The sequence below is a fragment of the Onychostruthus taczanowskii genome, unplaced genomic scaffold (genome assembly GCF_017590055.1).
Source record: "Onychostruthus taczanowskii isolate IOZ18803 unplaced genomic scaffold, ASM1759005v1 scaffold1, whole genome shotgun sequence".
Lineage (NCBI taxonomy): Eukaryota > Metazoa > Chordata > Aves > Passeriformes > Passeridae > Onychostruthus > Onychostruthus taczanowskii.
Genome location: NW_024496525.1, coordinates 4001865 through 4072723, shown reverse-complemented (window position 1 = coordinate 4072723; position 70859 = coordinate 4001865). Strand labels below are relative to the sequence as shown.

The following is a 70859-nucleotide window of genomic DNA, read 5'->3' as shown; positions in this document are numbered from 1 at the left end:
TGTCAAAACTGTTGGAAGCAAAGGCTACGTTAAGGGTAGAAGAAAATCACAGATATTTTTAAAACAGCTTGCTGTCCCAGGTGTGCAGGATAGCACACACACATTGTCACCTACTGTCACACAGCCCTGCAGTTTTGTCTGGCCAATACCTTGTGGCTCAGGATTCTGTGTCAACGCAGACACATCCGTTATTCCCTCTCTATGATGTGCAAGGCCACAGTAAGTGCTTCACAGATGATCTGAAGAAACAGATTACGTTATAGTTTCTCCACTGATTTCTGTTGCAGATTAGGCAGCAGGAGTGCCTAGGCCCTAAGGGAAAAGGAGAAGCATGACCTCCTCCTTTGCCCCCAAACACCTGAAAGCCACAGAGCTCCAGACTGCAAGCCCGTTCTCATGCTCCTTGAGCCCCTCCGGCCACCTCCACCAGTGCCTCGCAGAGCTGCAGTCTCCTTGACCATTTCACAAGTGCCAGGGAAGAGGCAGGCTCTCTTAGGCCAAGGGGCTCATTTGCCCAAACTTCCACTAGGCAGGCCCCCTTTCGCCCCCGCTGCATCGTTCCGGTGCAGAGCCGCTGGCCCAGCCGCCGCCCCGAGCCCGGCGGCCGGGCAGGGCTGTGTGCCGGGGCCCGTCGGTAAAACCCCGCAAGCAGCGGCCGCGGGGGTCCCGCCGGCGGCCCCGGCACCGCAGGGCGCGGCGGGGCAGCACCGCAGCGCACCGCGGCTGCAGGTACCCGGCCGGGCTGTAGCTGCGCTCCTCGCTTCTCCCCGCCCCGCAAACACCCCCAGCCGGGGCACCCTCCTCCGCCGCTGCTCCCCACACCCCTCCGCCCTGCACCCCGTGCCCGCGGCGGAGCTGCCTTTGCCCCTCCAGTCTCCCCCGGCCCGGGGCGGACGCCCCCGCCGCCGCTCACCTCCTCCCGCTCGGCGGCGGCGGCCCCCGGCGCGGGGGTGCTGCCCGGCCCGCTCTCAGCAGCCGCCTCGGCTTCCCCCTCCGAGGACATCCTTGGCCATCACCGGCAGCTGCGGCGGCGGCTGGCGCTGCGGGACCCCGAGACGGCGGAGCCCCCCGCGGGCCGCGACCCGCGCCGTGGCCGGGGCTGGGGCGAGCCGCCCCCCGCACCCAGGGCTGCCCTGCCGGGTGCTCCCGACTCCCTCCACCATCCCAGGCAGGCGGGCAGGGAGGGAGGGAAGGAGGCGGCGGAGGGGAGGAGAGAAAGACGAGGCGGAGTGGGGGGGTGCCCCGGCCGCTCCCGGCCCCCCCAGGTGGGCAGGCGACTGCCCGGCGGCTCCCGGCGCGCTTCTGCGGGCGTCTGGGAGCTGCCGGGTATGCCCCCTTCCCGGGATACGACCTCGCAACCCCTACCCTTCCGGGGTGCCCTCTCTTGTCTTCTTCTCAGGGTGAGCCTCGCTCCCCATCCCCGGGTGCGCCCCGCCCGCCCCGGCTGCACCCCCGCCGGCGGCCACCCCCTCTCAGCGGCTCTTCACGCCTCCGCCGCCCGCAGCTCAGCCTCGGCCACTTCTCCCGCTCTTCCCCAGCGCCCGGAGTTCGCCCGGGCTGGCGGCGGGACGCGGCCCGGCAGCAGCAGCATCAGAAGGGGCAGGAGGAGGAGGAGGAGGAGGAGGAGGAGAAGGAGGAAGGCAGCTCCGCGGAAGCGCTCCCTCACGGAGCAGCCCGACGATGCCCCACTCCTCTCCCTGGTCGCTGGACCTGCGCGCCGGGAACAGAGGGCAGCGCCGTCGGGACGGAGCTCTGGGGCAGCCCCCGCACCCCGCCCTCCTGCCCTCCTTCACCTCCTTATTCTCGGAGGAGTGGGTGGCAGTAGAAATGGAGGCACCCAGCTGCTCCTGCCCCTTCCCACCCTCCTTGCGGCCTGAGCATCTCCTCTAGTTTCATCTGCCTCCTGCACAGGCTTTCCCCCACAACTGCAGCCTCCTGCAAACTCCCTGCCCTGTCAATATTTCTTCCTCCTGTTTGCATCCTGTGCTCAGCTCATGCAGTCATGATTGGCTCTCCTGCTGATCAGGACTGGTGTACTGCACCATCTTACCTTGGCATGTTTGCTTCATGTTTCATTACACTCTCGTGATGCTCATCCCATTTGATCCATTTCTCTCCGTGTGCCTTAGAGCAGCATATATTTTAAATCCTTCATAAAAATCTTACAAACAGGCAAGTGAACACTCTTGAAGCATCAACCTTCACTTTAATACTTGTGCTTCAACTCCTGTCACAACATGCTTGCTGCTTTTTCAGGCACGCTGCTCTGGAAAATGCCACTCCAGGTTCAAGGCACTCAGGCTGTATAAGAGATTGTTTAGAATGACTGTAGAGCAGAGAATGGTGCTTGGCGTGTGAATGCATAAAGAAAAAACCCCAAAACTTGGATTTTCATAAAGTATTGGGCTCTGCTAAATCTGAATTCTAGGATATTCATTGCATTGCAGAAGTCTTGGCTGATGCCACGTTGAGAAACCTACCCGTTCTTGGGGGTGCAAGATGTCCATGAGAGACAATTAACAAACTCCCTTGGCCTCACCTGTCTCTGCCTGGCACTGCAGTGCAGCGACTGCCACTGTATCTACAGATACATGCACCTTGTCCCTTGGCATCTCCTCCTGGCAGAAATGGCATTTGTTTGGCTGCATCCAATAGATATGTCCAAAATAGTCTGGCTTTTACTTCTCTCAGACCTGGAGAGGAGCTGTGAGGTGCACAGTGGAAGGGACTACAATACAGGTTTATAAACCACATGAGAATGCATATTTAAAAGACTCAATTTCCTTTCTGTAAGTGGTACAATGGGACATCTCTGGAGGATAAGATAGCAGATTGGCAGGGAGTAGGTCACATCTAGGACACAGAAAGGAACCAAAAAGAATGCATAAGGAGTGCCTGTGACATACACACCAAGATCTATAGAGCAAGAGAGATAATAAAAGTGTTCTTTATTGTCAGCTCATACCTGTTTGTCTACGTGGCTTTTGTGACTCTTAAATATGCTATGGAATGGGTGCTGGGGCATGATGAGGTGTTGTGGTTAGAAGGGAAATGTGCCAAGCCAGAAAACTGCACTGAGAAACTGGAAATGAACTTCATATTTGTGCCAAATTTCTATTTATAAGGACTGTTAAACATTGTAATGAAAGTCAACATGAAGGGAGATAGAAGAAATGGGCTTCAGTGTATCACAGGGCAGCATGAAGAAGCATCCCCATTCAGTAAGGAAAAAGGCTGACAATTTTCAGAAGATGGGGCCCCCATTTGTAGAGACAGCAGGGTGAGGCTGTGCACCAGAAAGGTGTCAGCTTGGCAAGCCACACAGCCCAGGAGTAAGAGCATCATATCCAAAAGCTGAGTCAGGCATGGACAGAAAACAAAGACCTGGCAGACCTCAGCCTGTCAGATTTGTCTGCCATCCCAGTCCAAATGGTTGCTTTTACTTATTAAATACATCTAATTCCCACTGGATTTGGTGATGCCTGAACAGCTTCACGAATTTATTTTCAATTCCACACTCACTCTGTTTTTGATGTTGAATAAACTGTGATTTATTTCAGCTAAACCAATCCTGATTGCTGTTTGGCTGCAGCTGCCAGCAGTCCCAAGGACTGGCTAATTGGCCCTTCCACCTTTAAGAGATGAAGTTGTCTCTGAGGATATGTAGCCCCAGTTGAATTCAGTCTTTCGATCTGGAAGGCACATGCATATACATCTTACCACCTGCCATACCATCAGAATTCTGCTGGTACCTGAAGCCAAAACATAGGAAAAAAGCCTAGAGATGAAAGAGATCTGGAGAAGGGAAAATGAAGGTTACTATCCCTGAGATTTAAGCTTTGGAAATGTCATGTCTCACCAGGTGCCTTTGTTTCCACCCCTGTAGCTCCAGATTCAAGGTATCAATCTCTGCTATCAAGGTCACCCTCATAAACTGAAGGATCAGGGCAAAAAAGGAAGCTTGAACTCAAGAGACTACTGCAAAATCTATGCAAAGAAGCTCATCTTTTAATTTCAGAAACGGAGGGGATCAGTGTCACTGCTATGAGATGCCTGAAGGGGCTATTTTTCTTCTTTAGAAGCTTTATACTCTATTTTAACATGGCTTAATTATGAATATTTATATATATATAGCATCAAAAATGTGATAAGTAGTTTGTGGTCTGGCTTGCAAAATATGTACATAATATTGCAAAAATCAGCTCTCTCTTCTGGGCTTTGTGCCTGGTCACTCAATCTTTCTAAACAGCCAGCAAGGAACAGAGATACCATGCATGTGTAGCTTTGCTGCCTCTATTCAGAGCAAGAAGAAACTGGTGCAGTCAGGAACTGCAGTTTGTGTCAGTTTAAGATGAGCACCCTGTCATTCAGAGCATGCCACTGTAAAAATGTTTATAATCCTTTCTCTGAGCTCAGCTGGGCCATTGCACTGATTTAGCAGGCATAATTTTGCTCTGCTGTTTAGTGAGAGATGGCATTTGGGCAAAATTAGCAAAGATCTGGTACCATTTTTAAGATATACCTGGAAGCCTGGTGTCTGTCTTTAAGATGAGACAGCTATGAAGCATTTCTGGCCATCAAAACTTGCAGAATACTTTTTTTGAAAGAGAAAAACTAAGCCTTCTGTTCTGGGGAGACTCCTACCCAGAAAATTGCAGTATGAGGGCTTCAAATTACTTCTCTGCTGCTCCAAAACCAGCATAAATTAATATATGCTGTAAGGAAGTTCTACATACTGCCCCAAAGCTGACAGTAATGTAAAGACTATTTCCAGTACAGATGGTTTGTTAGTTCAATTATGCAGATAGGCATATTGGAAGAGAGGAGCTATTGCTAAATATAAAGTAAGTCTTACCATCCTATGACTTGTATGTCCTGCCAAAGACCTATGCAGACTATCTGCAAGGACTAAATACTGTGATCTCAACAGGCTTTCAATTAAAAAAAAAAAAAAAGGTGTATTCCTAGTTAATAATAAGCTCTGCCTTTTTAAGATTACAAAATCCAACATCTATTGCAGTTACAAGTGTCATATCACTGTATCTATTTATGAGTGTGTAATCCAAAACATGTCTATTATCTTTTGCTAAACCTGTAAAGAGAGAACACTATGTTGTTTCAGTATTAACGCTTAGTGAAATATTTGTGAATCAAATTGTGGATATAGCAAAAGAGAATCTGTCTGGACCATTCACAAAATGAGCTTTGATATCTTTTTAGTAAGTAAAAAGCGGAAGGGAGACATCAATAATTTATTAGCACTTGGATTACATCCTCCAGTGCTTGTAGTTTGCTGCCTTCTTGAAGGAAAAGAGGACAAAGGCGATACTGGCTCTTAGGCTGTAAAGTCTTTGCATGCTCTGATCTCTTGGTTCTGACAAAGGATGCCGGATATTGAGGGGCACTCTGACAATGACTGTGATGATCACAGCTCCGAGGATCACAGTGGTGGGACGAGCCACCAGCCCGTTGTCATGTGATGCTTTTCCAATTACCAGCATGAAGTGAGCCACGTGGTATTGATACCACCCTGGCACAGAAGCACTCCTGCTGTAAACAGCAGGCTTGGTGTTCTGAGGGGCCTGAGTTTTAACAAACCATCTCTACATTTCAGGCTTTTTGCTTCCCTCCTGTTCTCTCCGATGTCTGTGCCCTGTCTCTTGCCATCTCTTTCCCAGTGGCAGTGATGCCTGTGCTCAATCTTTAGATTTAGTAATGGAACTGCCACATTGTACAGATATGCCAGAATTTGCACTGACATTCAGTCTTTCTTTTCAGAATGAAATGTTCTCTCCTCCCATCTATTTCTCTGGCTTGTGTCTTTCAAATTTGGCACCTGTCTCCTATTTCTCTCTTTCCCTTATCTTACTCCTTCTGAGGTGCTATTTCCAATACCTGAACAATCACTACTTTCCCAACTTGTTTCCCAGATTTTTCAACCTTTAAGTCCTGAGAAATCTTTCCTAGTTCTTTCCCTATCACTGTCACCAAGAGCTTCATCTTCCCTCACAGCATTGTCTTGAGTTGCTCCCAAGCAGCACTTAGGAGTAAGCAAAGGCTATTCCTCTGCTGTACTGAAGAAGAATCCAACAACTCTTTTCTTGTGCTTCATCAGCCTCCACTGATGGAACAGATACTCCCAATCCCAGATAGGACAGGAAAGGCTATGGGCAACCTGAGGGATCTAGATGTGCCTCTGCCCTTCTGTGTGCACAAGGGTGTTGTTTCCTGCAGGTATTGACATTTCCCGTTCCAGGTGTGCTGAACAGACCTGCACAAAACAGAACAGATGTTCTGAGAGACAGGCAGCAGCAAAAGGTCATGTCTATGATAGTCCATCAGCATCCTCTGAGGTTGGTGTTTGCTGCTCATGTCATGCCAAGCCTGAGCTGATGCACCCTGCTTTTCAGTGGGACTTGGTTACTCACACTAATGCTAGCCAGGTTCTGTCCACAAAATGTTTTGGAGAAAATGAGGATAAAACTCTTTTTACAAATACTGTAAAAACATGTCAATATTAATGGGGTGCTATGGACAGTCATGAGAAATTTGAGCCCCCAGATTTTTCCTCCACAGCACTGCAGGGCTTTGTAAATCAAAGGGAATACCAGTGAAAAAATCTGTTTCAATATTTTGTTATCTTTTCTAAAGAAAGAGAGGTTCTCAGGCACAGTGGCTGACCAGAGGAGCAATCCTAGGCTAGGCAGATAACCAACAGCTCCAAGCACCAAAATATTGCATGTGTGGCTGGAAGATGAGGAAATACCTTTCATTCGTATCAGAAAACACCTAACCATCAACTTGGCTTAGTCAACTTCTTTCCCAAGTTGAACTCAGAAGCCCAAATCCATCCATTACCTGCCACAGCTCATGACTTCTGATGCAAAACAGCCATCTGGTCAGTGTCATTCCAGAGCCAAGTCGATAAGTTGGAAAGTTACCAACATTTTCCCATGGGAAGAAAGCTGGGCAGTTGCTGCTGCTCTATGTCTCTAGAAGGCAGTCTGCCAGCACTCAGTGCTGATGTCCAGTGCCAAACAGACTTTTAAAATCCTGGCCCTCAGTGACAAACCATAATGGAAAGGTGCAACACATGCACCTGAGCAATCAGTGCTCCCACACGGTGACACTGAGCAAGCACTGCAGTGATCTCTGCCATTTCTGCTGTAACTGTGCTGCAGAAGAAAAGGGCTTTTAAATATTGGTGTTGCTAATGGTATAGTACTACTTGACACTAATGGGAGGGGTGTTCTCTGCCAGTGAGCTTTACTTTGGTCACTGTCATCTCCTTTGCTCCTGATTTAGGCAACTGTCATGAGAGATCACAATAGCTATAAATACCTCTGAAAATAAATTAAAAATAAAAAACAACCCACAACACTGAAGAGAACTTGTTGTCAGGCAAAAATAAGCATAAGAGAGTAGATGCCTACAATGCCTACGTATCAGCCTGGTAGTAAAGCATGTACAGGTAAAGCTTTCTGCTGACTTCACTTCCATCACCAAATACCACCAGTGAGAGAACAGTCCTGTCCTGCTGCCATGCATATACCAAACCTCATAAGCACTGAGCCTCTGGAAATACAGGGTGCAAGCTCCCATTCTGTGGAAAGCTGGCAAAGTAATTTCTTCTATTTATATGGTGGCAGGAGAATTTTAAAGTGATGCAGCACTATGTATTGGAGCCACTTCTAGGCATTAGATATTTCATGTGATAACAATACAGTTCTGCTAGCTTCCTTAGAATACCTCTCTTACAGGTATCTCTTCCACTTTGCTGAGCTGTCCTTTTGTTTCTCATTAGGCTGTTTGTCTCTCCCTAGCTGGGTGAAGCAGTGTGCTGCCACGTGAGAAGCAGTAATGCATACCACTGGCATGCTCCTCTGGGAACCCACAGCTTTTCACATCACTCCCTAGGAAATGGGAAACCTACTCTGGCCTAATAAAGACTCATGGAAAAGTACTTAAGAAGATGAGGCGCAGTTACCCATCACAGCCCTTTACATTTCCAAAGATGAAGGTGAAAACCCAGCTCTGTGCAACTGCAGTTAGTTCTGCCAGATCACTTAAATCATCAGGACATCGTGATCATCACTGTTAAAAACTCTTGGCAGATCTAGCTGCACTAGCACAGCTATTTAGAGTTGAGTACTTCAGGCTTGGGTCCACTGGCAGTAGGAGCAGCTGCTGTGCAGGCATCTACATGGAATATTCACAGAATCATTGCAGGCTTTGTGCTGGAAGGACCTTTAAAGATCACCTAGTTCCACCCTGCCGTGCGCAGGGACAGCTTCCACAAGAGCAGGTTGCTCAAAACGTCATCCAAGCTGGCCTTGAACACTTGCAGGGATGGGGCATCCACAGCTTCTCTGGCCAACCTGTTCCAGTGCCTCACCATTCTCATAGTGAATATTTTTTTTCCTAATAACTAATCTAAACATATCTCCTGTCAGTTTAAAGCCATTTCACCTTGTTCTGTCATTACCTGCCCTCATAAAAGTCTCTTCCTAAAGCAAGAGCATTGCACAGGCCATGCTTTCTGTTCCCGAGGTGTGAGAGTTAAAGCCTGGGAGAGATGAGCTTCCCCTGGCACTCCTTTCAGTACATATGCTGACTAGTACAGATGGATTTTGGATAAAGCAGGTACACATCACTCCCATACTGTTCAGGTGCAAAGGTATAAGGTTTTCCCCTATGATACAACAGGAAAAGAAGAAAGAAACAAACTCTAATGCCAATAAATCAGGAAGTTCTTCAGGAGATTTGTCATGGAAATAATCATGTGAGCATATCCAGTACTTTAAATTGTCTCAAGTTGCTTGAAATCTCAGGCTTAGGCACGTTGACAGGCTTCCTTTAAAGTCTATGACAGTGGATTTGAATGCATTGACTACATCACTCAGATTTTGTCAGATAGGTCCCACAGCAGCAGCCAAGGGAGACACTGTCCTCAGCCCAGAGAAGCTGGATTTCAGAAATGTTTTCCTCATTGATAGCAGGGGCAGAGGGCATTGTCAGGCAGGGTCAGCTCAAGACCATTTTCATTTAAGCCTTCTGTGAAGCAGTGACTGTCAATGACAACACATTCACCATCTGTGCAAATACGGATTTTCACCTGCAACACACTTCAGAGGCAGTGTCTGAATGACCTGACTTGAGAAATACATTTGCTTGACTGCCCATTCCAATTTCCAGAGGAGTCTGTTCTCTGGAGTACCAGCTGTACAGTGACTCACTTTTAACTGGTTTTCATTTGGATGTTGTAATGAGGAAAGGAAAACCCAGTATGATAGGGATACAATATATAGACTGAGCAAGAAATATCTGTATTTGCTGAAGAGGTGTGTGGTATTTTCATCTAGTCTGATAAAAATGGCATTTCTATAGAAACAACTGATAAAAAAAAAACAATAAAGAGGAAATCCCATGCTAACTGTCAAAAGACAACATAATGTCAACAGATGCATTACTAGGGATGAGTAAATACTCTGCAGTTTTGGATTTTTAAAATACACAATCCTTTCTTTTCACATAGTTAAATCACTTCACATTGAGTATGCATGTGTGGTTTTTATTGGTGAAAAAGCAGAGATTTGATTAAAAATATTCCTGCTTCACCTAGTCCCAGGGATGCCCTTTACTCAGTGGGGTGTTGCTGTCATGGAATGCCAGGGTTCCACCCCAAAAGTACATCAGCTTTAAAAAAAGCTAACAAAAGTAAGATTTATATCTTGGACTCATCCCTTATGATAATTTGTTTTCCATTCACCAGCAGACCTGCGTGCTGCCCATCACGCTGCTCTCCAGCTGCTCTGTTCCCAGCTTCAGTTTCTGTCTTCTCGGCACAAGAATCATCTGCTTCCATGGTCACCTTCACTTAAAAAACTCATCTTAATATTTGTCATCTCTGCAACATAGACAATACTGCTACATCTGCAGATTTACCTTTCTAATCCCACCAAGGGCACTGCCATATTGTTTTTGTAGCTCTGATCCCTTCCCTGTTATCATCCAATAAGAAAGCATTCAGCTGTAGGCTCTCCTGCCTCTCTCTGCTTTGGAAGACCAAAACCATGTTTTAGAAAGTCATGTGAAACTGACTTTTGGCAAGGTATAAGAAGGGATGAGAGAGATTTTCAAGGCTTGTGAGAAGACTGATAATCTTTTAAAATATTATAAAATAGCTTTCGTTGAGTGAGGAATATTTGACTTCACCACCAAAGACTCCAAGACATGCACTGATGGGAATTCCGTTGCTAGAATTCCTTAGCAAAACCATGCAAGCATGTTGGTACTTATAATTTTATAGGATAAATATGAAGACACACAAGCATGATTTATTGATAGAGCAGGAGCTATATATAGTGCCCTTAACTGTATTATTAAAACTGAAGGTAAATAATTAATGGAATGAAGGAAAAATACATACAACTCTGGCAGCTTTGATGGGAAGCATTCCTGCCTTGCTGTAATTAAAATCAAATATATTCTATTTGTATGTCTTTCTGGCAAAGAAGATTGTTTCCTCGTTTCACCTGCATGCTAAGAGACACTGTGTGTGTGGCCACATGTGTGGCAGCCAGTGTGAGAGGAGTCAGGGAGGGAAAATGCTCATGGCAGTCTTGAACCAGAACCATAAGCAGTTGTCAGACAGCCTAAGCAGTTCCAACGCTTCACCCAAGCATTCCAAGGCAAGCAGTGCCACGGCCTCCCTGCCTTAGTGCCAGCTGGGAGAGCTGAACTGTGTACATGGGGTGCATGGGAAACCATTCCCAAGTTCAGCCCCAGGAAAGCCTCCAAGGGGGAGGGAGAAGTCTTCTACTCGCAGCAGTGCACCTGCCCCACCCTTCTGTAAACCCAGTGGTGCTGTGATGCGTGGCCTGGAGATGAGCAGTGCAAAATCTAAAATCTTGATTTCTCATTTTGCTTGAATCAGAGGAACAATCTGTTGATTTCAATAGATTTCGGAGCAGCCCCACCTGACCTTCACTGCCCTAGAAGCAATGATTACAAAAGGCAACTAGGAGCCAAAGGACACCTTGAATTCCTCACTTCAATCAGCCAGACCTGTGGTAGCAACAGAGTCGTGGAGCCATCAGGATGGTGGGTGGTTCCACAGAAGAAGGATGAGAAACTGCTGCTCTTGAAGTTTAACTGCAAGAAACCTGCACAATTATTTCAAAGTGTTTCTTGCATCCCAAACCAGCATAAATTGGGAACAACAATATTAAGTGGCAGATGGTGGTGGTAGGATAGCAGTTATTTTCAGTGAAACAGAGCATTTGACACTCCATTTCTCAGCATGCATTGCTATTCTTGAACTAGGTTTGACTTTAATATGATTTCTTTTGCTTCAGGGAGCACCAAGCAGAGCTCCCCCAGTTGATGAACAGCAGTCTGGCAGGGCAGCCGTGGAGAAGCACTCCAAACACTCTCGAGGCTCCCTTCTGCAAATCTCCAAAATGTAATTAAAAGCAGACTATTTATTTCTCCTGCTAGAAGCATCTATAAGCACACCAAAAGTAACAGCACTAACTGCTTAACCATCTCTGCCAGAATCATATGTCTGACCATCAGGTTAGAATCACGGTCACTCTTGGTTATCTAGTACACCTAATGGGACATCTTCAAGTCGATTCCTACTTGTTCCTCTCGAGTTGCTCGATTTTATGGTTGAGCTCTCCTTGCAGTTGTCAACTTTACCATGTCAGGAACATGGTTGCTCATCTGAAGACATGAAGCTGAGGGAGATGTTTGCTGCCTAGCATTAAAAAACCTGTAATTTTCATTCCAATTTTTTATGAGTTAATCACAGTCTTGTTTCCCTGACAATATAGTCAAAGCTGGCTGTCTGCTGACAAGATGAAGGATTACCTTTGTTTCCATAGATAAAAGTGCTTTCAGTGACCATAATGGATAAAACTTGTTGCTGATTGTGATTTTACTTTAGTATGACAGATATCTGAAGGGATAAAAACCATGACTGATTGATTGTAATATGTGCCAAGCTTTATTAGAAACTATGAGAGAGCTGTCAGAACTTGCTGAAGCTTTGATTTTAATGTTGGTTATTGATTTTAGTGCTTGGTCAACTTTCAGCCTTTTCACCCGGGAAGTGAATTCTCTTGAGCACAAGAACAGGCACAGATCCTCACTGGGGCTTGGGCTGGAGCAGGTGGGCTCACTGTTTGGGAAGGACTCGTAGCCATAAGAAATGAAGCACTGCGGGTCACGAATAATGAATGCCAGCCGTGTTCACGGAGCTTTACGCATCTGCACTCCCAAAACACCTCGGGTCTCGGGCCCGGCCGCGCCCTGCCATGATGACAAGGCTCAGCTCCTGCGCGGGCACAGATGCGTTCCTGCGTGCGCAGACACTGGCTGTGGGGCGCAGGAGGCCGGAGCCTGGAGCCGGGATAACAGCGGCGGCGCTGCCCGGGCCGCACAAGCGCAGGCCGAGCCTACAGCCGCGGCCCGGCGGCGGGATGTCCCTCCAGGAGCCCCGGGCCGGGCGGAAGCAGCGGGCAGCCGCGTAACCACAGTGCCGGGAAATGGGGCCGTGATTAAGGCGTCAAAAGCCGACACGAGCGTTCAGTTAACCCAGTTGAACTCCCCGCGGGAAGCCAGCGCCCGGCGGCGGCGGCGGCGGAAGTGACGGCGGCCGGGCGGAAGCGCCGCCCGCGCAGGGCGGAGGTGCCGGGGGAGCGGCGGTGCCGGCGCAGGTGAGTGGCGGCCCGAGCTGCCGAGAGCGGCGGCCCAGCGTGGCAGCGTTTGCCTCAAGGCTTAAACGCTGCTGCTGGAAAGCGTTTGGGAGAGCATTGTGGAGCTCCGTTTCTCTGTAAAGTAAACGCCGTTCGCTGTGACACACTGGTGCGGCGCTGGGGCTTGGGGTCCCTCACCGTCATAACTGACCTTCCTGCCCGGCCTCACACTTGGACTAAAGCTGGCTGATTCAGAAGCGCGTCTTGGCCCTCTAAGCAATTTGTGGCTTTATTGCCTTCTGTTCTTTTGTGTTTTCTTTTAGTCTGAGATCTCTCCTCCCAACCACGCCTGTAAAACTTCCTGCAGAGCTGGTGGATTTTACAGACTCTCCACGGCAGGACCAGACCATGACAGAAAAGTCTTTTGTGAGACTTTTAATATAGACAGGGCGTAGAACAGCAGATGATAGTGTGGCCACATAACAGTTGATATGTTGTGCAGTGTAGAAGTGCTCACAGACCTCGGACAGCATTTCTGATCCCTTACCTGTGTTCCCAGGACAATATCTCAGTGTGTTGCTTTTGCTGGCTGGCTGGAGGGCCCTCTGGGCAAGCAGACAGTGAGCTATGGTGAGCTTTTAGGTAGCCAGTTGCAAGGCTGGAGGTAACCAGGCTGCAGGATGCTGGGGTTAGTGCTGATCCTCAGGAGTTTGTTAGTTTGTCCTGTGTGCTTTCTCTGAGCTCTGGTGGGTAGGAATGAGGACTCTGGAGAGCCAAGGGAGTGTTGGGGATGTGCTGGGATGGCTTCCATGGGACACGGGAAAAGGTGCCCTGAGAAGAAAGCAAAGAGTTTTCCCTGCATTCGTTCTGTCTGCAGGTCCCACATGTATTGAAGCAAAGCCTCTGAGGAGAGGGTTCCTGGAAGAACATCAAGCCTCATTAACAATGGCTGCTTGGTTGTCTTCTTGTGCTGACAGTTTTCTTGAGAAACAAAGGCAGTTTGAAGATGCACTGTGTTTCCTGATTAAGTTTTGGTAGGGAGAGACTTGGACAAGTTTATGTAGAGCTCTGTGTGGAGGAGGCATCTTGCAGAAAAGCAGCACTGTTTGCTTCCAACTGTGTGTTTTGTGCCTGTTGAAGCAGGCACCCTCCTCTTTTGGGCTTTGAGGGCTGTGATGACAGGGCAGGGAACACTTGGCTTGGGATGCGTGTTCTGCTCCTTATGGATATCAAAGCGGGTCCAAGCAAGTGAAGTCTGGCTGTGGGAGCCCCGTTGTGGCAGCAAGCTCCATAAATAAACAGCAAGTAGGTGTGTGCTTATGCTAGGAGTACACAAAAAGAAGAAGGAGCTGTCTGTGGAGATTTCAGTTTTTGCTGTGCAGTTGCAAGGGGAGTGGGCCGAAAAGGAGAGTTTCTACATTCTCAGCATCAGTCAGAGCTGCAGTGAGCTCCCAGGTGTTTCTGTGTTAGTCCCTGCCCTGACAGTAGCGAGGTACAATAGCAGGGTGCTCCTTCCTGCCCTGAAGTGGCCTTTGGAGGATGGTTTTACACGAATACCTTGCATAAAACCAATAAACAAATGTAAAATATCCTGGCCCCCTTTTTTCTCTCAGAACCAAGAGCATCTCACTTAACCAGCCTTGGTCAAGAATGAGATCCCTGAAAACAGTATAAATATTCCAAGGGTAGGTCTTAAATTCTACAGGCAGTAACTCTTGCATCTGAGCATCATTCCCACAAGGTTTCTCCCTACATATTTTACAATCTATTGTGGTAATACTATAAGAGAAACTATGGCTTCAGGGCAGTGGCTGTGCCTGCACAATGGTTGAACTCTGTTTTTGTCTGAGATTTGGGCAGGGATTTGCTTCCATGCTTTGCATTTTCTCATGTCTTCTGCCTATCCATATGGCAGATAATGGTGATTTTAAAAATCCACATCCACTTTTCCTTTCCAATTTTCAATAAATCATGCCTGAGTCCTGCTGGGTTTTTAAAAGTGGAAGAAATCAAATATGCACACACTATTTCAACATACTGAGGGTGGGAGGGTGCCAAGTCTGCAGCATTAGTGCTGATCAGTGGCTGAAATTAGCATGAAATATATTTGCAAACAGTTTACTTGCTGCCCGTGAGAAGTGGATTGCTGATCCCAGGCTCTGGGAGTCAGAGGTGGGGAGCAAGAGTCACCAGTATTTTCCTGTCTGGTAGATGGGAGGTGGAGTAGTTGCCTGCCTGGTGAGTTGTCGTGTGCACAGTGTAACAAAGTCTGTATAAATCTCTGTGTTGTTTTTGAGCCCCAAACTGGCCTGGGCAGTGAATGAAGATGCTTGGAAATAGCACAGCTTCTGCCAATAAGGGGCCAGTGAAAGAGAATGAGAACAGGATGTCCACATGAAGAAGAAAGACATTTTCCACTTGGGAGATCTGAGTGAGAAGGAGAGCAAACAGAGTCAGGGAATGCATTGTCCAGCTCTGTGTGGACAGTCTTTGCATCCTGCCAGGAATGTTAGTGTTGGGATCTGGAGAAGATAGCATGCTCTGTAGTGATGCCTATGGAGGGAGTTAAAGCAGATCAGTACATTCACAATATATTGGTGGGCAGCCCCAATGCCAGATTGTAGGGCAAACCCAAAAAGAGATAATTACTCACCATGAAAATTTAGGTTTTTAAATTTCAGCAACAAAGGTGCAAACTCCTTCTTCTGAAGTAAAGCTTCTGGGAGTGTGGTGGAGGGGAAGAACAGTGTGTGTTCACCCCTAAACCTTGACTCCCCCTTGAGCGAATTGAAATTCCTGGATAGAAGAAGGAGCTACAACGTGCCCTTGCCCTGCTGGTAATTTGGAAAAAACACATTCTGGCTTTCTCCATCATAGCCCATCCTCATCATGATTTAACACACCAGAGGATCACCTGTGACTTGATCTCTGTCCATACAGAAGTCTTTAAAGTGTTGATATTTGAGGCTGGGTTATATCAGGTTTTAGGACCAACGCATCCAACAGGTCCACTTCATATTGAATAGGGCTTTGCAATTCATGGATTATCAATGCATGTGTGGCAATGGAGATGTGAGGGTCCAACTTGCCCTGTCAGGTTTTATTTGCACAGCTCTAAAGAAGCAAAAAAATTTTATTCAGTTTGGTAGAAGTGCCTTCTGTGGCCAGTCTAGCTCTACAGGGAGCTGAAAAAGTCATATAGCAGAAAGCAATTATTCTAGCGGGACCTTTCAAGGTCTTGAAACTCGTACTGGCCAGAACACCACCTGGTGTGGGGGTTGTGCAGGGAGAGGGACCTTTCAAGGTCTTGAAACTCTGGCCAGAAACTGGCCAGAACACCACCTGGTGTGGGGGTTGTGCAGGGAGAAGCAGTATGAAGGTGGTATGAACAGTTACATCATCACTGCCATATGCCCCAGATAGAGGAGGGAGCACCCTCCTGTGGAGTGGTCCAAATACAGGAATTGTCTGGCAGTCCGCTGGACCAGGAGCCTCCCTTCTTATACAAAACTTACCCCTCAAGTTAAGCCCCACCTGAGAAGTGTATGGTTCACTGAAGCATCCCCCAAAAGAGAAAAAAATACTGAGCAGTGTTCCTGCGTGTTGATTCAGGGGACAGAATTGTGACAAGGGGAGAAGAAAGTGCCCAGATAGGAAAATTGGTAGCCATGTGATGGTTAGCAGGGTAGGTAGATCGGTAGCAGGGTGATTGTTAGTGCCAGCCTAAAAAACCAGTGTTTCTTTATACACACCCCTGTGCTGTTTTTAAGGGATGCACCAATTGGCTCCCCATTGTGCAAACAAAAGCAGTGGGGGATCTTTTGAGTTGCCAGTATGGCAGCGAGAGAAATGGGAAGACATCCTAAACTTGTTAAGCAAAAGTGTTTCTCGGTGGGATGGAATCCTGCCCACCAGAAGAGGGATAATGTGACTCACCTGTTGAATAATCAGGTAGATTCATGGACCTGTGTTGCAAATATGGCAGTAAAGGGAGAAGAAAAATGGAAACATCTGCTAGAGTAGTTACATGTCAAGGGAGACCATTCAGGATTTAAGGATCTTTTTAAGGGAGCTGGTGACACAGGCTGGCCTGTCACTTGGGAACTGCACAACACTGTCATCTCAGTCTGTAGCCAGTGTTGTACAGGGCTAGAGAAACAACACCCCTTGCAGGAGGCATCCCTTCACTAAGGACACAGAAAAGGCCTCTGGGAGACCTGCCAGGTGGACTATATAGGGCCTTTCCTGAAATCAGGGTGGAAGTAATGTCAGAGCTCACTCAAACTGAGGCAGTAGCAAGAACAGCAAGGCACAGCACTGTAAAGGGACTGAAGCTGTGGTTTAATTATCTGCCATGGCCCCGATCCCTCCAATCCAACAGTAGTTGCTTTACTGCCAGGGTGTCGGGACTCATCCCTGTACGGGCCACCAATTGTTGGCGACAGTGCTTGGCACCAGTTTATTACCTCACTATAAAACTTTCTTACCTTCTCGCTGTGAGTCCCCAGGGGCAGCTCCTTACACCACTAACTCCTTTTTCCTTTTCTTCTGCATGGCCAGCTGACTCCTTCCTACCCCTTACACCACTACCTAACCCTTACTGTCCCTTGCACAACCACATGCCCCTTCCTCCTCACAGCACAGCCAACAAACTCCAGCTCTCTTCTCAGTCACCGAACCCACTATTTTATAACACCCATCTTTACTGGACATAGCTGTGGCCTATTAAGGGCAGGGCTGTTCCTATTCTTTGGTAATTAGTACAGCTGCAACTGCTCAGGGGCAAGATTGCCTTCAGCACTCTCTCTATTCTCCTAAAATCCATCCTCCCACACCAGGGTGGTTCAAGAATGGGTACAGGATGAGGGAATCTGGTGGATCTTTCACACTCCATACTACCCCCAGGCAAATGAGGTTGTTGAATGCACCATTGGACTCTTGAAGAGGAACCTGAAACCTCATGAACCTGAATGGGCAAGAGGGTGTCAGATGGGGTACATAGAGTCAGTAGCTTCTGGGAAGTTAATGGGTGCCTATAACTCACAGCCTTTTATCTTCATTCCCCACCCATACTCCCTGGAACAAAAGAAACTAAAGAGCCTTCATTAGTTATATATATATATAATATTAAGTCCTCTTCATTACTCAGTTTATTACCTCACTATAAAACTTTCTTACCTTCTCGCTGTGAGTCCCCAGGGGCAGCTCCTTACACCACTAACTCCTTTTTCCTTTTCTTCTGCATGGCCAGCTGACTCCTTCCTACCCCTTACACCACTACCTAACCCTTACTGTCCCTTGCACAACCACATGCCCCTTCCTCCTCACAGCACAGCCAACAAACTCCAGCTCTCTTCTCAGTCACCGAACCCACTATTTTATAACACCCATCTTTACTGGACATAGCTGTGGCCTATTAAGGGCAGGGCTGTTCCTATTCTTTGGTAATTAGTACAGCTGCAACTGCTCAGGGGCAAGATTGCCTTCAGCACTCTCTCTATTCTCCTAAAATCCATCCTCCCACACCAGGGTGGTTCAAGAATGGGTACAGGATGAGGGAATCTGGTGGATCTTTCACACTCCATACTACCCCCAGGCAAATGAGGTTGTTGAATGCACCATTGGACTCTTGAAGAGGAACCTGAAACCTCATGAACCTGAATGGGCAAGAGGGTGTCAGATGGGGTACATAGAGTCAGTAGCTTCTGGGAAGTTAATGGGTGCCTATAACTCACAGCCTTTTATCTTCATTCCCCACCCATACTCCCTGGAACAAAAGAAACTAAAGAGCCTTCATTAGTTATATATATATATAATATTAAGTCCTTTTCATTACTTAGAACAACTGGTTTTGGCAGAATTACCAAAGAGTGGGATTGGTACCCCTGATCTTAAAAAAGCCACTTGTGTGCCAGGTGGTGGATTGTTCCCTCCTTTTAATCATGTTTTGTTTTTATGCATCTATATGTTTTACAGATTATCTGAAATCCACTGCTGGACCTCTGCTTTCAACTGTTGAGTGGATGGATCATTTTGTGTATTTTTTGGTTTGATTTTGCTAAGCCTATTTTGCCTTTTCACTAGCAAAAAAAAATGGTGTGGGAAAAGTTTTTACTCTTATGTTATGGATGTATGACTTTGTCTCAAGCGACCGAAAATCAGAGTACTGAACCAAATTTAGCTTGGGAGTTGATACAAGGATTTATGCATATTTGGAATCATACAAATCAAGGAATATGTATTAACCTCCCCAACTCAGCATCAGAGGGGTTTAGATTTATGATGATTTGGTTAAATTTTTCGGAAATATTATCGAGAGAACTGGATAATCTTAAAAAGTCAGGAGGAAATGTTCCCTGGGGGATGGTGGAGTCCCGGTTCCTAGACCAGAAAGAAGGACAGCAGTGGGATGCAAATGGGACATGGGTAGAATACAAGAATGCCTTTTACCAGCTCCCACGTGACTCTGCCTGGAGCGATTTATGGAATCAGACATGCTATCGGTCATTAGACACCAACCCTTCTGAGACATTGCAGAATGTCACTTCTATCCCTTGCACGGTGGTACCGTGGTGGGATTCTCCTGCTGAGGGTGGGTTTTTTGAACATGAGTACAGTTTACATTGGGATGCAGGATGGTGTATACAAATCCCTGATAACCCAGGAACCGCGCACCAAGTTAACCGAACAAATTATGAGTGGGCCTGGTCTCTGAAACAAATTTTTGACCCTATATCTACCCTACAATGGGCTTCCAGAGTCCCCACAGGGAAAATAGTAGAATGGGAAGTGGAGAAATCAGACTGTAAGGACCATCAGACCACACTACCTAATGGAGAGAGCATCTGCTGGAAAGTGAGGAACCGTAGAAGCCTTACCCAAAGTAAATCAGAAGCCTCCTTTCTGAATTGTTCCCGTATATTGGATTGTACCACAGGAGCAGGTGAGCCTATAGAAACCTGGTACATCTCAGAGCTGAGAACTTTTATCCGGGATATGTGTACCTGTTGGGATTATCCCAACTACGGCTATCTGAACCAAGACACCCGATGCAATGGGTCTTACGAAAATTCAGAGACAGCACTATCCTGTGGCATTCCCATTACACACAGCCCTGACCGAAGAAGGGTCTGGAATTCAAGTAGCGAAGCACAGGAAGTTCCCCAAGGTGACCTGTATCAGTGTTCACAAGCCAAATATCCAGCTCCACGGGGAACGGTATGGGCATGTTCAGATGGGAAAATGTATTCCCACTTGAACATGTATGATATGGCTGGACTCCAGTGTACTATTGGGTTTCCTACCATGTGTCCATCTAAAACGTTCAATTATACACTTTATCATAGCAACAAAGTGCGGAGAGAAATCCACAATCCAACAGATGCAAAAGGGTGGATTCGGGGGATTCAAGTCCCCGACTATTACACCTGGGGACAAAATGTTGCTTTAGATTTAGAATCATTTTTTGTGTCCAGTGGAGTTATCCAACGGCACAAATATGTCTTGGAGAACTTATCTAGGCAAGTCCATGTGTTAAGGAACTGGACCGGACGTTCACTCAGGGAACCGAGTGTGCAGGCCCCGCAGGCACCAGAAATGGCTTTGCAGAACCGGTTAGCCATAGATACGTTGTTGTTGAAAGAGAAGGGAGTGTGTGGGATGCTAAACCTAACGGATGGAGAATGCTGTGTCACTGTGCATAACGCCACCACCACCATAGAAGAGGCACGTCAGAAGATGAAGGAGATTGCTGAGCAAACGGGAGAACTGTTTCAAGCAATGCAACCGAAGGACTAGTTTGATGGACTGAGCCTGAATTGTGGATCACATGCACTAAAGTGCCTTGGATTTATGGGATGGGGAAGGTGGCTTGTGTGCATTGACCTTATGATACTGTGTGGATTCTTGGGTTTGATGATAGGTCAAGAAGTCATGTCACTGTGATGAGTTCATTTTGGTTATAGAGGAAAGGGATAAAATTTCTAGCACTGTATAATTCCATACCATTTATGTCATGGCAAGAATGTGGTTGGAGCAGGAGGAAGTCAGGGGCTGGAAGTGGAAGGGTGGCCATCTTTTGCTATGCTCGGGGATGTGCCTTTTCTGGTTTGGTGCTCAAATACAGCGCTGGTGAACCCCAGAGCTAGTGAGCTGCTCTGAGAAAAAGAAGAGAGAAAGCAGCAGCATGGCGGAGCCCAGCTGAGCATGTGGAGTGCAGGCTGCAGCTGCTGTGACAGCAGCACTGGAGCTGCTGCTGGAACGGCCAAGCTCTCCAGTCCCGCTCCTACAAATCAGGCCCAGGAGGAGGGTTCTCTAACCTGCTTCAGAGCCCTGTCAGGTCCCACCAGGTTTTGCCTTGGCCCTGTTCTTCCACTGTTTTCAGCCTGAGGGGGGAAAGTTAAATTGCAAGCCTTTCCAACATTCCCCTCTTGTATTCCCATATACTCCATGCTGCCCAGCACAGGGCCAGCCATCATCTTGCCTTAGTCTTGGAAAACCACACTGGATGTGGTCTTTGGGAAGTGTTTTTGTTTGTTTGGTGGTGAATACCCTTTTGTGGGTAAAAGATTCTCTCTTTTGTACACTCTTTTATTGTTGTTGTTATTGCAATTTTTCAGTAAACTATGATTCCAATTTATGATCTCTCCTAGTGTTTCCTCCACTGCTGGAAAGGGGCAGGGAAAAGGGAGCAGCTCAAGTAGGTTTAATATTCCCTCTGGGTTTTAAATCAGCACAGAGATATAAGAAGGGGATGAAGGAGATTGTTGGGATTTGTGAAAAGACTGGTGAGCTCATAAAATATAAAAAACCTCATAAAAAGTCTCATAAAATAGCTCTCGTTGAGTGAGGAATATTTGACTTCACCACCAAAGACTCCAAGACATGCACTGATGGGAATTCCGTTGCTAGAATTCCTTAGCAAAACCATGCAAGCATGTTGGTACTTATAATTTTATAGGATAAATATGAAGACACACAAGCATGATTTATTGATAGAGCAGGAGCTATATATAGTGCCCTTAACTGTATTATTAAAACTGAAGGTAAATAATTAATGGAATGAAGGAAAAATACATACAACTCTGGCAGCTTTGATGGGAAGCATTCCTGCCTTGCTGTAATTAAAATCAAATATATTCTATTTGTATGTCTTTCTGGCAAAGAAGATTGTTTCCTCGTTTCACCTGCATGCTAAGAGACACTGTGTGTGTGGCCACAGAAACTGTGTGTGCAGCCAGTGTGAGAGGAGTCAGGGAGGGAAAATGCTCATGGCAGTCTTGAACCAGAACCATAAGCAGTTGTCAGACAGCCTAAGCAGTTCCAACACTTCATCCAAACATTCCAAGGCAAGCAGTGCCACGGCCTCCCTGCCTTAGTGCCAGCTGGGAGAGCTGAACTGTGTACATGGGGTGCATGGGAAACCATTCCCAAGTTCAGCCCCAGGAAAGCCTCCAAGGGGGAGGGAGAAGTCTTCTACTCGCAGCACTGCACCTGCCCCACCCTTCTGTAAACCCAGTGGTGCTGTGATGCGTGGCCTGGAGATGAGCAGAAATCCACAGATTCAAGTGCTTTCAGTGGTCATAAAGGATAACATTTGTTTCTGGCTGTAATTTTTCGGTAGTATTGCAGCTTTCTAAAGGTGTATTAAAAAAACCCAAACAACCAAACACTCAAAAAGTGCTTAATTTTTTACTGCATCAGGGCACTTTGTGGCGAGTCCTTCCCAAACAGTGAGCCCACCTGGCCAGTCCCAGCCCCGGTGAGAATTTGTGCCTGTTCTCTTTCTCAGAGAATTCTTTTCCCAGGTCTATCATCTTGATTCACCTCACCAGTGCCTACTGGTATCTCAAGGGAGGGTGCCAGAGGATGGAGCAGGGCCCTTATTGATGGTGCCAAAAAATAGCACAACTAGAGAAGGGGCAGAAACTGATGCACAGAAGTTCCACGTGCATGTGAGGAAGGACTTCTGTATTGTACCTGTGACCGGGCACTGGAACAGGTTGCCCAGAGGTTGTGGAATGTCCCTCACTGGAGACATTCAAGAACCTGGATGCAATCCTGTGCCCTGTGCTCCAGGATGACCATGCTTGAGCAGGGGGGTTCGACCAGATGACCAACTGTGGTGCCTTCCAAAAATGACTTGTTCTGTAAAAAAGCTGAAAGTTGACCAAGCACTAAAATCAATAACCAACATTAAAATCAAATCTTCCACAAGTTCTGACAGCTCTGGCGTAGTTTCTAAGAAAGCTTGGCGCGCATTACAAACAATCAGTCACGAATAATGAATGCCAGCCGTGTTCACGGAGCTTTACGCATCTGCACTCCCAAAACACCTCGGGTCTCGGGCCCGGCCGCGCCCTGCCATGATGACAAGGCTCAGCTCCTGCGCGGGCACAGATGCGTTCCTGCGTGTGCAGACACTGGCTGTGGGGCGCAGGAGGCCGGAGTCTGGAGCCGGGATAACAGCGGCGGCGCTGCCCGGGCCGCACAAGCGCAGGCCGAGCCTACAGCCGCGCTCCGGGGCCCGCCGGGCGCGGGGGGCCGGGCCGGGCCGGGCGGAAGTGACGGCAGCCGGGCGGAAGCGCCGCCGGGAGGGCGGAAGCGCGGAAGCGGCCGTGCCGCAGGTGAGTCCGGCCGAGCTGCGGCGGCAGCGGGGCCTCTCCTGCTCGCGGGAACGGCCCGGCCTGGCCTCGCTCGGTGTCGCCGGCAGGGGCCCAGCACTTCGTCTTTACCTTGGTGTAAAGAGGAGCGCGGCTACGTGCGCCGCGCGGCCCCCGGTGCAGTGGCCGTGCCCGCCGCGCAGGGAGATGCTGCGGGATCTGTGCCAATGTGTGCCTCCCTCCCTCTCTCCTTCCCTCCCTGCCCCCGTCAGAGAGGCCTTGCCAGGCCCAGTCTCCGTCGGCTGTTTGAGACTTGATCCAGAGTGGTTGGTGAGCGTCCTTGAGGGCTGTGAACGCGGTGGGAACGCTGGCACGCATCAGCTCTTCAGTGTGTTCATAGCAGCTTGTTGTTTTTCATTTTATTTTGCTCTGTTCTGGTTCCTGTTCATTGCAGAGACTCTTGAGACATGCTGGGACAGCGGCGTTTCTGTTGGCAAGGTGCTATGTGCATGCACACAGTGTGTGCCCCACAGGCAGTCACAGTCACTGGGTCTTCTGTGACCAGCGTGAGATGTGGAGCCTCTTTGAGGAGAGTTTCTTGCTGCTGTTCCCTCCTGTGGCTGGGGTTTTTCATCTGTGAGGAGTGTCTTTCCAGTGTCTGCCTTCTCTGTAGCAAGTAAAAGTGTCAAGAAGGCTGTTGGCCATTACAGCATTGTGTGCAGAAAGCATTTTTGTGACAGAGCAGAGAATGCACATCACCGGTTTGCAAAGGAGCCAATAATCCTGAGTGAGGCTTTCATTGCCTGCTGATCTCAAGTGAGGAAATTGTGCTTTTCCACTGCCTGCTGAGCTGTCCAGAAGAGACTGAGATTTGACTCTCTGCTTCTCCTTTTAAATTCTTACCACAGCCAACAAGGTCTGAAGATAGTGGTTAATATGAGGCACTAATTGTGATAGGAGGACCTTTTATTCTTATTTTGCCCAAGTCTGATAACTTTATGAAAGTAATGCAAAGTTGTGGACTTGAGAATTGGTAAAAAGGCCTTCCCCACAGTTCACAGATGACAGTAACAGTCAGAGAGGATTTTTTTCACTTCAACATATACATCTTTTGACTGTGTCTGGTTCATAGATGTTACTGTCTGCCTTTGCATGTTGTGCTCTGCAGCTGCGGAACAAAAATGCACTGTACATGCAGATGAACCAGAATAAATTAAAAAGCCTACCAGTTTTGGGTTTTATCAAGTAAGGTGATAGTGTGTCCACACAGCAATCACTATGTAGTGGAGTTCAGAGGTGCTCACAGACCTCGGACAGCATTTCTTTCTGGCACTGATGCACATTTTGTCTTTTTGCTGGCTGGATGCCGTTGTGCTCCTAGCTGGCTGTCAGACCTTGTGCAGGCTTGTCAAGTAGTCTTTTGTTCAGCAGTGAAGAACAGGGCTTCGTTTGTGTGGGACTCCCATTTAAGTGTTTGTGTTCAGGTGATCCTGAAGTAGTGGCTCTGTAGTATGTACAGAAGCGTAGCAGTGGGACAAAAATGACTAGCTTTCCTGTGTTGTCCCCATCCTATCTCCAGGAAATCAGGTTCTGTTGCTCATTTTCCATGTGTTCGAGTCCTACGTGAAAAGCACGTGGCTGGGCTGCAAGAGCCAGAAGGCAGGATGCTGTCGAGACCAAAGCCTGGGGAGTCCGAGGCAGACCTGCTGCGCTTTCAGAACCAGTTCCTGGCAGCCCGAGCTTCACCTGCAGTGAAGATTGTGAAGAAAGCAGACAAGAGGAAAGGGAAGGAAGGGAGCACAGATGCTGAGAGACCCCCGCTGCAGGACAGCAAAGATGTAGTCATGTTGGATGGTAAATTTGTTTGTTTCTTTGAGTTACGAAGATTCTCTGTCTCTCAACCCATTGTTGCTTTTCCCTTGCATTTGTGCCCTTCTTGCAGTATTATTTATTCCTTAGCCTTGGAAATTGGGTTGTCCAGTGTTACTAGCATCCAGTAGAACCACCTTTGGTGCCTTCCTCCACATTCATCAGCTGTCTGTGGTATCTTGCCAGCAAGAGGCGTTTTCTGTAATTTGTACTGTTTGGACTCTCATTGCTTATTTTGCCAGCTGTCCAGACCCAGTGTCTTTGAGATTTACCTCTCCTAGCAGCTCCAGTTTTCAAACCAGCCGATCTGGCTTGCTTTTATTTTCTCTATCAATGGTAGCTGTAAATCTTTTGTGATGTGTTTGATCTCAGAAGCACAAGGTGCTTTTTTAAAAGCAGTAATATAAATATTGCAGTACTTTGTTCCAGGTAGAGGAAATATGATCTGCTTATAGCAGGTGGAAAGGAGTTTGTTCATGATCATACAAATCCCTCACATGTAACAGTTTGCATGGAAATGTGCTCTTTTATGCCTCAGCACAACCTGCAAGGACAGTATCTGTTTCTGTACAGCTTTGCTTTTTCCCTTAATACTTGCAGTGAGATCTCAGTACCCTTTCCTGCTTATGGAGCTCACTGGAAAGACCTTGTGCCAATACATAAATAGAATCTTCAAGCATGTTTCTCTCCACTACGCGCTTCAAGTTGGAGACAGGGGACTCTTAATTGTCTTGTTGCTTCCTTATCTTTATTTCTCATCAGAGGAATAAAAGGTGCTGTTAAGAGGCCTTGGTTTGGTACCTATTGCACTGTGGTTATATGGTAATTTGACTGCTTTTTTTTTTGCTTTTTTAAAAGGCAAGAGTAATACTTTTTAAACTACCAGTTTTGTTTATCTGATGCAGAAGCGCTCAAAGCAGCTACCAAATGTTCAGACTGCCTTTTAAGCTTCTTCTCTGGACTGGGGACACGCAAGAGATTTTTTGCTTAGTCTCCTTTGGATTTCCTGTGCATCCCCTGTGCAAGGCTGTTCAGAGCTATGCCCTTCCATTACCTAGGCAAGCAACACAGTAATTTAGCCAGGATTATTTTAGCACTACTTGCCCACTTCTTACTGTGTAAATCTCTTCACCCTGCTGCTCACTAATCACCTTATAAGAAACCTGTTCCAGGCATGTGGTGAGCACAGTGAAGTACAGCCCCATTTATACTCAGAAATCCAAGGTATTAATCTATGCAGAGCTTCCAAAAAGCAGGAAAGCTATAACTATTGTGTTTGGTGACATTTTAGGTGTATTTTCCTTGCTTGAATTAACTTATAATTAATCATCTTCCTTCTCTAGGTGCCACGTCATCCATGTCTTTGTCTCTCTGTCATAGCAGTAAACTGTGTGTTAAAAAAGTCACATGTGCTCAGAAAAGGACAGGTGACTGCCAGCAGCCTCCCTGTATCGTGTCCCAAAGTCGGATCTGAGGGCGTCTTTAGGATCAAATCTATAGATTTGTTAGTGGCAGGTGTGCAGGGAGACCCTGGAGAGAAAACTGAATACGTGGCTTCCCCGTTTGCAGGTGCAGCTGGGATCTGGAAGAAAAAGCATCTTTGCACAGAAGATGGCAGCAAAAAAAGCTGCTGAAAAGGCAGCGACGGCTCCCTCTGCTGCCGAGTGCCTGGAAGTACGATCAGCTGCTCCGGATGCGTTGGATCCTGTGGGATCCGTGGGAGAAGCGCCTCTCCCCATCAGCAGGGGTGGTAAGGGTTCTGCTCGTCCAGCTGACCGTATTTACATAGCCTTAGTAACCATAGCGTCAGCGCACCATATTTTTAAATTAGGGTAGCATTGTTGTCCTCAGTTTGGGAATCTCAAGGTCAGTTGGAATGTCTGTATTGTGGTCATGATTTGAAATGGTCTGAGATGCAGACTAAAAATTCTAAGAGGAAAAGTCTGAGATGCGTTTTAAAAATTGGGTTCGCTTTCTCACTGGTTTCCTTTTTGCTTCACACAAGGAAATAGATTTTTTTTTCAAGCTTCTTGTCCTCCTTTTCCTTTCTGTTTGTTATATGTAAAGTTTTCTTGTTTCATCACCGATTTCCACACTTTTAGGAAGAGGGTGGTTCTGTGTTGAAAGCATTTGAGACCACTGTGATGTGGGTTCTCACTCCTACTGAAATGTTTGAAAGCTCAGTTTTCCATCACCATATCTGCTGCCACGAGACTGTGGCTTTGCTCCATAAGGAAGGCTGTGAAGCAGTGCTGATGAGTCACTGCCACCTCCAGCAGTTACTTGTCTGACAGCAACGTGACAAGGAAAGATGAAGTCAGTTCGACTGTTACCAGCATCTCCAGGCTTTTTTTTTATTTGTGTTGTCTGGGGCAGTCCAGTTTGCTTAGGAGCACCCTGTGTCTGGGTTTTACCCTGACATGCTCTTTTTCACACTGAAGCAGAGGTGAGATGTCATTTGAAGATTGTCACCATTTGGCTGAGGTTTGTGTCAGCCCTGCCCCCTGTTAGAGAATTGATAAGAGAACTGCCAGGTGTGCTGTGTGTGCACAAATCCACCATCCAGGTCACTCTACTGTGCTTACTGTATGTCCTATTGTAATTGCACATGTATAATTCTGTCTGAGAAAGCTGAAAGGGAAATAGAGCAGCCTTATAGCTGGCACCCTCTTGAACATGAATGCTTTTAAAATGTAGTAGCATGACAGAGAGATTACAAAATGGCTTGGCCTCTTCAGCCAGACTGTGGTGGCAATATCACTAGAAGCAAGAGAGCTTAATTTATTGTAGTAACAACATATTTGTTCGTTGTAATTCTTAGTTTATTTGCTGGTGGTGGGAGGTTTACTGAAGCTTTTGCCAAGTTGCCTTGTCTTATTTCTTTCTGCTCAATATGCAAAACAACTGTGGCAATAACATAAAATCTTCCTGGTGTTATGTTGAGAGTCATTGCTGCTGTTTGAACAGGATTTGATGCTTTCAGGGTTGGCTGGTTTAGGGGCGTAGGGATGGTCCAAGTCAATATATGAATAAAACATAAGCAGTAAAGTCACAAAGTCAGCTCCTTGTATAGTGGGGTCACAGGAGAGCTGGAGGGTCTCACACTGCCCAAAGGAGCATGTTACCTGGTGCTATGGTTAAATGAAATGAACATTTAAAATGGATTTTGATCAGATGATAAAGGGGATTCAGTTTTGTTCAGAGTAGGAAGAATGTCCCTTGCTGTAACTTCTAATATGTTTAACCCTTGAAGGTGAGTACAGGATATTGTTAGAAGCAAACATGCCTGTATAGAGAATTGGTCCTGTATCACTCTGCAAGCTGGTTTACCTCATCTAATTTTCTGTCTTACTCAGCAGATATTTACTAGGTCATGGTTCAGCTGACATGGGAATGTGGGTTTAGGCATTCCTGGGCAGAGAAAGAATCTAGTATTCACTAGGTTGGAAAAATGCTCTGATGCATCAGTTGTGAATTTTGCTGCAGTTTACCTTTTTGTGCTGTTGCTTTGCATTAAAGAAACTTAATTTCTTTCCCCTGCCATCCTCCTCAAGCTCCCAAAGAGACAAGCTGGAAATTATGTCAACATGTATGTTGTGACATGGGATGAAACCACAAATGGTTTAGTTTTGTTTGAAGCTAAACTAGACTTCTTTACTCCTATTCTAACTTTACTACCAAGGTAAAGAAAAAAACCAAAAACAAAAGGAGAAATTATACAAGCCTGTTAATGACAGAGTTGAGATTTATTCATAATGCTGTAGGCACAGATCACTAACTGCTTTCTCTGTTGCTTCTTATAGATAAAGATGATGACTTTTTGACCTCTCAGCGTCCTTGTCTCATAACGGGAGAGGGTCTTGGAAGCCAAAAGAGTGAGCAGGAAGCTCAAGCTATTCACAAAGAGAACTTGGAGAAGTTGCGGTCCATGTCTGAGGAAGAGATCCTGCAGGAGCAGGCGAGGCTTCTGGCTCAGCTGGGTATGTGCTTCCCAAGGCCAGCTCTAGAGTTGAGGCAACTTATTGAATGTGTAGGTGTCCTGAACTCTTAGCAAATTCACAGGTCAGTGATGGGAACTTGGAATTCCTGCTTATTCCATATGTGGATAATCTTGCTTCCATGTCATGTCAGTAGTTTATAAGTAGAGAACTAAGTGTGAAGAAATTAGAGAGTGTTTATTTTTCAGTGAGAGTTGGTTTGGCTTAAGTCTTTCTTGTCACCCCTCTGTGGTGGGTTAAGATGATCCGTACACTTTATTGGCTTGCACTCTGAATACATGATTGCACATAAATGTTTAAGGTCCTAAAATGTAATTTTTGAAGCTGATAAGAAGCAGTGTCATAGCAATGCTGAGGTGAGAAAGAACCCTTGGTCTTCCCCTCCAAAATACCTAAAACTTGGGCCAGAACTGTCAGTACCCGGATAGGGAGAACATATGGGCATGTGGGAGACTTCAGTTCAAACCTATACTTGTAGAGCAGAAAAATTTGAAATTAGCCTTGACTTTTAGAAAAAGTGTTTTAATTATCAGGCTGTTGGGTACAGGCATATTCTAGCAGGGGTGTGGCCTTGGGTTTGGAGCCCTGTCCACAGTGGTGCTCTGAGAATGTCTATCACTGGCAGCTGATGACAAGGTAGAGGAGAACACTGAATGTGGTGTGTTTGATAAGACTTCATGTGATCTGGGCCACTGCAACACTTGTTGGTGTTGGTTTGATGAATTTATATGCTCAGGAGGAGCAGATGTACAGATGTAGGTGGCAGACAAGATTTTTTTAAATTCTCATGATTTCAGGTCCTCTAACATCGAATTTAGATATGAGTGGCATTTTAGATGCATAAGTCTTGTGGGTTCAGCTTAAAGATTGTATTAATTATCTTGACTTCATTGCAAACAACATGGGTATAACTGGAAAGGTGGCAAAGGAACTACACAAAATAATTGCAGCCAGATTAGGTACATCCTTCTTTCAGAGACCCGAGTATTTTATTTTGGTTCACTGCTTATAACAATGGCATGTGTATGAAAAATACCCTGATTACCTACTTGCTTCTTCTGAGGGATTTGTGATTTTTGCTCCGTGTCCCCACCACTCTGTCCTTTGGGATATTAGTGAAGTGAATACTTAAAGAGTTTAAAAAGGATGGGATGTATTTTAAGTATTTTTGATCAAGATTTTCTGAAACAATGTGAACAAGATTTTCTGAAGCAATGTATGTTTTATATGCCTTGTAGATGACAATAGTAGATACTTTAGTCTTTTGAGGCTTTAAAGAAACTGAGAGTAATTTTGGAATTCACAGGATATCTGTGGGTAGAGAATTATACATGATGAAACACATTGCTGACTTACAGATGGATTTAGGAACTGGACAGGCACAGAGCTGTGAATTAAGGAGACTTTTTCTCCATATTGGGGAGTGTGAATGATTTGTGCATGTTAAATGCTGTCCAGTCCCTGAATTAACTTCTTAGTTATGAAGCAGATGATACTCTGAAGTGTGAAATATGAGAATGGGTAATGGTTCTGTGCTGGGCAGTGTCTTATTGTTGATACTGTGCTGGTTTTGTTGGTGGAGACTCTGGAGAGAAGTAGGCTTAGTTTCTGACATACTGTGCACAGATTGACATCAGTGACTTTTTTGTCACTGTGTGAAATGATGAAGTAATGAATACAGTCTTTCCTTGCTCTGTAGAGTGAAGTGTAAGAAAGTGAGAGCTCTTGCCTGCATTCAGAAAAAATAGGAATACTTTAATGAGACTGGGCTGAATGCCTGTCCTTCACCAAGGACAGTTTAAACTGCATCATTGAGGAGAGTGTGCAGCAATCATGAGTGTGGGATAGATGTTTCAGAGACATGGGAGTCATTTTTCAGATGACTTATCTCAGGTACAGAGCATTTCTCAACTGCTTGTCCTTTGTCCTCCAAAGAATAAATAACTACTATAGGTGTTACGTTCTACTTTATATATCTCTGACACTGCTTACTGGAGTATTTCTGTACCTTGTTGAGGCACAGTGCACAATCTCTCACTGTCCACCTCTGGCATTAGCATCCCAACACATCTTCTAGAGAAGAGTGTTCAGAGACAGTGCACTCCACCCAAAATGTGGGATATCTGTAGCAGATCTGAAAGTAAAATTATGATCTTAGAGCCATATGAACATAATCTATCTTTCAAAACACATCTACCTCCCAAATGTTTCTCTTCAAAGCATGAAGATAATGGCTGTGTCTTTTTTCTGGGTGTTGTCAGACCACAGTTGGAATGGGCAGTCAGTTCAGGACAAAGATCACCTTGTAACAGAATATCTGAGCTGTGGCTTGCAATTCAATAAAGATTAGGTAATTTTTTTTGTGGGGTCTGGTGTGTGTATTCTTCTGGTGTTCAGATTCATGCTGCTGAGTGGTCCACAGGCAGGGACCACAGACCAGAATTCTCTCCACAGTTAATAGTCATGTTTAGATGTCCCATTTGAGTGGCAGTGAGGGGAGAAGAAACAATTCCCTTTATTTGTAACCTGGGAAAATAGAATTTTTGTGGTTGCTTTACCCTGAAAGACACTTGTCAGTTCTTTCTCTGGTGTCTCCTCACCAGACAGTTACACCCACCTTATGTGTCTAAGAGGTCATAAAGCAGTGGAGGGCCTCAGTTTGAAGAGAAATGACAGCTGGTAAGAGAAAGAGGACATGTAGAAAAGACTGAAACATAAATAGCAGGAGCTATAGGCATATGAAGTATTTTGAGATTTTCTGTCACATCTCTGTCTGTCTCTTTGTCAATACTTGCAGATCCCAGTTTAGTTGCTTTCTTAAAATCACAACGTGGTAACAATGAAGGCCAGAAAAAGGAATTAAAAATGGAACTGAACAGACCAGAGGAGCTTGTGGAATCTCTGCCTGTGGCTGACCATGGTGTAAGGTCATCTCTTTCCATGCAGGAGTCAGGTCTGGAAGAACATGTAAGGAAAGAAGAAAATATGAAGGTAGAAATCATGGGTAAGAAACAAAGTGCATATTGTTAATTTCCTGAGCAGAAATACAAGGTTTGTGTGGTGTTTGCATCAATCTACTTTGTAGTGATCCAAATCTGAATTTTGTAGTTATATTTAAAAAAGACGTCTCTGCATGGGCTCCCCAGATTAGAAAGGTGGCACACTATGTAGTGGAAGTGCCCTGTTCATTGGGAGGTCTTGTTTTTTGAAATTTGTTCTAAGGCCTCTGAAGGGAAAATGTATGTTAAACTAGGCATCATTATTGCTCTTCTGTTCAGTCATGTGAACAAGGAAACAAAAGAGTGTAGTAGTGAGATTCAGCTGGTGCCTGAATAATTTCTTTTAACTGGTACTGGTTGGAGACAAGAGAGTGTTGGGTAGGTAAGGGTTATCAATTTGTTCACAGGATGGCACAGAGATGACAATCACTCTCATTCTGGGGAAATTGCTCATATAGAGCATGTATGTCTTAGTGTGACACTTCTCCTGATGGCCCCACTCTGTGTCTTGTATCTCAGAAGGCACCCAGTGATTTTCACAGGATAGAGTTCTTTTCTTTGTGCTTTGGATGGAGGGGGGAAGTATTAAGGTGGAGAATGTTCTGCTTTTTGTGGACTGCTACAGAGCTGTTACTTCTTACGACAGAACCTTTTAATGCTCAATATGTGCCTGTATGAGGAGAAAGCTGCTTTATCTCCAGTAGCTAGAGCAACCCCATATATTCCCATGGCAGAAAAAGGAAGAGTTTGCCATTTAGGCTTCTGCTCTTATTGTTGCTTTCCTCACTGCATTTTTTCTTTAGCAATTTCATTTTCTCTGTTGTGATTTTTAAGCTCCCATTGTCATTTCCCTCACACTTTTGTTCCTAACATACTTGTCCTGCAATTTCATGTCAATTTTTGCCTTCCTCCATCTCTTGATCATCTCTTCTAATGCATCCTTTGTGTTCCAGTGTAACCTGCAGAGTGATTAAAGAAGTCTCTGAACCACTTTGGGATTTTAGCTTGATGTTTGCAAGAGATAACAAGCATTTACCATTTTCTTGCTGAGAGGGATGAGTCTGTCAGTGTGTGTTTGTACATGTGCAGGAGAAGTAAAGCTCAGCCTCTTTTTGAAGAAGACACTTCACTGAACAGGTCCTTTTGCAGTTTATCCCCAAGTTTTACTTTTCCACAAATCCATCTTAATCAAAGGGACTATTTTTAGTTCTTTTTAGTCCCAGAACAACTGAGTGCACAAGTAGGCACCAGGTCAAGTGGCATCTTTTCATCTCCTGGGAGCAATAGAAGCATGTTGTTCAGCTTCTAATGGTAATAATAGTAATGCTCTTGGGAATAGCTCAGTGTTTAAAACATTGTGTGCTGACATATTTTGCCTCCTATAGAAGACAGCACAGGAAAAAAAGAGGAGTTTTTCCAGGATATTTGGAGCAACAAAGGGTGAGCTGAAACACAGTTAAAAAACAAGGGAAGCCTTTTCAGTACCTTAGTTTATGCCTGCAGCCCATCTTGGTCAACAGAAGATGTAAAAATTAATTTGATATTAGCTCTTATTGCTGGAATTTCAGCATCACTTTATACTCAGAAGTAAATGCATCATGAATAGTCCAGCAGAAATGGTCACACTCAATTTCTAGTGATGACACAAAGCAATAAGATTGCTCAAAAGTCAAACCTGCCTCTCTAATGACATAAAAGGCTACTTTTTACTAGAAAAAAGATGGTGAAAACTTTATCCAGCAACTTGTAACCTTATCAAATGGAGAAGTTAATTCTGTCACTGAGAGAAAACAAGAAGCAAAGCAAAAAGTGAAGAGGTTGAATGGTAGCCTTTAATATAACCCAAGTCTGAGAAGGTTCAGTGCAAATGTTGCATTCACGCTGCCAGCTTGTGCTTCTGTAAAGGGACTTCTCGATAAGTCTGCTGATGCCTTGAAATATATAGCTATCTTTTCTTGTTGACAAGATCACTGTACTAAGGGCTTCTAGTAACATGCATAATCTTATTCATAAAATGATTAGCTCAATCCTGTCAATTTAGTGATTAATAGAGAAAACATTTTGTTAAATTACAAATGTCGATATATTTTGTTTTTCTGCTGATTTTATTTCCTGTCATGTTGCATCTACCACCCACAAATGTTCCACTTTGATGCATTTCAGATGCTTTTCCTTCAATTCAGTTAAAATGCATGCTGAGCCTTTGGCTGAAATCCTGCAGAACAGCTTTCTGGCTGAGCAAGATAACTCTGTGCTTGGTTCCTTGCCTGATTCAATACCATATTGATCATAAGGGTGAAGCTTCATTCTGGAGAGGATGAGTGCCCTTCTTGAAAGTTTATCTGCTAATTGGAAGAAAGTGAGAGGTTAGGTTTCAGGCCAGTTATCAGCAGGAAAAGATCTGATGAAAGAAGAGCATTTCTATGGGACTCGTTGTTCCTTGCAAGAGAAGACTGGTGTGCTAGGATTAATAGCGGCAATGCAGATGAGCTCTCGGCTGCTCCAGCAGGAGTGATGCTAGTGCTTTCCATGCCCTTAGACTGCCTGTTACTGTCCTTACGTGTGCTTTCTTTTGAGATAGCAAAGACTTGTTAGCTCATCTCTTCTTGTTCTGGTTTGGGGTAGTATCCTAGTAGCAAAGCCTTACCTTTCCTCGTTATCTCTTTGGTCTCTTCACTTGTGAGATTCTTCCACATGCTGATGTGTCTCTTTCCTAGGGCAGCTGTTATGATGTCAGGCACAAATGTCTTGTTTCTCAAATTCTTGTAGTCAAAGGTCTTTATAAAGTTAAATTAGTAATTTCTTCCTTTAGTATTTGCACCTTGAAATTCTTGTTTAACTGTCCATTTTCCCCACTGAGCTGTCTCTGGAAAGCTGTGTGAATTTTCAGCTGTTTTGATCTTTTCTTCCCAAGCTGATGTCCTTAAGCCTTTAGGGAGAGATACTGAAGAACAGCATCACAAATGCAACCAAAGCACAAATATTGAGCTGCCTTCAGTGTATCTAGGCTAAAATCTTACTGAGTTCCAATAATTTGCTGGGACTCTGCTTTAATACTTTTCAATTTCATGTCCCCCCTAACCCTCTCTTCCTTGGATGATATAAGCTTGCTTTCTCAAAAGTAGGGCTGATAGTATTTTTTCTGCACTGGTTCTGATAATTTTGCCTTACTTGTGTCCTGACTTCTGTTCAACTTCTCCTAAATTAGCATTGTCTGAATTTCATTACAGTGCTGTTTACTTCCTTTTCTTGCTCTCATGAAAGATGAAAATAGCTTTAAACCTTTGATGTTTATGCATCAGACAACAGTCAGTTTGAAAATGTTTTTTTTAAATTTTACATAATCTTATATGTGGTGCAGTCTTTAAACTGAGTAGCTTGGCAAAGAAGGAATAGTATTTCCTTCATCACTGCCTTGGAAGGTAAGACTGACATTTATTTCTTCCCACACAAAGATGATGATCTGCCTGTGAAGCCCAGGAAGGAGTGGATTCACATGGACAATGTAGAGTTTGAGAAGCTGGAATGGATGAAAGATTTGCCCTCACCTCGGCAGAAGAAAACCAAAAAGGTTTGAAAGCAGAAACTGATACTTTGCATGTTTGTGTCTGGATCATATTTCTCAGCAGTAACAGTTTTGAAGGCTTCAAAAATGAGTCCTCTGGCTCATTTTTGAAGTCTGTGGAATTTCATCAGGTTGAAAGATTCCCTATTTTCTTTCACACGATGGGATGATACAGGATCAGTTCAGTCTGTAGCACTCACAGGTAGGAAGTGAGAGTCTAGCCATTGTAATCTGGGATGAAACAGGTGTAAAACTAAGAAAAAAGGAAAGATAGGAGTATATTTTTTTAAAAAGAATTTGAGGCCTGAGGAGTTTTTGAATTGTCATCTTCCAGCAGGTGATGTAAAAAGTGTTATTTTAAGAGATGAATTGAGTGGACAGTGATAGAAATAATAGTTTTCTCCCTCCACACTTTTGCTATAGGGAATGCAAGCTCGATTCAGCTTAAAGGGAGAGTTGATTCCTGCAGATGCTGATTTGCCAACACATCTAGGCTTGCACCACCATGGAGAAGAGGCAGAGGTAGGTGGGTGCAATATAATAGAAAAAGTTATGCACATTTTTGTTTTCTGTGTTTGATTTGGTAGATTCCTTTTGTATCAAGCTTTTTAGTGACAAAAAACCCCTTTAAAAAGTGCAGTAATTTTTCTTTAGAAACAAGCTCTTGAAGACAAGTTGTGTCTGCATGCATGAGCTGCATTACTTCCAGAAAACTGTTGATGCTTTTTCTCTTTAATGCTATTAAAGTTCTGTGGTGTTGGAAAAAGGTGCACATACTTCCTTTGCTTAAGAAGTTCAATTTTTTCCTGTGACATCTAAGATTAGAATCTCTTCTGCAATTGCCACAAAGTGGCAAACAGCATTGGCTTGCAATTTTATCTTCTGTTATGCAGTATGTTACAGGTAATCTTATTTTAAGGGGCCTGTTTTCAGCTGTAGCTGAGGGTGTTTTTGGTTTCTTTGTTTTGTTTCCCCCTGCCATTTAGAGAGCTGGTTATTCTCTGCAAGAGCTCTTTCATCTGTCTCGCAGCCAAGTTACACAACAGAGGACACTGGCTCTACAGGTCTTAGGTCGTATTGTTCAAAGGGTAAGTCACTTTAAGGAACTTCTCCCCATAACTCAAGTTTCTGGTGGATCAGGGCCCAGATTCTCTGGTACTAGTTGTTTGTTTTCTGCTGTTCGGTGAAGGTGAGCAAAGTCACCAATAGGGCATTCTGTTCCACTGAGGATCCTTACTGTTAGATAAGCTAAGCGTTGGGATGCAAACTGAGATGCAGGTTTCTCGGATAGTTCCAGAGTATTTTTCTCCCAACAGGTTGTTTCAGGTGCTGTTCAGCAGCAGTGGTGCAATTTCAGTTCTCTTGTTAATTTGGATTCACACTGATTTTTTTAAATGTTATTTTTGTGACAAACCTATTCTTGGCATTGACCCTTTCACTCCTGTTGTCTGAGCCAACATGATGTGCATTTTCTGTAGGAGGTGAGAAAGAGCCAAGCCTACTCATAGAGAAATGTGCCAAGAGGAAAAAGCAAAATGAATACTTCTGTGCACATTTCTACCTAACTTTGGGGGAAGTGCTAACATTCCCCCTAATGGCACTGGAACAGAGAAGAAGAAACATGGTGGTTTTGAGAAGGGTGATGGGGCAGAACAGGGTGAAGTCAAAGGATGAGTGCAGACTTTATAAAGATGGGTTTCTTGCACTAAGGAACTGCAGTTGTGTTCCTCTGTGTCAATGAATGGAGGATAAAATACAGGAAGAATAGCCTCCACACAGTTTAGCAGCTTTACAGTAGAAGTGGAAAGAGGCAAAGATGTAAAATGTTGAGATGTGACAGCCCAGAGATGTATCCAGCTGAGATGACACAGCTTTAACCCTGGCTCTGTCTGGCACTTTGCAGGCCAGGGCTGGAGAGTTTGCTTCCTCATTGAAGGGCAGCGTTCTGCGTCTGCTGCTTGATGCTGGCTTTCTCTTCTTGCTGCGCTTCTCGCTGGATGATGCAGTGGAAAATGTCATGGCAGCATCTGTTGGTGCTCTCCGGGCTCTGCTGGTGTCACTTGATGATGAGGTAAGATAATCATTCAGAACCTGAATTTGATTTCATGCTGAGCTGTTTACAGGGATCAGAATGAGAAGACATTGTAAGTAGCGTAAACAAAGGTTTACTGGACATGTAAGCTTAATGGTGAGTGGAATGTCATTGCTGTGCTTTGAGACAGACAATGGAGTGTGTTATCCCAGTCTAAGGGATTCAGGTATCTTTTTTTCTCACTGTTTGAATTCCCTCTTCCCTATGATTAAATTCTGTGAACGTTGCTGAGTTTCTTCTTTTTCTGTTTTTACAATCTAGATCAGGCCACTACTACTGTATATGTTGAATTTATTTTTTAATATGTTCTCTTAGGTTGTTTACTCATTTAATAGTTTTTCTGCTTCTTAACAGATTAAATATTCTTCATGCTTTCCTTTATGCCTCATAATAATGCTGTTTTCTTTTTCTCTCATTGTCCACTTTCTGCTGTTCCCATGTGTTTTTGTCACACTGATACATACTTAATTTTGCCTGTTTGTGTGTTTATTTTCTCACTGACGCTTTTTCACCTGTTAGAAGGTGTTGAGTTGTTGACTTCTTTAAGATTTTCAGGGCTGCTAGACAGTCTAGAGCAGCCAGATTAAGATGTACTCCTGGTTGGACAGAAGCAATCTGTTACAGGCAGAGCATGCTGTAGACTGTCTTCCAAGTATCTTGCTTGTGAGCTGCTTTTCTGTTTGACTGCAAAGGGGCTGGTGATAGAAGAGGTGGAGTAGAAGTACCCTGCAACTTCTACAAGGCCTGTAGAGCTATCCCTAGGGAGAGGCAAGAGAAATGGAGTAGGTAGCTTTTTCCACATCTTGCTACTTTTCTATCTATGAGCCCAATGGAGTTCTGCTGGATGAATCCTGCCCACCCATCGTAGGTAGTTAGTACTATGAATCAGCTTCTTAATGTATTTTTTCTCTCCTCTGGTGTTACTCTGGTTTTTAAGTGTCTGCAGTGCTGTGATTTTTCAGATGGAAGCTTATGGTGAGATGTTTTGTGTAAGTGGAGATTGCTGACTCTTGCTGCAAGAAGCAGCACTGTGAATGCTGTGTCAGTATATTTTCTAATCCAAAGAGTCCTTCCTAGAATCTCATATTGCTGAATTTCAAAAGGTCTCTGAGAAAGGGACAGGGTTGGAAGCCTGGCATTCTGCTCCAGGATTTGTAAGACAAATAGGATTTATCCTCACTATAAACACAGAAGATCGGCACACATAAAAATCATGCTGTCTGAAGGTTTTGTTCATCCTTCAGTGGATATGGGAAGGAGGCAACTTTCTTTTTGTTTCCTCTGATGACCCAGGCTACCTCGTCTTAATGCTTTTCCTTCTCTTGGTGGAAGGAAGACTGTAGTCCCAAATTCTGTATTCCAGATGGACTCATGGCTTCATCCCTTCAAGTCAGGCCTCTTCTGACCACACCATTCACTCACCATCTTTAGTTCAAATTGCATTGGAGGTTTTTTAATGTCTGATAATAGCTTGTGCTTCCTTGGTACTTGGCAGTTGAGGTCTACCACTACTTTTCTGTCTAATGTGGTGTTTGTTTCTGGTAGTGGGTGCAGGAAATGAAAAGTTATAGCAGTTATTAAGCAGTGCAGGCATTTTATTTGTCTTTCATATTCTAAAACTTTTTGGGGGAAGTAGGTCTGGTATGGGAGCAATCCCCTCTCTGAAGAATTGGAACAATTACCCTAGTTGGGCTGTTACCCTAGAACTTGAGAGTACCTGACACTGTCATCAGCTGTGAACAAAAAAAGAAGTTTTTCTAATTGCTTAAGCTGAGGGATGTTCAAACAAAAGTGAAGCAAACATGAACAAATAGACCAAGCAGTCTTTATCATATCAATTTTTGCATGATCTTTCTGTTATTTGTGACCTAAGTTCCACACGGGTCCAAAAATAGGAAGTCAATAAATACCAAATTTCTGTTTAATGCCTAGAGCTTTGGTAGTTGTTTTGTTTATTTATTTACTTATTTATAATCCCATTTTTTTTTCCAGTTAAACTACATTTCTGTAAGCTGTGTAGTAAATTTAATTCACATCACAGTAGTTCTTTTTCAGGGTCTATGTGTGTGTAAGGCCAAAATAATTTCCCTGAAAAAGTGTTGAATTCTATTTGTATATGTTTAGAATAGCTTTTATTGTCTTTACATTTTCTTGGGATTATGTAGGAATCAATGAAGCATTCCATATTCAAAAGCATCCCCGAGAAGTTTTTGTCTTTGTCCTTTTGGCTTTATTTATGAGAATTTTATTCTGTATGCTTTAACACTCCTTATAGAAATACCTAGATTGGACTTTCTCATGGTACCAAGGGATGGCTACATTCCCCTTTGTCCCTAACAATGAGGAGGAAGAAGAGGAGGAAGAGGAAGAGTTAAATGGAACAGAGAAATGTCAAAATAAAAAATTAAAGGATGAAAACAAGCCAGACCCAGATGTGGCCCGATATGATGTTGTAAAGGTAAGCACAGAGTTAGACCCAGAATCTTTTTAGGAAAATAGGCTCAGTGCAGTGCTGTATGTGCTGTTGAAACATCCACCCTCCTGTGCATGCTGGACAAGAACATTCTGAACAAGAATTAGAACTCTTTCCTGGCTGTTGGTTGTTGTGTTTCTGTCATATATTACCAGGAGGATAATTTTATTGGTCTCTAAAAATATTGAGACTTGACCTGTGTGATTTCAGTATTATTAATATCTCTTAACTTCCTCTAGGGAATTCAACAACAAACACACTGATGACCACATAAGATGTCCTGAAAGACTGCATACAGACATGACTTTCATGCTCACTTACTTGAATTAAAAATGAAAAGGTTCCAGCCATTATTAAAATGTCTATATGCACTTTTTAGAAGTTAAACTAGAATATTCAGTTAGATAGTTCAGAACTAGTAGATTTGTTCAGTGATACTCTTTTTTTATTTGACATAAGGTGGCTATTTACCATTTTCCCAAACATCATGTCTACATTTCTCAGATTAAGATTTTTACAGTGTTCAGAATGAATTCCTCCCACATTTTAAACCTAATCCTATATTTTTAATAGGAGATGTAAAAATAGCAAACTCTGTTATCTCAAACTCAGCCTTGGTGCAGCCCTCTTGGCCGCTGCAATCATTAAAACCTGTGATCACATCACTTAATTCTTGAGCTTGTGTTTGAACAGCATTTGTTCTAAAAGCATCATTGGGTGCATGAATTACTGTCCTTGGGCATTTGGTCTTGTTTACAGGCTTCAGGATTTCAGATCTGTTCTGCTAGGTGTGTGACACTGTTTAAAAAAATGTTACAAGAGTGATGGATAGACAGGAGATCAGGTTGTGATTCTGTAAACTGTGTCATGGTTCAGAGTAATTCAGTTTGTTCTGAGTGGCCTAGACATACAAGGTATTTGGGATCAGATTCCCCTCTGTTCCTGTTGCTGTGCAGTTCCATTTCATGCTTGCTTATTGGCTGTTAGAACCCAATTGTTCCACGCAGTTGGAAAAGCAGTATTTAAACTAGCTGCTGAACTTGGTCAGGCCTAGAGCTACAACTTGCTTGGCTGCAAATTTTTAAAATATCAGTAATATGAAAACAGGTATTATGGATTTGCCTTTTCCCAGAATCAGGAATGCATCACACTGTTACGTAAATTGATTATTTGTTTCCTGGCACTGCCACTGATCAAAAAAAAATAAAAATCACATCATCCCTATGTATCTCTTTCTTACTGCAAAATAGCAATTTATGTCTGTTCTCTGTTTCTGTTAACTTTCTCTGATGTGACAGGTACTCTCAGAGTGCTGCATTAGCTGGAGATGGTGTCTAGCCAAAATTATTCAAGGACCACAAGAACCTTTTTTTTTATAGGGAAGGTTATTTCCTTGCCACTTAGAGTCTTATACTCTGGAAAACACAAGTATCCAAACCCCTCCAGTGGTCTGATTCAGAACAGAACTAAGATTTTTCTGCTCTATTCAGATAACTCTTGATCATTTGTCAGCATGCTTGCAAATACACAGATACTTGTTTCATGACTGCTAGTTTTAAAACAGTCTCTGAAGAGGATGTAGTCTCCTTTTGGCTTCCAGCAATTGAAATACAGACTTTTTTTTTTTAACACCTTTCAGGGACTCTTGAAGACAAGGATCCAGCACCGGCTGAGGTACATCCTAGAGGTGGTGCGACCTGTTCCAACAGTAGTCCTGGATATTCTGCACATCCTCACCCATATAGCAAGGCACTCCTCTGAAGCATGCAGCCAGGTAAATCTCCCATTGTATAAGAGCTTGGGAATGATAGAGAAAGGTAAGAAAGATCAGGTGAAGTTACGGCAAGGAGATCAGACAGACTTGTTTGTTTTGCGTGTCTTCTGCACGTCTGCATGACTGCACACCTTTAGTTATTTGTGCTCCCTGCTGTTTCTCTGCAGCTGCTTGACTGTCCTCGATTGATTGAGACCATTGTCAGGGAATTTCTCCCTACTCAGTGGGATCCCAAAGTGGCTGAACCAGGGTTTTTACTGACCAGTCTCCACGGAGTTCCTTGCGCCAGTGCTATGAAGTTCATCAGGGTGTTGGCATCTGGAGGCCGAAATGCAACAGCCAGGCTGGTGAGTGGTTCCTGGAAGAGCTTTTCTGATTGCACAGGCCTTGGTTCTCTTATGCCTTACTGCCTAAATAAAGACAGAAACCTAACTGGAGGTGACTGTGAGCTCAAGCTGAAGAAATCAGGGTGAGGAAGGTGCATTAGTGTGTTTTGAAGGAATTGTTGACAACGTCATAATAATGATGCTTCTCCTGCACAATGGTAGATGAGCTGGCTCGAGTTTTACTCTGCTTTTTTATGGTTTGGGTAATGCACTCACATGAAAGTCACAGAGTCCAGCAGGCTGATACTTACCAGGAACAGATGTTTAGAGCATGCACTGATGTGTGATGCTCTGTACACTCCCATGTTTCAGTGATAAGCAGCATAAGACTGTATAAACTAGAGACATAATCACTATCTTTGTGTTTTACAACCCTGGTTGAACTTCTCTGCCATAAATTTGTCTTAATAACTCTATGATACTTCATCAGTGTTTTCAACTCCTCTTAACTTCTGGACAAGTTTTCCACTTCAGAGATAATTGCATTCCCTCATGTAGGTTGTCTTGCTGGTGCTATAAATGCATGAAGTCTACCAAGAGAGGCACCCATTACAGTGTAAAGAGCACTTTTTAGGCTTTTTGGTTCACTATTGGTAATGGCACTTAACAAATTGCTACCCAGGCAAATGCTACTGTCAACAGAACACCAGTCTGTGCTGTAAAATATAAAGAACGTGATGGATAGTGGGATGTTTAAAGACTGTAAGTCGTACTAGGAACATAACAGAGTAAAATTCAGTTATTTTTCTACTTCAGGCTTTATGTACTCCAGGTATGTCAAGGCATGGAAAAATTGCTTAGAAGGTTCCTGACACTCAGGCTTTGCTACTGTTACACTCTCATATGTTCTGTTGCATACAATTAGATGTGGGAGTGGAAGATAATAAGAAACTAAATCAAAACCATCAGTGTAGGAATTTATTTTAGCTAACAACAAAGTTCTTCCATCTTCCTGGAAGTAAATTTGACTTTGTCCTCTCTTCTGTAGAAGAGGTGTCAGAATTTATAGTTTTGACTCATCAGCTCCTTTGCTTTCTTGCTGGTGTGCATTGGTTTCCGTACAAGATGTCTCTAAAGCATTTGAAATTTAAATTACCTATAATATGTCCTTGTGCTGTGAAAAAGACATTGTTGCCTCATTTGTTTAGACAGAGCGCATAGAAGCTTTTTTATGTGTGGGAGAAGGAAAGAGAAGCTCTTTTTTATGTTAAGTAAAAATACCCAGATGTAGGGGAGGATAAAAATTATTTCTAGAGAACTGCAAATGAGTCATGTCATGCTTAATTCAATACCAAAATAACCATAGAACATTTCCAAGGCATCAAAATTCTATAACCTTATGAAAGTAATAGGCAGGAGGTACCCTTTGCATAAAATAAACACTGAATTATAGAAAGACTTAGGTTGTAGAACCTCTGAAACCCATCTAGTGTGACCTACCCAAAAGAATGTCAGCATCAGTACTTTTGTAGACATCTTTTTTCACAAAGTATATTTTTACATATAAGCTTGACTAAGAGAGTTGTATTTATGACTATTTAAGGAAGGATAATTACATATATTTAAAAAAAATCAGTCAAATGCCGCAGAGAGCGTCCAGAACAGGAGTGTGTGTGGGGCAGACAAACCTCCATCAGAAATTACTTAGGTGTCATTTGATTGTGGTAGGAATGGATTAGGTACCCCATGGCATCTCTTCCAGGAATAGTTCTCTCTTAATAGCCATTGACCATTTAGTGATCCTTTGTAGTTTGCTCCTTAAGACTGCACAAAATAAAACCAGATTTGAGCAGTGCAAGAAGGGCTTAGAACGAGCTGAATTGAAATCTGTAGCTCTTTCTGTGTGTCAGAGCAATGAGGTAATGATGCATGCAGCTGGTGCCCCTTATCCCTTTGTCCTTTTTGTTCTTCATCCTTTTCTTTTTCCTTGGTTTGTTTCACAGCTTAACAAATTTGAAATGAAGAGTCGGTTAAGTCGCTTTGTCGCTGAAGAGCCTCTGGATGTGCCTCTGCCGAGGGAGGAAGCCACGAGGCTGAGCACGGAATCCTTCCGGCTGTGGGCTGTGGCTGCCGGCTACGGGCAGGCCTGCGACCTCTACAGGTGCACTGCGGGCTGGAGACTGCGGGTGGAGGGCAGACAGAGCAACCGACACCCTGCTCAGAGGGGCAGAGAGGGCTCTGTTCCCTTCAGGGTGTCTCACCTCACTTTCTCTTGCCTCCTGCAGTAAAACTCAGTTTCTAAGGGCATTCATGCTGTGTATTGCCTTCTTCTGGTTGTCCACTATCTCCTGTGTTGAAGCACTGCTATTTTGTTGTTTCTGCTTTGCAGTGGGTGACCACTGTAGCTTTTTAGGGCTGCATCTTTTTCCCTTTGAAGGGATGAATAATCTGTGCTTGTATGACAACAAAACACGTGGTTTGCAGCACACCCAGGACTGAATGTGCTTGACCTAGGGCTGTGGGCAGCGGTGGTGCAGGCAAACTGCACAATGCATCGACTTCCAGGTCGGGACAAGTTCTTGTGACTGCCAAGGTCTGCACCTGGTGTTGGTCTGACCTGCCTCAAGCATTAAATCTTCTTCCTGTAATTGCATTGAATTGGAAGAAGAGAGATGGCTGTGGAGTTGCTCTGAAATGGAGCAACGGGAGGCCAGTATTGAGTTTCAGAAGGGAGATTCTCATCCACAGCAGCATTTTGTGTTCTTTGGGACAATCTGATGTATGATTAAAAAAGAGTAAAAACTGTATATACTATTTTAGCAGTGTAAATAATGTTAAGGAAAGAAACAGCAGAAAATTCCTTAACATTGCCAAATTATAAGTGTGGCTGAGAATCTGAGAACTATTCTCCAGCAAGAATTAAATCAAAGTAGTTTTTTCAAGAGATAATCAGAGTGCATGGAGGCAGAGTATTAGGTAGGTCCCATTCAGATGAAATTGGAATAGCAGTAGTCTTCCTTTGTCATCTTTTTTCTATGTCAAATTTTAGCAATCTTTATAAATAAATTATTTGAGAGTATAAAGAAGATAAAGGCAGATTCTTCCAGTGGAAAGTGAAGAGCCAATGGGCACAAATGGAAATGCAGGAAATTCCACTGAAGTGTTTTTACTGTAATCTTTACTAACTTTACTGTAAAATTGATCAAACACTGAAGCATTGTTGCACAGCAAGGTACTGAACTCTTCATTCTTGAAGATACTCAAAATCTGACTGGATATATCCCTGTGCAATCTTGGTCTTGCTGGTCTGTCTTGAACAGGGAATTGAAGTACAAATGATTTCTGGAGACCCTTTCCAACCATATCCATTCTGTACTTGATACTACAGTGATCTCTACCCTGTGCTGGTGAGGATACTGCAGTCCCTGCCTGAGTTGCTCAGTGAGAAGAGCCCTGTGGTTGAGTTGTCTGTGCAGCGAGCTGCAGCAGTGGTTACTCTGTTGACACATGTGACACAAACAGCAGGATACACGGCAGAGCTGCAGGCCAAGTTGAGCAGGTAGGCTCTCTAAATCACCATTCTGTGCATCCCAATAGTTGGCATCCCATCTTCCCTTTCTTTGGTTTGGAGACCTGGCTGTCACCTTTTTTCTCCCCCTCATTTTCAGTTGTTTACTGTCCCACATGTGAGCCCCTGCATGGTGGGGTGTATTCCCTCTGACACAAGGTCAGGCGTAGTGTCTGGTCTGACAGCTATGCTTGCTAGCATGGCCAGAGGCAGGAGTCAAAATCTACATTAAGCTAGGGGGCATAAAGGGCACTGTTAGCCAAATGCCCTGCTGAAAGGAGCTAAGAAGCTGCTTGGCACTTCTCTTGGAAGTAAAGAAAGTAAATGTCTTGAGGTTTGGAGGAGAGAACCTCTCTGCAGAAACCAAGATGAGTCAGGATTAAGAGGTGTTTGTTTTGATAGATATCAAAGCAGTAGGATCTGTTGCAAACAGGGGTACTTCTGATGGAAAACAAGAAACTCTTTTAACTAAAGCTGAGTACTGAGGTAGCATTGGTAAATCTAGAGCATAGCTCAGGGGCAGAGTAGTGCAGGAGAAGAAACTTCAGCTTTTTAAAGTACATTCTATGTTTATCGTTTCTGCCTAAATTATTTGGTCTGAGTTGTGGGACTATGCAAGGACTTTTCCCTTAGTTGTGCTATTGGATATAATTTTCTAGACTACATCTTTCTATTAAAATTGATGATTTAGAGACAGTTGTTTGATATTTATTTGCTATCCTGTGTCATTCTTCCTCTGGGTTTCAGCAGTAACTCAGAAGATAGCGAACGAATCCCACCTCCTCCAGTAGCATGGAGTCAAGTGTCAGGCTTACAGCCCTTCCTTGAGACAAGTCTGAAAAAAATCCTTCAGCAGCTATCCCAGACAGAAACTTGGCAAACTCTCCAGCCTCTGACCACGACTTGTGTGATCTTCTTGGGAGTTTATTACAGTGCTAACAGCCAACAGGTAAGGCCTGAAAATACAGGCTGTCTTCTCATCTCACCAGCATCAGCTTGTGTATTACCTCTGAAAACTGGAACTTACAGGCAGTACTGAAAAAGATGGATATTAAGGCATCAAGCTGAGCACTGATTTTGTTACCACAGCTCATATCTAGGCTGCATGACATTCAGGGTCACTTAAGTCTGCTATACATTAGCAGTGCCAAATATCTGTCTTCCTTTTTTGTCCTTTGGGATCAGGATCTCCATCAAGGTGTGTGGTAGTGCTGTGATTGTTCTGACTTCCTACAGAGCTTCAAAGCATGAAGCAAACACAATATAATTTTGACAGCCATTTTTCCTAGTGGGATAAATCAAGTCATGCATTTTTGCGTTTGCTTTGGTCTGAGAGCTTACATGTGGACACCTACACCGCAATCATCTGGGTGGAAGATTGAGCTTTAAAGGTTGTGCTGTATGAACTTTGGATAGGAAATAAGAAAGATAAATCTGTTGCACCACTGACATTCAAGGTCAAATTCTGTATCATACAGTTGTGGTATGTAATTATCTTTTAAAGTATGTGTTCTGAAGGTGACATGTCAATGTGATGCTATTGAAGAATAATGTCTTACACTTTAGCTACCTTAAAGATTCATATTGTGAAGATAAATGCAATTTCCTCTTTACTGCCCAACTGACATGCCTGAGTTCTAACTTGGGAGAGCTGTGTTCAAGGTGTGGGGGTAATTTAAATGGCTGTAGTTATTCACACTTGTGCAGCTCCTCTGAAACTTGCCAAAAGCAACCGAGTTTATTAGTTATGGCCGGGGTGGAAACCGCCAGTATCTCTCAAAGATGTCTTCAGGGCCCCAAAGATTCGTATACCTTTTACAGGCTGTGATCATGTCCTGAGCATTAGAGAACCAGGACAGCCAAGAGTTAAATACTCCTTTTTAACCTTTACAGATGTCCCAGAAGAGTGACTGATGAAACAATTTCTTCAGTCATCAAATTGTGCTTGGTGTTTGAATTTCCACTTAAAGAGAAGTTCAGTCATCTACCTGTAGTTAGCTGATTAAAAAAAAAATTGTATGTAGCATGCTCGAGTAGATAAGTGCAAAAAAATCAACTTGTATAGTAATTAGATTAGTGTATGCTGGGACTTTCTTGGAGTATTTTTGTTAGGCTATTAAAAACAAAGGTTAACATCTTTACAAAGGTTTTACTGATTTCTGGAGGCAGCTTTCACCTGGGGGAAAAGCAGATTTTATGTAATGGAAATGAGTATTTCTGTAAACCAAAGCAGCATTCTAATGAAGATAAAAAGTGTTAAAATTTGCCAGTGTGTTCCTTCAACCTGGAGTATTGTTTACTAGGCTCAGAAGAATTTGGATGATTCTCTAAAAGCCACAGTTTCTCTTCTGTGCAGTGTTCATCCACAGTCATGCTTTGATGGGTTGGTCAATCCTACTTTATGCGGCTGATTTTTTTGTTTTGTTTTTTTGGAGACCCTCATGGTGCCACTCAGATTTCTTAAGGTAATTCTGATCACCTTTGTGTTGTCTTCAATTTAAATAGAAACATGTAGATGGTAGGGAGAGGAGGCTTTACCTACATTTTCATTTAGGTAATCTTGATTCCAAGGATCTCATATCTTGCTTCCAGCCAATTAAGAATTTCTGGGATGCACTTTAATACTGGAGTGTGAGAGCACCTTGAGGTGCCAGCTGTCAGCTTCCACACTATGAGCAGTGAGGCCAGCTCTAACCTAGAGCAGTACCACTATATAGGTGATGGGGTCTGGCAAAAAGATAATAAATGCAGAGGAAGTAAATGAATCAGTGTGTCTTTTTGCTATGACTGGATGCTGTGGTCATTCACTCTCCTTTCATGTCATTGTCCATGTCTTCTACAGCCATCAGTCAATCCAGTTGATTGCTTAGAGGAACTGGAACGTTTGACATCAGAGGTGCTGCAGCCTCTTCTCAGCCAGCCAGCCATAGAGAGCATGTGGGACTTGCTCAGGTAAAATCATTCCACTGCTAAGATGCTGTTGTCAGAAGCTAAGGGAGCCCCATTTCTATACTGTACTGTGTGACAGCTCTCCCCCCTCTCCTCTTTTCCCTGTGCAATATGCCCCAGGTATGGAGTTGGATGTGTTGTAGGGCTGTGTCTACACCCTGCTTTGTCCTCTCAACCCTCACAGAAAAGGCATGATGGCTGCAGAGGTTTGCAGCTCCTCCTTTTCTACTGGTGCTGCTGCATCTCTGCTTTGCCATGTAGCTGGAGTTTTCATATCAATTTCAGATGATTTTAGTCACTCTTGGTTTGATTCTTCTTTGGTTTCACTGGTCTAAAAAAGATGAGCACAAGTAGCATTAGTTGAGTTGTTCTTACATGATGAGGTGAGTGTGTGTGTTCATGTACTGTTCATGTACTCTGTGTTGTGCTGCTTATATGAAAGAATTTAACTAGATTCAAACCTTCAAGCTCCTGCAGAGCTTCACTAGGGCTTTGAAAACCCCTGCAGAGAAGTGCAAGAACAGATACCAAACTGTTCTTCCAGACATTTGGATAACATAAGCTCTGGCTCTGGGAACAGTTAAGCACTGCAGATATTCTGTCTTTCTGCTGTAGAGGGAGCCTCCTTACTAGGCTGTGATTAATCATCTGGAGTGGGGAATCTAAAAGGCCTGACTTGCACTCAGAGGCATCTGCCTGTGAGCACATCTGATACAAAGGGCACTTGAAACTTTTGTTTTCAAGTGGTATTTGAATGGCCACCAAAAAGTTTGGCTCATATTCTTTCATGACTGAAACTGAGCTCTGAAGCTCTTGGCACTAGAGCTTCCAACACAAGAACACTCATTAGACCCTTTTCTGTCTGTCTTTGCGGTCTGAAGACAATGGATTTGGTCAGGCTATAAAAGCTTATCCACAAGAATTCTCACTGTTATCAACACTGGCTGGTAAAAAACAGTCAGCGGACCTCTGCCCTAATATTTTTACAATTTTGTCTAAACTTTCTGGGCAGTTTAGACAGACCTTCTGGGCAGGTCCAGGAGTTCAGGGTACTTTGTGAGCCCGACATGTGTTTGTCCACATGCAATACCAGTGTTAGAAAGAGCAATGCATTTAAGCAATTAGTTTTCTGCCACAGAGTAATGATATGGATCTTTGACAGGATTTGCCCTGTTACCCCATTACCATTGAGCAGCTTGCTTGTGATCACTCTTCTTTGTGGTGGTCTTACCTATACAGACATGACGTATCTGCTCTGGGCCCCGTAAGCGCTGCTGGTGTGGGAATTTGTAGTTTCACCTGCAGAGAGCACACAAGAGTGGGTCTGCACAATCGTGTCCATGTACATTAAAGCTATGTTCTTTCTGAACACAGTTTAAAAACATGCATTTCATTGGTACATAAAGAGCAGCATTTTTGCAAAGTCAATTTTGTAGGCTTTTTGGTGTTGCCTACAAGTATATTATTGAAATGTCTTGAGTGGGTGGGCAGCCTTATTAGCCTGGTGTGCGTATGTATGTGGGGAACGGCGTATTTTTTTAAAATCAAATGTCCAGCACTTTCAAGTATTTGACATCAGAGATGCGTCACTGCATCAGTATTTCTGCTCATCATGACCAATTTAGCTGAAGAGTGCCTGACAGCTCACTGGCATTAGCTTGTGTGGCAGTAGTGCTTGGGGTACCAGCTGAGACACTGGCTTTTTGCTTTCACTGTCTTCAGGACTTCCATTTTACTGCAATGTGTGGTACAGTTCAGATAGATAGCAACATTTCAACAAGACAATTCCTCAGCACTATGAATGCTTTTGACTCCCCTCTGTTTGTTTCTTCACACAGGCCATGTTCTGCTTTGTGCAACCCTCTGTCCTGTTCCCTGGCACCAGAATCTGTCAGCAGCATTGCATCTCTGAGTTGCACTGGAGGCAAACCTCCTTTGAGCCTGGTTGGCTCCAAGTCACCTTTCCCCTTCCTCACTGCCCTCTTATTTCTCATCAATAACATCACTCACATTCACAAGGGCCTGACCAGCAAGGTGAGAATAAACTTTTTCACTGTAAATTCTAGATTAATGATGATATACTTGTGAGGGAGGTTAGTATTTGTACCTTCCCAGGCATAAAAGAGATGTTAGAAGGACTGTTAGAAATAAATTGTTGTGCATTTTTATTTTAAAAATATTAAAGTATTATAGAGAGAAACAGTCTGACTTTCAGAACAAATGGGATGAGGATCAGGAAAATATATTGTCTTTGAATTCCAATATTCAGTTGACACCAGGAAGCTGGAATTACAGAGCAGGTGAGGCTTAAAGGATGTGTTTATAAAGAATGTTGAGAAGAGTTGAATAGCTGTTGTTTGGCTAAGCAAAATATAAAACTTGAGTGTCAGTGGAAGAAAAGCATGGTTGAAGCATATATAACAAAGAAAAATGGGGTAATATTAAAGAAGAAAATGAGTGCTACTGATGAGGGTCCTTCCTACTTTGGTTTGTTCTGAATTTGTAGAATGAGTGAGTCATGGAAGATTTCAGACTCTAAAGAGCAAATGTCTGAGCCCTAGAAAGATGGAATATGTAGCATAAACTTTCTCAATGCCTTCCTGTGTGATCTTGTGTTGAATTAGCTGATTGGCTGCTAAGGGAAATATCTGGCCAGATGAGGGAAAAACATTTTAAGACACTGGCCAAATTTCTGCCTTACAGAGCACAGGAAATGTAGGCAGTGACTGTTGGTTGTCTGTGATGGGGATGGTCATGATGGATGCAGGTGAGCCCTGAGGGAGAAAAGCAGATATTTATTAGGCTAGTCTTAAATATGACTTTTGGAGTAGCCAACAGGAATTGTCATGTGAGAGGAGGTAGGGGGTGGGCCTTGGATAGGGCTGTGTTTTGCTTTCCTCCAAACACAAACGGTCCTAATATTATTTGTCTCCACTTGTGATTCCTTTATAGTACAGCTCTGTGCTGGGCTTCAGAGGCTTGAAGGATTATCTGCATCAAAGCTGGCAGAGTGGACCTCCCTCTGTGACTCCCTCATCTGCGTGGATCCTGCGCCATGAATATCACCTGCAGTACTTTGTGTTAGCGTTGGCTCGGAGAATGGTATCCTTGTCAGTCCTTTCATTTCTTTCCCCCAAGGAACTGACTTCTCTGGCAGCTGGTCTTCACGTCCCTGTTCTTTCTTGTATCTGACTTAGGTCTGGTGACTCTTCTGCTGACTTTTATGATCCATTAGCAAATAACATCTTTCCAGTTACTGATGTGGGGATTTAGTTCCAAAATACTTTGGAAGGAAAAATTATATTTTTGCCTTTCTTTGGGATAAAGTAAGGACAAAGTTTTCAACTGTGTTGCTAAAAAAAATCTGACTATCTAAGGCAGTCGGGAGAAGCAGAAATATCTCTTGGTATGAATGCTGACAGCTCTTGCAGTCTGCCTCAGTCTTCCACTTTGCAGCGAGATCTGTGTTGTTTGACCCTCCTGTCCTTGTTGATTGTCTTGTTGACAAATGCTTTTATCTGCTGTTTTGTTTCCTGTACAGGCAGGCACTTGTCCGGATTACACCCAGCATGCCTCGCTCCATCACTGTGTTGCCATGGCATTGCTAAGCCGTCTGTTGCCAGGGAGTGAGCATCTGGCTCACGAGGTCCTACTGGATCTTGCCTTTAATCCAGAGTTTCTTCCGTAAGCTTTGCATTTTTTTCTTTTTCTAGTCTGGTACATGGGAAAACATGGGGAAAAGGGAAAAAACACGTTGGCACTGCAATTTTGTCATAATTTTTGGCCTTTAACAGGACCTGTAGTTGAATTTTACTTACTCACTGGCATATTCTTCTGTCATGGACCCTTCTAATCAGGCAGGCACAGTGGTTTCATATTTTTCTCTGATGTAGCACTGTTGAGAAATGTGACCAGTTTCTTTTGATTTCCTCTGTGACAAGGCTGGTGTGGTTACTGCTAGAACTGGTCCTCTCTAAGGCCTAGCATCTTCCATCCTGAGAGTAGGGAGTCTAGAAAATAAATGAGGATTTGGCATAGCCTAAAAGCTCAAGGAATCTTCCTCAAACCCATTTTAACTAAGTTTACTGATTTGACAAATGCCATGTCTTTCACTTTACACTGGAAGAACTCATGAGCAACTCAAATATCAATCCTCTCATATCTGGGCAAGAAGATGGTAGCAGTTTATCTTGTTCATCTCAATCTGTTTGAAATTAGCCATGGTGTATCCCTGTAGGAGGTTGAACCAAGGTGTTGCAAGGAGGTACTATGTTTTTTCAGTTAGAAGGAAAATTTGTTAGTGGATTTGTTTGTGTGGTGGTGGTTTTTTTGTTGGGTCAACAAAATAGTGAGTCTTTGGTCTGGATTGTGGCATGTGGATTTGACAAACACCCTTCACATGCACAGTTTCTATCAGTCCGTATGACTTCCCTGAGCCTGCCACTGCCAGCTGCAAAGCTTCTGTTTTGAGAATTGTCTTACTGGTTTGTGTAGGCCTTATCTGATATGCAGTGTTTCATCTCAGCACTCTCATGTCTGTGTTGGTAAGTAGGCTGCCTCTCTGGACAAGGGATTTCAGGCTCTGCACTACACTGGCATTGTGTGGAGGGTTTTCATGGCACAGCCTCAGAGTTGCTGACTCCAAATGTAGTTCTGTGAATTCCCTCTAAATATCAAGATAGCTGGTGCTTTACAGGCCCTCTGTATTAGAATAGTTCAATGATGTAGAAAGTGTTGAGTGCTCTGCCTGTACTACTCTTTCTGTTCCAGGAAGACTATAGAGATGAAATAATGTGATGTGTTATTTGTTTGGCATTTCGGGGTTTTTTGTTTGTTTCTTAAACTGTTGTCTTTACCTTACAGTGAAGGGAAAGCTGGTGGGCCAGAAGCAGCTGACTTCTCTGATATTCTGCATCTGGGCACCAGTGCCAAACTGTCACAGCCTGGCTCTGCAGCAGCATTTCTTCCAAAGGTTACTCGTGGTGCACTGCTGACAGAATCGTACCAGAATCTGCCTTCCATTCGTTCCTGCTACCTCTCCCACTTTGTCCACTTGCAGCCCACCCTTACGCGTTCTCAGGCATCCTACCAAGGGCAGAATTACCTCATCCAGTCAATGCTGCTTCCTGAGGTCAGAGGGCCCATCCTGCCTTCAGACTGGCCATTCTTTCCACTTATCAGCCTCTACAACAAAGTGACTAATGCAGAGACACGTGGGGCCATACTGAACTCTCTCCCACTTGATCTCATCAACACTGTGACCTGGAACCTGCAGTGGGTCTTGTTGCTGGAAACGTGGCGTTCTAAAATCCTTCAGAGCATCCCGACTGCTGCCAAACTTGCTCGGCTTATGTGTGTCTTCCTCACTGGCAGTGACCTCTTTCTAGAAGCACCAATCCACCGCTACACAGCTGCCCTTCTCTCTGTGTATTGCCAACCCAAGGTCCTGGACTCCCTGAACTTGGATGCTCCTCTCCCTGGTTTGGCATCCTTCCACGATCTCTATATAAGTCTCCTGGAGCAATTTGAGGGTGTCTCCTTTGGAGATCCACTCTTTGGAGTCTTTGTTCTTCTACCTCTGCAGAAGCGTTTCAGTGTTCATCTGCGTCTCTCTGTTTTTGGGGAGCACACAAATATCCTGCGGGCGCTGGGAGTGCCGTTACAGCAGGTAATCCTGGCTTATGGTAATTGCCTGTCACTATATGTTTGTGTGTTACTGGGCTCTTGACTGTGATTCTCCAACCTTGATTTGTGTGTATATGTGGAGGGCAGGAGCTGTGAAATTGCTCCTTCACTGGAAACTGTCCCAAACTTTGCTTGGTTTAACCACTGAGAACCTTCTAATTTATAGAAGGGCTGGTCACACCCTGTGTTTTGCTAGCAACTACCTTTCTCTTCAGTAAGTGTTTTCACACCTTGGTGAGAACTTTTTCCTTGTCCATGCATAGACAAATTGTCATTTTCCCTCTCAACCATCTTTCCACATACAGTTATACTGGAGTTATGCTCTGCTGAGTAACAGCAAGAAAATTTGGTCTGTCAAGTGTAGGACTGTGTTTCTTTTGAGTGAGCAGAGCACAAGAGATAGAATTTAGCAGTGCTGTCAAAAATACTCGGTCTTCTTACTTTATAAGTGCTCATCTTATCTGTGCCAAAAATCAGCTGCAGTGATAGGACCAGTAAAACATCTCTCCATAAAGCTGAAGAGGTCTTGACAAGACTGCCAAGGCACGTCACATCAGTCAGAGTGGGCTGTAGCAGCTCTGCTGCAAATGGGGATCATGTTGCTGGGGTAACATCGCATTGCAGGAGGGCATGCACAAGGAAGGGCACTCTAGAAGTCATTAACTTCTTCTCACCACTTAGACCCTGACAAAAATTGTAATGTTGCCTCTGGATGGGTTTGTTGCAGTTTCCTGTGCCTCTTGAGCGCTACACTTCCCCTCCTGAGGATAACCTGAACCTCCTGCGACTCTACTTCCGAACGCTGGTCACTGGTGTGCTGCGCCACACCTGGTGCCCTGTTCTGTACGTGGTGGCTGTGGCTCATGTGAACAGTTTTATTTTCTCCCAAGAAAGCACAACACAGGTGGGTAACAGACAGCAGAGCTTCAGGACACAGAGCTTCTTTGGGTTTTGCATCTGCTCTCCCTCTAAGTCCAGTGTGCCTTGCAATGAATCACTGACCTTTGGGATTTGAAAAGCAAATGTGTTGAGGACTCATCAGCTGTTTGAGGATCCACATACAAGGCAGTAGCTTTTGTTCATTATACTGTAATGCACTTGCATTAATGGTAGCTAGTCCTACCTAAATCTTTGAGGTCAGCAATTATGTGTTCTGTGGTGTGGGGGGAAGAATTAGCAGAAATAATAAGGAAGGTGATCAGACAGAGAGAGCTTGTAGAGATTTGGCCTCTGCCTTAGCAATCTTAAGGTGCAAAGTACTCTTTTCTTTGACTTTGCCTAAGTAACCAAGCAGAAGCCCTCCTATGGCCTTGAGGCCTCTATCAGTGAATAGCTGTGCTAACAAGACTTCACCTCTGATCTGCAATTCTACTTGAAGGTTGAGAAATCAGCTGAGATTCAGATCAGGGAAAGGAGCAGAGAGGCAGGATTTGAGTGATAAGACATCTCAAGCACTTTCTGCTGGAACAGGCTGCTCATCATTATAATGAACAAGTCATCCTGGAGTGCTGTGTGCCCCTGGGCAAAGGTGTTACTGCACCATATTAAGGAAAGTATGTGTTTTGTTCCCAGGAGACAGATGCTGCTCGGAAAAGTATGCTGCGGAAGACGTGGCTGTTGGTGGATGAGGTAGGATTTGTAAGATTCAGCTTGTGGGAATTAAGTTTTCCATATGTGGTACTCTTACAGACTTATGTTTGGCTTTGTGTTTAGTTATGTTGCTAATTTGACAGTGAGAGGAGATTAGCAGCAGGATTTTGGCCTGCAATATCTGTAAATACACTTAACCTGTTCTTGTAGTAATTGACCTCAAAACACTGAGCCTCTTGGAACCTAGATGAATCTCCTGTACTGTATTTCCATGCCTCTTGTCCAAGCAGCATTATATCTGGATAGCTAGAGATATTAGAGGGATGATTGTAGCAGAGTTATGAATAGGTGGCCAGCAGTGATCTTTCCTAACTCTTAGTTGGATGCTTTCCCTGAAAAGAGCAGGACAGATGTAAGGTTTCTCTTTTTTTCAAGGAGCTTGCCAAAGTCTGTCCTTTGTGGGACAGAGCTAGGCCATTTGGCCCTCTGTGATTTATGTCCAGGGTAAATTATTAGATCACACTCAAAAATCCACTTGGATTTCTGGAAGAAGTCATTGTGAGGGCCTGTTGAGGAGACAGTGGAGTTGAGTTTAGAAGAGGAATTCTCATGCGAAAAAAAAGTGAATTTTAGTGGAAGAAACTTGACTTTTATAGCTCTTCTATTGAAGATGATGTAATTGAATATCTTGGGCATGATGGAATTGTACTATTTGCAGATTTGCTGTGTTGTGTTGGAGATGGTAGAAAAGATTAGGTACATTTCTGTTTTGTTTTTCAGAACTTGAAAAAGCACCTGCTGTACTACAGACTGGTGAATGCAGAGAGTCCTTTGGGATTTGACCTTTATGAGCAGCTCCCTCCCATGCGACTGAAGTACCTGCAGATAGTGACACAGAAAGAAATTACAGAGAATGCACCAGCACTAGACTCATAGCAAAGCACTTGTGCAAGAAGAGGGCCAAGGTGAAGAATGGAAAAGCTCAATTTATACTTCACTGATTAAACTATTTTCAGTTCAGATGGTTTTAGTGTTTTACCTGGACACTCAGCATCTTTGCCTAGGGAAGCACTAGTAGAATGCTCCCAGCCCTGTAGAACATACATGCTGTCAAGATATGACAGCATGTGTCTGTGACCTCTCTGTGATGGATGTTGGAGCATTTTCCTCCATTCTCCTTCAAGTTGTTCTGCATTTTCCCAGAGGAGGTGAGAATGTGTCTGAAAGGCACTGGACTGTTGAATAAACTGAAGGACCTGGAAAAGCTGTTTTGTTCACTCAGGCTGGAAACTGGCTTCTCAAGATAATGTCTGTTTTCCCCAGATTCTTCCATTGCGTTTTTTGTACCTTGGATTTTGAACGGTCCTTTTCTCACACTATACCCTGCAAACAGAATGACAGTCTGACAGGGAGGAATCTGATCCTGAGAGTTTTTTTTTTAACACATGCATACAAGCAGTTTCTCCAAGATAGTGGTCTGTGCATGCACTCAGTAACACAGATGTATTGTGTCAGACCTCTAAGAAATAGGAGTTCCTAGTGCAGTGGTACAAACACTGAATATCCTCCCTTGGCTGTCTTTTGGATGGTCTCTGAACTGCTTTCTTTTCTCCCTTAATTTGGGTACATGTATAACAAGATCAAAAATAATTTCTTTGCAAGCCAGAATGCTTGGCAGTAACCACCCCTCATTAGAGAAAAAAAAAAAGTATCTGCTTGTTTAGTTAGAATCTGTATTGGTTGCCCTCTAAGAAGAATGCAATTTAAATTTTGAAATGGAGTTTCCTAGCTCAAACGTAGTTTTAAAAATATCTCATTTGATCCCATTTCTACATCCAAATTCTCAATTGCAGCCTCAGACACAAGGGCTGCAAATACAGAACCCTAAAAGGTTCACTACAAGAGCCACATAAATTCCAGAATTTTCTCTAGGCGTATGCTCTCACTGAGTGTTCTGTTAATATTTTCGCATGTCACTCTGGCAGGCTTTTGTTTGCAGAACTCAACTTTTACGAACAAAACTTTTTCAAGAGATTTCTGATGTTCTGTTCTTACGAATAAATTCCTCTGGAAGGTTCAGGGTGATACCTGGTCTGAAGAGCTCAGCCTCTGTGTTAACCTATCAAAGAGGCCAAGCTAGCTTCCCTCTGAAGAAAGCAGGCCTGTGTTAACCTTGCTCCAGCAAATGTCCCAGCAGGAGTGAGAATCACTGTTAATAGGCTCACTTGTTGTGACTGAAATTGTTTGTACAAGAAACAAATTCCAACTTAATGGAATCAAAGAATCATTGAGTTTGGAAAAGAAAAGACCTTGTGTCCAACCATAACTTGACAGTCTTGTTGCTGCCCCCTCAAATGCCTGCATAATCATGTAGGGCTTAGGGCATTTGTGACTGATACTGTCATTGTATTGGCAATTTTCTAAGTGTACCAGTCTCCTTCCTTAGGTTGCCAGAAAATAGCCAGTTTCATTTTTTTCCCCCCGTATTTTAGATAGGAAATGGGCAGAACTGGTGTTTCTTTCCAATTTTTTTTTTTTGGCCTTCCCTTTGATCTGTGTTTTCTCTGCAGCAGGTCAGTGTCATGTAAAATAACAAAAGCACAGTGGTCTAACAAGATTTTTTTTGTTGTTGTTAATTATTTTAAAAGTATTTGATGTGATTAAAAGTCTAATCAAAGTTATTCAAGTTTTAATCTGTCTAGATGGTGAGAGCCCAGCAGTTGTCTTTCAGAGCAATGGATGGTAAAACTGGAGGACTCCTAACTGCCCATTTAAGAGAAGCCTTCATCAAGGACTCTACCTTTTGCTCTTCAGACCATCAGTTATAAAATCTCTTCCAGTCCTTTGTGGGATGCAAAGTTGAATTTTGTAATGTGTACAGGATGTAAATAAATATTTTGATAGCTCTGCAGGAGTGTTTTTAAACTATAAGAATATTGTGTTTGAGTCTTTCTTGAATTTGGATAGTTCTGTTTGCAGTTTATCAGTATCCTGGGACAGCTGCTGCCTTGAAGAGTTCTGCTAAACTTTGGAGCTCTGTAAAAAGCTCCTCAAGCCAAAAATTCCATCCTGCTTGTGTGATGGGTCAGTAACACTGTACCAAATTCCGTGTGTACTTGGGGAAGGTGCAGGGTGGCATGATGTGATTTGACACGTGCCCCAGGTGGCAGGACTGTCCACAGATGGTATTTGAAATTATGATGCAAGTGTCAGCAGTGGAGAGAAGGAAAAGAATGGATCCCAAATAGTTCTGCAGGCCACAGTGATACACAGAAAATTCCAAGGATGCTGCATATGAGCTGTAAGCTTTCCAAACTTTGACTGTCACTTGAGATGAATATTTTAAGGCTTTTGGCAATTTTGTATGTGATTTCCCCACAGAACACTAGAGGGCATTGTTTTATCTAGTTTGAATGCAAGATTTCTCAGCCTCAGTTCTGTTGGGACGTGAAATAAAACCAGCCACCCTTATACACTGTTGGAATTTTCTGCATTTTTTATTTTTGCATCTAGTTTTGGAGCAAGTGTGGAGAATTAAATATTTTATGTGGTGGGTTGCTAAGAACCGTACAGGGCTTTGCCAGCAGGAGCATTTTTGAAAAATCATGGTACACTGAATGTGAGATTTGAGCTTAAGCTGAATGCATTCTGAGACAGGACCAAAGCATGCTCATTCTGTTCATCCAGTTTAATCCTGGTCATGGGAAGTGAGGAGATGAAGAAAATTAAAACTGTCCAAAAAAAAAAAAAATGGCTGTAACTTCTTAACTCCTTACAGAAGGCTTAAAATTTCTTTCAGAAGGAAATAATTCTGCTGAAATAGGACCCATAAATAGGTTTCTAGTGTTAAAGTGGTTCTAACTCAGAAGAACATATGTTGTCTGTATCTCATCAGAAGTCAACAAAACCAGCAACAACAACTATAAAAATTTCTGCCTGTCTTTTAATTCCTAAAAAGGGCACCCCATTTTCTGGTCCTTTGTGGCTAGAATTTGCTTGGTTTCATCCAAGCTACTGATGATGTCCCATGTGGATGACAGTGGAATCTCTATTGGTACAAATTTATCATGTGCTGCAAGGCAGCAGCAGTGTGATTTTAGAAGCAAATGATTAATTGGACTGAAGATGAGTTGAGGATGATCCTTTTAGCATTGCTGTTGAGTAGACAGGTGAGAAGGTGGGGCTGTCACAGGTTTGCATCCTATGACTTTAATGGGATTTTACTGAATTTTCCTTTGCATTTTGAAAGGGAAGAAAGAGCTCTCCCATCAGTTTGGAAGCACAAACTTTTGTGCCTAGAAGAAATGGAGTTGATTTGTGATTCTTCAGCTGTGTGAGTGGTTTGAAGTCCTGGAGTTTAGAATACATATGTGGTGACTTGGCTCACTTTGCTGAGTAGGGATGGTTCCCAAAAAGATGTAAGCAGCTTGGTAGCTGGCAGTACTACACACTAAGGTAGGACAAGGCATGACAGAAGAAAGTAAAGGGTTAGGCAGGAAAGAAGTCAAAGCAGGACTGAAACCATACTGTATGGGAACTTTTCAACAGTACACATAAAGCATTATATAATTGAAGGACTTTCATTCCACTGTATTTATTGACTACTTCAGTTTGACAGTGGAATTTAATAATCCATTTGTAGACTAATGCATTCTGTCTGGCACTTAATGCCAGGCCAACCCTAAACACCTTCTGCTGATGAAGTCATGGACAGAGCAAGCCATAAGATAGGGATGTATAAATACACTGTGGGTCAGACAAGCACGTTACTTTTAGAGTCAGACATAAAGCAGAGCAGAAAGTCTTGTTAATCATTGCTTTTACTTCTTCGTACTTCTGCAAAGTTCTTGGAAAATTCTCACTGATTAAGTGGTGCTGCCTCCAGCTGATGGTCATGTTTGGGAGGCAAAAAATGTTTATTCCCCTCAGCTTACAGAAGCTCATATCAGCTTTACATTCATAAAGCTGGCTTTCTGGTGTTCCTTGTTTAAATAATTTTGTGGTCATTTACTGGCCTTTGCCCTAGTTTTTAAAACTGGCTTCCCCTCTCCCTTTGAATGGAGAATGTGCAGGGAAGCCCTGCTCACAGAAGTGCTGTGTTTTGCATGGTTAAGCGGTGGTTGTAAGCAGAGATAAGTTTGCCATAGTGTGCTTCCCTCCCTGTCTTTATTGTGATAATCTTGGGTCTCAGGCCAGCTCAACAATGCTGTGTTTAGGTTTCTGTCCAGCCACAGCACCAAGAGCTCCAGCTCAGCCTGAGAACAGTGCTGAAGGAGCAGGCACTGCGTGGCTGTATTGTGAGTCTCCAGCCACCCCTGGCCCCAGCAACAGCTCTGTGCAGGTTAAGTGGACAGAGGGTGTTTGAGACCAAACAACACCTGGCCCATCTTCAGGTCCAGTTCTTTATTTTGTAGGTGAGCTGTAACCAGCAGATACCAGCAGACACCTAAGGCTCCAGAGAGCAGATGAATGTCCTTTAATCTGTGCCTGGGCATCTTTCTGCAGTACATTGCTGACTGTTGAGCAACCAGCTCATAAACCCAGTCAGGGTGATGAATGTTCCCAGGGAATACTGTGTATGGACACTAGAACCAAGTCTAAGGCGTGGGGGAAGGCTCGGTGCACCCACCCTCTGCATTCCCCTGCCCTAGTCGGACATGGATGACGAACCAGACCAGCGGTGTTACTCCTCATTACAAAGCAGCAGCTTGTCCTGGCCACAACCAATACAGGGCTTGTGTGATGTAGAAGTACCACTGATGTCAAAGCACAGCCACATACATGACAGTGTGTACTGAAATCTGAGAAATTAGTTGACGCCTCAGGCTGGAGGGAAGTTTTGTGGAACAATCTGGGTGCTGGGAGCCCATCCTGAGGGGCAGCAGCTGTGGGGCCAGGTGGGTAACAGGGAACACCTGGGTCCAGCACCGGCCCTCAGGGAGCGTGGGGAGGGGCCAGCAGCACCATCCATGGGAGGTAAATGTCGTGTGTTTCGTGCCTTTTGTCTGCTTCTCTGCAGTGTGGCTGCCTGGCTAAGGGCCATGGGTCAGGTTGGTAAGGTTAAACTACGTGTGTCTTGTGCTGGGACTGGTTTGGTTGTTGTCTTTTTGGGTTTCTGCTGACAGTGCTGCCTCCTGTTTCCCCCAAGGAAGGAGGGCGGCCTGCCCGAGTCCGGAGCCTCGTGGCCATCCCGCCCTCAGCAAGGGCTCTCTTTAGAATGGTTTGGGGCCCTGGGTGCAGTGAGGGGGCTCTGGCAGGATTGTTTGCTATGGAAAAAGGAGGCAGGCCGATCCTTGTGGTAACTGAGGGGACAGGAGTGCAGGTGCTGGAGGTCCTGCCACAGCACAGCCTTGTCCCCTGACCATAGTGACCAGTCTGAGGCTTTGGGAAGGAACAAAGAGAAGGATGGAGTGAGCTGGTGGGCTTGGAGGGTGGCTTGGCTTTTGCTTCTGGGTCTCTCAGGTTGAGAAAAGTTTTGTGGTTCCTCTTCTCTTTTCAGTGTCCCTTTCTTTCAATACTCTCTGGTGTTCTGTGTCTTTCCTGTCCTTCACTAGACTCTCCTTCCTTCGGGGAGGGGCCAGCAGCACCATCCACAGGAGGTAAATGCCGTGTTTGGTGCCTTTTGTCTGCTTCTCTGCAGTGTGGCTGCCTGGCTAAGGGCTATGGGTCAGGTTGGTAAGGTTAAACTACGTGTGTCTTGTGCTGGGACTGGTTTGGTTGTTGTCTTTTTGGGTTTCTGCTGACAGCGCTGCCTCACGTTTCCCCCAAGGAAGGAGGGCGGCCTGCCCGAGTCCGGAGCCTCGTGGCCATCCCGCCCTCAGCAAGGGCTCTCTTTAGAATGGTTTGGGGCCCTGGGTGCAGCGAGGGGGCTCTGGCAGGATTGTTTGCTATGGAAAAAGGAGGCAGGCCGATCCTTGTGGTAACTGAGGGGACAGGAGTGCAGGTGCTGGAGGTCCTGCCACAGCACAGCCTTGTCCCCTGACCATAGTGACCAGTCTGAGGCTTTGGGAAGGAACAAAGAGAAGGATGGAGTGAGCTGGTGGGCTTGGAGGGTGGCTTGGCTTTTGCTTCTGGGTCTCTCAGGTTGAGAAAAGTTTTGTGGTTCCTCTTCTCTTTTCAGTGTCCCTTTCTTTCAATACTCTCTGGTGTTCTGTGTCTTTCCTGTCCTTCACTAGACTCTCCTTCCTTCTGTTTGCCTTTTTATTTTTAATTTTCCACCATTATAGTAACTTCTAGTTCCCTGTTGCCTTGTCTCACTATTTTGTCTGTTTGCAGAAGCAATCAGTAATTCAACAGTTAAACTGGAAAACTGAGATGTTGTTACTGACTTTGAGGTGGAAACTCACATCTCTTGAGTTGTTCATCTGAAGGTTTGGGCAGATGTCCATAAATAACATGCACAACATGCCCATTTGGAAACCTTACAGCAAAGAAGTCTGTAACTTTACTTTGAAGACTCAAATTGCCGTCTGGTGTAAGCACAGCACACCATTTGGGTCTGATCTGTCAGATATTTGATGACACTTTAGCAATTAATATATTGGATCTGCCTTCTGAAAGGGAGACTGATGCTTGTGTATCAAGTGACTATTTACTGCTACTGCTTCAACCACAGTAAACTTTTGCCTCAAAAAATGAGTATCTCCAAAACAGTATTCCAGGTTTCCTCAGGCCATGTGGACTTTTCTTAGCAGCTTTCAGCACAATGCATGTTCGGGGAGGATCTTTAATATCTTCCAGGTAGCAGGAAGTGCAAAGAGCTCTGAATTAAATTCAGGTACCACGTTGCTGGCAGTGAATTGTAGTTTCAGAGGGGTGTAACACCATGATGATACAATGACAGCCACTGGGAAGGTATGTTGTTAGCATCTTTCACAAAAAAAAAAAAAAAAAAAAAAAAAAAAAAGGCAGCTTGCCAGTCCTGGCATCAATGTATCTTTCAATATAGATTATAAAAAAACCCAAATTTAGAATGATGCAAAAGTTTCCTAAAACCATCATGCATCTCTTGTCTCTGACATGTCAGCTCACTCAGAAAATGCTAGTTGTGCTGCCACCCAGAAGACACCACAGATGGTGGCTCATTTTTGTTCTTCTTGTCTGCTGTAAGATTGATCATGTTTGGATTGATGAAATTATTTGGGCAGGAGCTGCCATTGCTCTCCTCCTGTCTGTCCACTGTTAAGAGAAGTGGGAGGAAAGGGGATGTAAAATATACTTTTTAGTGTCTTTCTCTCTTTGGTACTGTTCTATTAACACTTAAAATATTTATGGAGGAGAGTGTGGGCTTGCTGACCATGCTTCCTTACAATGAGCTCTTATCAGCAAGTTTTATATTTTAAAAAAGCTGTATTTTATAGCCTTCTCTGGCTGCTGCTTTTTTTTTTTTTTTTTTTTTTTTTTTTTTTTTTCACTAGCTCTACAATTTGCAAGTTAAAGTTAGGATGCAGGACTTTGGGTTTTTGTATTCAGCAGTGGCTAAATAGCCGCTCCTGTGCAATGCAAGTCAGAGGTTTTCATTCTCAGTGTACACTGGTGCCATGAAGGCCAACAATTGCATTGTTGGAAAAGTTAGCAGGTGCCCACCTGCATTTTGCAGAGCTCCTCTAAAGTTAGTATATTATTGCCAACATTGTTTTAGGGACAACAAATTTTCATCTTGTATGAGTCTCTTCTGCTACCAAGATGTGATTATGCAACCTCTCAATTTTGCAGTTTAACTTTCCCTTTGAACGAACAACCTTTGCTTACTGCTTTCTGTAGCTACTTATTTTGGTGATTCCTATGCTAGCTGCAAATGGAAGAAAGAAGCAATAAGTCTACAGCTAGCATGGGATTCTTGGCCTCTATTTAATCGGAAAATGCAATTTTATAGTCGGACTGAATCCCTGTCATGAGCAGATCGTCCCTGAACAATGTTAAGGTGCATGTGATATAAGTAGGTGATTAGTGACAGCCAGCACATCTTCACTAAAGGCAGATGGTGCCTGATGAATTTGGAGGTCTACGCTGGGATTATGGCATTGGTGGATTAAGGGAAGAGCACTGACTCACCCATTTGGACTTGTGCAAAGTATTTGACACTGTCCCAGATGGCATCCTTGTCTCTAAACTGGAGAGACATGAATTTGATGGATGGGCCATTTGGTGGATGAGGAATTGCCTGGATGGTCATGGAGAAAATATGATACACTGCAGAAAGACAAATAGCCTGAGGTTAAGGTAATTTTTCATTATGTGGGAGACCCCAATTACTGTGTTAACAGCTCTTCTAATGTGAAAGCTTTTCCAGATTTTCTGAGGTTTTCACTTTTCATGTCACTGACAAAATTGTAGCCAAAATGAAATTCTTATTTTCTGGTTCATCCACACCAGACTATTTATGAAAAAATTAATTGTTATAGGAAAAATGTTCTCAGAATGTAATAAATGTATTTTGTGGCTTAGTTCAGGCTTCTTTTTTATTAACCACATACTCGTCCAACAAATTATGCTAAATCAGTAACTGGAGAATATTCCCACAGTCTCGTTACTGCATGCTATAAGCTAAACTTTCCCAGTGCCTTTTTGGCTTGCAAGCTTTACCCAGTGTGAGAGGAGCAAGAAAGAGTGAGCATGAGAGTCCTATTGGGGGGCTGTTCTCTTGACTCCAGTGCACAATGTTTTACCAGCAACCATTGCTGCACTGAAAAAGCTGCTGTGTGCCCCTGTTCTGTAGGCTCATCAAAGCAAGTGTAGCTGTGAGAAATTACTTGTTCTTGGATCCTTTTGCACCAATTCTGCTTGGCTTTTGGTTACATAGTCACACTGCTGAGGAAAATATATAGTGAAGATCAAGAAAATGGTAACCTAGTAGGCTTTTTTGGTGAACAAACCTTGGATGGTTTTTTTTGACAAGATGGAGGTGAGAGCATCTTTGTAATAATCTGTATGTAAGCCTTGATCTTTTTTCCAGGGAATCCAGTCTTAGATCTTAGTGGGAATGGAATCATGGCCTCTGTTTAGTAAACCAAAGGACTGTGTGAGATACCTGCTATAAGTAACTATAATTGAGTGATGCTTTGATAACAACTTTTCATTTTCATTTGCAAAATAATAACATAGTTGCCTTGACAGATGGGTGGGAACAGATAGCTCAAGTCAAAATAAACCTTGACTGAGGCACCCTGACACAGGAACTCTTATGTGTGTGCAGGCATGCTCATGTTAAAACACTGTGTCTCTCAAAGCTTAATCTTTCTGGTGACAGATGTGATTGTCCTCTTACATTTTTATTACTGTGAAAATCCACACTATTTTACTACGTCCATATTTCAAGTCTTCTGCAGTTTGAGCTGTGTGCCTTCAGGATTTTATTGCTGCTTTATTCCTCTAAGAGGAATAAAGTTATTGACTGTTTTGGCGAACTCCTTACTGAATAGCACATTTGTGCTTGGTTTTGTCTGCTATCTCATCCGCTCTTATGGATTTCCATATGGAATGCACTCCGAGAAGTTTTGGGGCATCTTGTTGTGCTACTTGTAAAGAATTTGTGAAAACAGAGCATGTTATGAATCCTCCTGGGTGGAAGCTGGAAGCTCTACTTGGGAAGGACTTGTGCTTCCCTTAAATACCTATCAAAGAATCCTATCCTTATTTTTTGGAAATTTAGTGGTTTGGACCTTCTGTAGTTTCACCTGCTGACCATTGATGTGTTCAGTGGCCATAATTCAGGCAATATCCAACTGTTTCAGTCTTGCCCCTTTGAATCTTGCTCCACAGGCTTATTCAGTGGCACAGATATATAAACATTCTGCTCTTCTGCTTTTTTCATTTATTTGTTAGCTCTCAAAATTTAGGAACATCTAATTTCTAGCTACTGTAGTGTGAAAAGGGTTTCGTGGAAACTGAATTGCACTGAACATGGTAATAAATGCCTTTTCCATTTATTGTGGTTTAGGAATGGTACTCCAACATTTAGTATTCCCACTGAGACTCTCCCAAACCAGATGGTGCTTGTTCCCCTTCCTCCCAACTCTGATTGAAAGCACAAAAGGCAGAGATCATTGTTTGAGATAAGAGCAATGCTGAAAACAGCTATGAGATAAGAAAACAAATAGGAGCATCAGCAATATTAATAACAAGAGGTATAGGACAAAGAAATGACAAATACCAACTGGCTCTTCCCTACTACCCAGAGTCCCTTTTTCCACCCTGCTAATGATGCGAGGTGGTATCAAATGATGTTAGGGTCTGGCCACACAATGCTCCTGGCTACTGTAAAAAATTAACCATGTTTTGGCTGAAACCAGGACACCAGTGCACTTTGCATGTCCAAGTTCCTTAACACATACTAAGGTTCATAACCCCATGCAGGAGTGGCAGTGAGTGCATATAAAAAATCCCTTTACCTAATGCTGAGATAGGGAGGACTCTTTTAGTATATTACAGCACACAGAAATGCCACAAACTATTTTAGCCTGGAGAGCAGAGTGCTGTATTTAGATAAATCTGTAAGATTGATTTAGGTAGTTACCTAAATTGGATTGTCTCCAGGCCAGTGAGATTAAGAACCCGCTTTTTGCAGAAAGTGTTATGAGGTCTTTAATGATCATACAAGGTCAGGACCCGGTTTTATGTCTCATCTGGAAGACCATGAACTTAAAACTACAGATCTGTCACTGTCTGATCTGACTATCTGTTCTAGGGACTGCTTTATTTTAGAAGAGATTTGTGTAGCCAGGAGTCTAAATGCTGTCAAAGCTTTTAGTCCTTGCTCTGTTCCTTGCCTGAGGAGGTTTCTAACAAGTTTTTATCATGAAATATTATCTTGGTTTGTTTTTCCCTTTTCATGGCAGGCCAAAATGAGGCTGCAAATAATATTTTGCAGTTTGTAGGTCTGTCATTTGCTGTACTGTGCACAGAACTGTTTATTGATCTGTGCCTGAAAATTAGTTAGCTTCTGGGTTGTTCAGGAGGGTATGCAGCTCTCAATACTTTTTCTGGATAAGTTCATCTTTCTATCTACATGGCCACCGCTCTGTGAGGCCCTTCATTCCCCCTTACTGTGATACTGCAGCCACAGCAAACTACATAAATGTAGCAGGAATGTGTAGGCTATGCCAGTGCTGCTTTAAGCATGTCACAGGTAACTGGATTCTGTGTGCTTGTGTATCCGTGTTAAAAAACCCTCTAGTTACCATATAAGCAAAATCTTTCTGCACAGTAGCTGCACTCTGAAAAGGCATGTGTGAGGAGGTTAAAGAAGCTCTCCTTCCCAAATATTCTCAGCATATTATATGTAACATAGCCAGTTTTTTCCTATATGTTGGGACCCAGCTCAGAATCTGATTGCTTATGTGGTGTGGCCGTCTGATTCCCACCCTCCTCCATACACCTTTACATGTGCCCATACAATTTCCATGTTGCCCTCAAAGGAACACTCGCTGTAGTGCTGCTTGAGAGACAGAAGTGTGTATTCCTGTGGTTCCTGTCAAGAGCCTGTTTGGCTTGCAGCAGGGAAATGTGTCTGTGCCAGATGTTATCTGAGACAGGAGAAAAAGGACAGAAGAAAATGCTCTCCTATTTCAGTGTCCAACAAATTAGCTGTGCCAAGGTTTTCCATTGATATATTACAAAGTTTTGCCTAGCCCAAAAAAGACATTGCTTCACATCATCTTTGCTTTTAGCAGCTTCATTTTAGCAGCAGCAAAGGAGGTGAAATTGAAATCCGAAGGTCTTAATTTCAAAGAGAAGTAAATTTGTTCAGAAACAAAAGGCTTTTCTCTCTCGAGTCAGCAATATATTACAACTCTTGATTGGATTTGGAAGCTATTTAGGCTGCCTCAGTTATATGGCTGGCCGGCAGTCTGGGTAGCCTCACTGATGTGCCCATGAATGGCAGATTCTGAGTTGGTCACACTATAATGTTTGACTCATGGATTCTGAAGGTCAAATGCATCAGCCTTGTTGAGGGAAAAGGGATACAGGAGCTCATAGTGAAATGTAGCAGCAATTAGTCCTTTCTGAAGAGGTGGGTGGAGAAGGAAGCCAAGTACACAAAATGAAAATATAACTGGTGGTATTGTACATTAGTCAGAGTTTCTGAATCATCTGGGGAAGTTATGCCAGCCAAGCCTACTTGTCTAGAGGAAACTTCTTGTCTCAGAGCTGAGGTGGCACAGCAAACCTGAAAGGCTTGTTCGAGCTTTTGTGACCTGTGCATTCTGCTGTTTAGAACAGAACAGAGTAATCCAATTTCGTGACCAATTCAGGGCTGACCAAAGTAAAGCAGGTTATTAAGGGCATTGTCCAAAGGCCTTTTGAACACTGTCAGACTGTGGAATTGAACACCTTTCTAAGAAGCCTGTTCCAGGGTTTGACCAAACTCTCTTGGTAAATCAGTGTTTTCTAAAGTCCCATCTAGACCTTCTCTGGTGCAGCTTTGAGCCATTCCCACATGTCCCTGTCTCTGCATCACAGGGAGAAGAGCTCAGCCCCTCTCCCTCTGTGCTTTCCTCAGGAAGCTGTAGAGAGCAATGCTGTCACCCTTTGGCCTCTTCTTCTCCAAACTAGATAAGCCCAAACTCCTCAGCTGCTCCTCAGCATATTCCCTCAGATGCTCCTCAGGATATTCCAGCCCCTTCACCAACTTTGCTGCCATGCTCTGGACATGTTCAAGACCTTCACTTCCTTCTTAAATTATGAAGCCTAAACTATGCACAATGTTCAAGGTGAGGCTGCAGCAGTGCTGAATATAGCAGGGTATTTATGTATATTCCCCTGCAAGGCCTCTTAGCATTCAGGAGTCAACAGCACCTCTCAGTTTGGCACCATTAGCAAACTTTCTAATGGTGTATTCAACTCCTGTAACCACATTCTTGATAAATATATTGAACAGAAAGGGGCCTGGAATGAACCCTGAGAAACACCTTTAAAGCTGATGCCTCAAAATTTGATCCTTGACTTGCCCACCCTCCCCAAGTTTTTGTTTCCCCCTGTGCCCAGCATATCTTAAGGCAGACCATAAACACTAATGCACTGAGTAACTTGTTACCTGTTTGACAGATGTGTTTGACAGATGAGAAAATACAGCACAAACTGCAGGGACTGCTCTTTCTCAGCCTTTAGGATCCTGAAGAGGTGCATCTGCCACCATGACTGACGCCCAAGTCACTGTTGCTGCAAGTGCACACAAGCGCGTTCCAGCTCAAGTTTGTTGATAGACTAGCTCCTTCAGGAAGGAATTCTGGGGAATCCTGCAGTCCAGTCAATTTGCAACAATGTGACAGAACAGAAAGCAAATTTATGGAGCGCTTGTGAGTTCCATGGAACTGGGCAGTGAATAGAAGAGAAGTGGGCCTCTATTTGTGTCTCTGCTGAGACAACAGCTCTGCTGTTTCTGCCATGTCTGCTCGGTCTGGTTGGAGCCAGCTGGCCAGTTACGCATTCCTACTGGCCACGGAGCATCCTGCTCTTCTGGTGTGCCCCTCAGTAAAACAGGGAAAGGCATAGGAGCCTGACAAGTAGGGGATGTCTGTGTAGGGAAATGGTAAATAGCAGCAATGAGGCTGAGGAGCAGAATTCTGGACAGGCACAAGTGTTGCTGAAGGGCTTGTACTGTGCAAGGCCTTGACTAATGGCTGGGGAAACAACAAATAGCCCATTAGTTCACTGATGCTGCTAATGTG

At 43.9% G+C, this 70859-nt stretch overlaps 2 protein-coding genes across 5 annotated transcripts; both read left to right on the top strand.

Moving 5' to 3' along the window:
• The first annotated feature begins 12655 nt into the window (after positions 1-12655).
• ERV3-1 (endogenous retrovirus group 3 member 1, envelope) lies at positions 12656-21339 on the top strand. Its single transcript, XM_041400984.1, has 2 exons — positions 12656-12722; positions 18678-21339. Exon 2 carries the CDS (start codon positions 18795-18797, stop codon positions 20496-20498), a length of 1704 nt encoding a protein of 567 aa, XP_041256918.1. The 5' UTR covers positions 12656-12722; positions 18678-18794; the 3' UTR covers positions 20499-21339.
• Positions 21340-26744: 5405 nt separating this feature from the next.
• On the top strand, positions 26745-59112 carry RPAP1 (RNA polymerase II associated protein 1). Of its 4 annotated transcripts, none has more exons than XM_041399111.1 (21): positions 26745-26921; positions 28975-29151; positions 31967-32173; positions 35624-35739; positions 36157-36255; positions 36720-36821; positions 37637-37804; positions 40101-40283; positions 41938-42072; positions 42240-42419; positions 44402-44559; positions 45787-45957; positions 46717-46915; positions 48809-48918; positions 50754-50949; positions 51868-52017; positions 52457-52599; positions 53779-54583; positions 55328-55504; positions 56173-56229; positions 56971-59112. In XM_041399111.1, the coding sequence occupies exons 1-21, from the start codon at positions 26783-26785 to the stop codon at positions 57124-57126; spliced, it is 3828 nt and encodes a 1275-aa protein (XP_041255045.1). In that variant the 5' UTR covers positions 26745-26782; the 3' UTR covers positions 57127-59112. The 4 variants fall into 4 exon arrangements, with proteins under 4 accessions (XP_041255045.1, XP_041255037.1, XP_041255053.1 ...); XM_041399103.1 differs by having other exon boundaries at positions 46714-46915; XM_041399127.1 differs by lacking the exon at positions 26745-26921 and adding an exon at positions 27579-27617 and having other exon boundaries at positions 46714-46915.
• The last annotated feature ends 11747 nt before the right edge of the window (positions 59113-70859 follow it).

Excerpts from the sequence above, each read along its gene's own strand:
- ERV3-1 (XM_041400984.1), top strand. The coding sequence starts at position 18,795 with ATGGTGTGGGAAAAGTTTTTACTCTTATGTTATGGATGTATGACTTTG.
- RPAP1 (XM_041399103.1), top strand. The coding sequence starts at position 26,783 with ATGGCAGCAAAAAAAGCTGCTGAAAAGGCAGCGACGGCTCCCTCTGCT. Across the intron at positions 29,152-31,966 it reads GAGGCTTCTGGCTCAGCTGG|ATCCCAGTTTAGTTGCTTTC; the intron begins GTATGTGCTTCC and ends CAATACTTGCAG. Across the intron at positions 36,256-36,719 it reads ACCATGGAGAAGAGGCAGAG|AGAGCTGGTTATTCTCTGCA; the intron begins GTAGGTGGGTGC and ends CCTGCCATTTAG.